The 71,723-nt window shown below is 44.6% G+C and overlaps 6 protein-coding genes and 1 pseudogene across 7 annotated transcripts in view; 2 read left to right on the top strand and 5 right to left on the bottom strand.

Moving 5' to 3' along the window:
• Positions 1-2,093, top strand: part of LOC117843988 (uncharacterized) — a 5,892-nt gene extending 3,799 nt beyond the window's left edge. Inside the window, exons 4-5 of the mRNA XM_034724778.2 lie at positions 856-955; positions 1,073-2,093. Of these exons, the coding sequence (XP_034580669.1) occupies positions 856-955; positions 1,073-1,763 (791 nt within the window). The 3' untranslated portion in view covers positions 1,764-2,093. The remainder of the gene's footprint in view (positions 1-855; positions 956-1,072) is intronic.
• A 23,072-nt stretch (positions 2,094-25,165) lies between these two features.
• On the bottom strand, positions 25,166-29,634 carry LOC117845049 (uncharacterized). Of its 2 annotated transcripts, XM_034725922.2 has the most exons (4): positions 29,517-29,634; positions 28,778-28,975; positions 25,618-28,670; positions 25,166-25,474 (listed from the first exon to the last, which is right to left on the bottom strand). In XM_034725922.2, the coding sequence occupies exons 2-4, from the start codon at positions 28,787-28,789 to the stop codon at positions 25,471-25,473; spliced, it is 3,069 nt and encodes a 1,022-aa protein (XP_034581813.1). In that variant the 5' UTR covers positions 28,790-28,975; positions 29,517-29,634; the 3' UTR covers positions 25,166-25,470. The 2 variants fall into 2 exon arrangements, with proteins under 2 accessions (XP_034581813.1, XP_034581815.1); XM_034725924.2 differs by lacking the exon at positions 25,166-25,474 and having other exon boundaries at positions 25,614-28,670.
• Positions 29,635-45,896: 16,262 nt separating this feature from the next.
• LOC117845052 (xylanase inhibitor protein 1) lies at positions 45,897-47,049 on the bottom strand. The gene has a single exon (XM_034725928.2). It carries the CDS (start codon positions 46,897-46,899, stop codon positions 46,012-46,014), a length of 888 nt encoding a protein of 295 aa, XP_034581819.1. The 5' UTR covers positions 46,900-47,049; the 3' UTR covers positions 45,897-46,011.
• Positions 47,050-48,154: 1,105 nt separating this feature from the next.
• Positions 48,155-49,306, bottom strand: LOC117845051 (xylanase inhibitor protein 1). Its single transcript, XM_034725927.2, has one exon. It carries the CDS (start codon positions 49,183-49,185, stop codon positions 48,295-48,297), a length of 891 nt encoding a protein of 296 aa, XP_034581818.1. The 5' UTR covers positions 49,186-49,306; the 3' UTR covers positions 48,155-48,294.
• Positions 49,307-52,550: 3,244 nt separating this feature from the next.
• Positions 52,551-53,761, bottom strand: LOC117843986 (disease resistance protein At4g27190-like). The gene has a single exon (XM_034724776.2). It carries the CDS (start codon positions 53,690-53,692, stop codon positions 53,111-53,113), a length of 582 nt encoding a protein of 193 aa, XP_034580667.1. The 5' UTR covers positions 53,693-53,761; the 3' UTR covers positions 52,551-53,110.
• A 2,798-nt stretch (positions 53,762-56,559) lies between these two features.
• On the top strand, positions 56,560-60,721 carry LOC140221793 (uncharacterized; annotated as a pseudogene).
• Positions 60,722-65,722: 5,001 nt separating this feature from the next.
• On the bottom strand, positions 65,723-70,037 carry LOC117845050 (uncharacterized). The gene is made up of 4 exons (XM_034725926.2): positions 69,814-70,037; positions 69,482-69,666; positions 66,353-69,369; positions 65,723-66,205 (listed from the first exon to the last, which is right to left on the bottom strand). The coding sequence occupies exons 2-4, from the start codon at positions 69,491-69,493 to the stop codon at positions 66,202-66,204; spliced, it is 3,033 nt and encodes a 1,010-aa protein (XP_034581817.1). The 5' UTR covers positions 69,494-69,666; positions 69,814-70,037; the 3' UTR covers positions 65,723-66,201.
• Positions 70,038-71,723: the final 1,686 nt, after the last annotated feature.

The following is a 71,723-nucleotide window of genomic DNA, read 5'->3' as shown; positions in this document are numbered from 1 at the left end:
AGAAATCATTTCTTGAAATAATTCAATAGAAATTTTACTGCTTAGCAAAAGGTATGGCAGAGAACTAAATATGTGTGCCGGATTTATAGAAATAGGACACTTTCCACTAAGAGACATTAGTAATGGTGCTGAAGAGATCCTCCTAAACCAAGATTCTATTGTCCAGACTATCAGTAGTCTAACAAAGGTTTCAAGGTTCGAGCAGACTAACAAAGATTATCCTTTGACTGTAGGATAAATAGCTTGTTATTTCTGATGGTCACAATAGCAGATCAAACTGATGGCCGTCTGCAGTCCCAGCTTCTCCTGTGTATTAATTTGCAGATTGCCCCAATCGTGTTGGTACGTTCTCTCAGCAGGCACAAAATGAACAGCCATTCAGTCTGTAAAATTCCTCTTTCAGTTAGCAATGCAGGCCATCAGCCAATCAATAATCCAGGCCATCGGGGCCTGAAACTCTGAACACAACTAGTAATTCAACTCCATTCAGGCATCAAGAACTCAGAAAGATACCCGATGGATGGATACTATACTGGTATGTAGCCTGATGAAACAGTACATAGAACAGCAGCGGCGCCCGCTGAAGGAAGATGCCAAGAATGTCGGAATGATTTCATATGCTACTATACTTTCTTGACATTTAAGTGTGTGCTTCCTCTTGAGCTCGCTCTTGTATATACTCCCTCTGTTGTTGTTGTTTTTTTCTTTTCACATCCTAGAATCCGTGCTGAAGTTTGACCACCAACATGTTTAAACTATCAAATTTCACTATATGAAAAGTTATATTGTTAGGCTTGTCTCCAGAAATGCTTTCAGAAAAGTATAATTTTTACTATCACTATGTGTTTGGATCAGTTTGCAGGGAATGCATAGTTGAGAAATTCACAGATAAGAATATCAACCGGTGTCCTAAGTGCGACACTGATTTGGGCTGTAATCCACTGGAGAAACTCAGGTCTTGTATGTTTCCCTGCACTATTTTCTGTCAGTTTGCACTTTGCAGTACCGCTTACTAGTATATAAGCATGCTGGAGTGATAAGCTGTCTGCCCTTTCATGTTTGTCCTGTGCAGAAATGAACTCACTGACGAGGTGGACCCATGGATAGTAGCCGTTGAGAGGAGCAAGACAAGGATGGCCACTGATGAGGAATGGAGCACCGAAGGATGGACGGCCGCAATGACAAGGGAGGAGGTGGGCCGAGAGGAGGTGGCCGAGCGGGCCAATGCCGCCACCGCGGCGAGGGAGGAGGCGGACGAGGCGCGGGCGCTGGAAGTGGTCTCGGCGCGGGCGCTGGAAGGGGTCTCGGCGCTGACGGCCCAGGTCGAGGCCGAGCGCGCCCGTGCGCAGAGCCTGGAGGACCAGGTTGTCCGCCTGCGCCGTGAGCTGGAGGCCGCGCGTGCCTCCGAGGCCGACGCTAGGCGGCAGGTCGCGGACCAGAAGCGGGAGGCGGAGACGACGGCCGAGATGACGCGCAGTGCCGTCGACAGCGCGGGCCATCAGCTGGAGGAGTACGGACTGCGGCCCACGGAGGAGCAGCGCACTGTCGCCGCGGAGACCGCCGAGTACGTGCTGGCCTGCTGCCTGAGCCGCGACCCCTCCTTCCGCCTGGAGATAGTGCTGGAGGGTGTGGCGGCCGACGAGGTGGACAAGCTGCGGGGTCGCGCGCGGGAGACGGCGTTGAGGCTGGCCCAGATTATGGTCCGAAACGACTCTCCACCACAAGCTGGCGACGACTCGGACGGCGACGGCGTGGATGCCTGATGGTGATGGACGACGACGGGCAGCCATGTTTTTCCACACGAAGCTGCTGTAATTTGGATGCTGTAAATGTAATTAAGCTGACTTTGCATTATACTCCCCATCAGCCGTCCACCGCCAAGCAATGTGGTCAGGTTCATGTTCATCTGTGAGATTTATTTTGCTGACCCAAGAACCCAAAGCTGAACAAACCATGAGTCCCAACTCCGATTTTCTAGTTCCTTACTAAAACTCTCCTTTTCGTCCATGCAAGCTTGAACAAATCAGGGGAACATCCATGTCCATTGGAGCTTGCCGATGAAGCTATGAGGATTGCCAAAATGTTTGTCGTTCTCCCGTTACCAACTGTGACCATAGTGTTTGCCCTGAACAGCTAGCTGCTCGTCAGTTGACATTGCCGACAAATCCGTTCCAACCCAAGGTCGGTCTGGCTCGGTCCACTCGAATAAACCACATCCACGATAGTCGCAACGCCCTACCGAAGAGATCGAGGTCTAAATCCCAAATCCACAAACTTCTTTGGCATCAAATAATATGTCGGTTTAATTTCATCCTAAATCATACTTATCTATTTTTCACCAAACTTATAGAAAAAATATATTAACATATACCATATCAAAATTTTAAAAAAAGATGGATTAGAAAAAAGTCCGAGAAAAAACTAAAACGACTTTGAATCGGAGTAAGTAGTCTTCTTTCATCTATTAACAGAGGGTAAAGGGTGAATTTCACCATATAGAGAACGCAACAGAAGATGGATTAGAAAAGATTATCCGGTTCCAGGAAAAAAAGCAAGCAAATTTTACACCTGTCCGTGACAACCTCAGGCATGGAGGCATGCCGCACGTGGCGGTTCTCTACAGCGACTGACGCACGCCCCGGGATGCAAGTTATAAATATTTTGGGTCATTAAGTCAACCAAAAAATTGATAAAGCAAACTAGAATGACATTCTGCATAAATAATTTAGAAGTAGAAATAAACTAAAGTGGCATATCATCGTAATTAATGAAGTGGTAACTCTGCCTTGGCCCATGTGGAGGATATCCACACCAATTCATTCACAAGTACAGGCTAATAAACACTGTCTCAGCCCAAGCTAACAAATACCATCTCAGTCCAGCCAGTTTTATCGAGCTGCAGTTTCTCCGATCAACATCTGTACATCCGTGACACTGGCTGGGCTGCTGGCTCGACCAGGCTGAGGGACAACGGGCTGCCAAACGCACCCAACGGCGATTAGCTCCATCCGGCCGCCACTGCACCCCAGCTCCATTGTGGTCCGCCGCCGCCGCCCTTTGCCGAAACCCTAGCGCGCCGCACCCGGCTGCGGCTTCCTGGGCGGGTAATGGTCGCTCCCTCTTCCCTAATCTCACCTCACTGGTCACTGTCGATGCCGATTGCCGAGGCGCCGACCCTCCTCCAGCGCGCGTCACCGCCTCATCGGGTTTTATTTTTCTATTCATCGGGGTTTCGAGAGGCACTGTGCTGATATAAACTGGTTATCATCTGATTTATAATGCAGAAATCATCATGAAGGTGAGAGGCCGGCAAGCTTCGCCTGCAGCCGGCCCGTGCTCCGACGGCGCCGCCGTCCTGCAGGGCGCGGATGAAGAGGCGATGGCGTCGTGCGTCACCTGCGGGCTCTGCGGTGATTTCCTCCGCGACGCAGCCGTCATCACCGAGTGCCTTCATTGCTGTAAGCTACTATACCCTTCTACTTCTTCTATCCATACACAACTGATTGTTGAGGGGCATCGTGTAGGTCTCGTACGTATTTGTTTGTGCCTGAAGTGATCTCGTTTGCTTTTATCTGTGTGTGATTCCGTTTACTTTTATCTGTGTGCTACAGATATGAATCTGAGGTGAAGTATCAATTTTACTGGTTGTTTTGTTTTACTTATTGTGCATTTGATTTGCTGGCGAGTTTCATTCCTAACCTTTGAGTTTCATGGCGCAGATTTATTGGTTCAGAACCTCAGAATGATTTCATATACTACTATACTTTTATGACATTTGGCACTTCCTCCTGAGCTCACGCTTGTAAATACTCCCTCCATTGTTTTTTATTTGATGTCCTAGAATCTGTGCCAAAGTTTGACCATCAACATGTTTAAACTATCAAAATTCACTATTGAAAACAGGTCATTTACCTGGACTGAAACCCAACCTAAGTATTCAGGTTCCAGAAGGCACGCCTAGGTTTCAGCAATGTCACCACAGCTCATCTCAGGATGCTGGAGGCTGAGATGCAAAGCTTTTGAGGAGCTGCAAAAAAGAAGACTGAAAGCTCCCACTACTAAAGTGAGTTCCAAACATCATTCTGATATGCGAGTCTACCATGCATCTCTCTTAAAGACTTAAACTATCATGAATCATAGTAATACCAGCCTGCATTGTGGAAACTCATGAATCCCAGTGAAATCTTTCAGACACTATATATACTGAGTCATCTGTGTAATTGTAACATGCACAATTTTGCTGATCAGCAAAGCACTTTTTCTGATAAAATGTCATTTCTGATCAGGATGAAGCTGCTCAGGTAGTTGAGAAGCATCATATGGAGAAAATTGAGTTGGTAAAGCAGATGATGCTAAAGATGCATGCTATACTAGGAACAAAAAGATTTTGAACCAGCATGTTGTTTGGATTAAAAATTTTGTTCCAACATTAGTCAGTGCCATCAATGATCAAGATTTGTTTGAATCGTCAGGACAACGAAAGAATGCTGCAGAACCCATGCCTAATACTGGGACAGGACAAGATACAAATGCAGAATCTTACTAGTTCACAGTGTTGTGGACACTTTCTTGGGCACAACAAAAAAACGCAGGAATTAAGGAGAAGGCGGCGTCCACCAGTCGTGCCTTTTGCCTATCTTTTGGTTTATATCGATTTGTAAGGTATCGATCAGTATTAGGATTGTTAGTAGTAAGAGAATTGCAGATTGTCAGGAGATTTATATTAGTGCCCATGTGTGCTGCTTTGAACTTTATCTTCGTTATTTTGTCCATGATTTGCTAGTTTCATAAATTAATCCAACAATCTACAAATCCTAATGAAACATTTTGAAATATTCACCACTGTTTTCGGTTTGTCAAAACACGTTGAATTGCAGTCGATTGGTAGATATGCATATACCATGATTTTAATTTTTTTTATAAACTCATTCAGTTTTTATATTTGATCACCAAAAGATATTTCAATTATATAATTTGTGTATTTAAATTTGTTGAATACTGTGAAAGATAAATAAAAATAAATCTATCTCACCTATGTACCCACCATTACCTTCATACAATGATACTATTTCGAGTTGCTCTTGATTTTGGGAAAATGCAAAATCGCATGTACATATGACTACATGATTTATCTCAACCGTTGTCTTTTCATACAACCGTTGATCCACTACCTACCCCATGTACTTCTCATCTATCAATGATCCATCTCAAACCCTCATCACTGATTTAAAAATGAATAGCTTGATCTTGCCTGGACCCTTCCACTTGGTCGTGCCTGGTGGAGTCTGCCACCCCCGCCACGTGTTGTTGCTCCACTCGTCAACTAGCTCTAAAGCTAACTTTTCTCTCGCGGTCTCTTCTCAAGCTCCATCTACTCTCCCAGCCCCCAATCATCGTCCATCCCTCCATCTCTCCTGCCGCTGTGGTCCGCCGCCGTCCTTTGCTGAAACCCTAGCGCCTCCCCCGCTGCGTGTCTCCTGGCCGGGTGACGCTTCCTCTTCCCCGACCGCACCTCACTGCCGAGGCACCGATGGCGACCCCTCTCTTACCGCACCGCTGAATGTTCTCTTACCCGCAGGCCGAAGCAGGCTCTGATTTGCCACGGTTGGGAAATTGAAATTCTGTGCTGCTGGATCTTTGATTTTGGAGCAATGCACCTCATCGCGGTTCTTGATTGAGTGGCACCGTGCTGACATGAGCTGGTTATCTGGTTTGCGATGCAGAAATCATCAAAAGGGGCCGGCAAGCTTCGCCTGTGGCCGGGCCGTGCTCCCACGGCTCCGCCGTCGCGCAGGGCGCGGCGGATGCGGAGGTGATGGTGCGCCGCTCGAGGATCGCGCCGTGCGTCACCTGCGGGCTCTGCGGCGGCTTCCTCCGCGACGCGGCCGTCATCCCCGAGTGCCTCCATTCCTGTGAGCTCCGCATCCACCCTCTTCCTCCTCTTCCTACCCCAAATTAATTCTCTGTCTTTAGGGTCTGCCTGATTTTGCCCGGAGTATGTGCCGGTGAAGGCACATCCTTTGGGTACACGAGGGAGCGCGTCGCTTGTGTTATGGGATCTGTGTGCGGCATGCACACTTAGCCAAACCAATTGAGCAAAAGGGGGGATTTTGCCTGGAGTAATAACTCTGTCAAGACACTGCTAGCCTCGGTTCTTTTATATATTTCGGCTGCCTAAATTAATGTTGAGGTCTTGAGGAGGTGAACCAAGGTTCATGGGCATGTGCTAAGATTTCTCAACCATCCAAAACTAAACAAGGGTCCAATTCTTAAGAAATCGCCAAAAATTGGAAGGTTTGTCAGGACAGAGAGCAAAGAAAAAGAAAAATCTGGAAATTCACCGCCACAATATCCAAAAGGAAACTTTGTGTCGTGAAATAGTTGTCTTCTTATCTGATGTGTTGGCTTGATTGTCAAGAGTTACCAATGGTGTTTATTTGTGTAGATTGTACATATTTATTGGTACCTGAAGTTATTTCGTTTGCTTTTATCTGTGTGCCACAGCCCACAGATATGAATCTGAAGTGAAGTATCAATTATACTGGTTGTTTCTTTCACTTAATTGTCGCAATTTGATTTTGCTGGTGAGCTACTGAGTTTTATTTCTAACCTTTGAGCTTCATGGCACAGACTTGTTGGTTTAGAACCTCAGAATGACTTCACATGCTACTGTACTTTCTTGACATTTAAGTGTGCTTCCTCTTGAGCTCGCTCCTGTATATACTCCCTTTGTTGTTGGTTTAGACTTGATGGAAGGTTTGGCCACCAACATGTTTAAACTATCAAATTTCACTATGTGAAAAGTTATACCTATATTGTTAGGCTTGTCTCCAGAAATGCTTTCAGAAAAGTACAATTTTTACTATCGTTATGTGTTTGGATCAGTTTATTTGCAGGGAATGCATAGTTGAGGAGTTCACGGATAAGAATATCAACCGCTATCCTAAGTGCGACATTGATTTGGGCTGCAATCCACTGAAAAAACTCAGGTCTTGTATGTTCCCCTAACTATTTTCTGTCAGTTTGCACTTTGCAGTACCGCTTAGGCGCTTACTAGTATATAAGCATGCTGAAGTGATAAAGCGTCTGCCATTTCATCTTTTCTTGTTGAAGTTCATTGTATAAGTGCCATCTAAAAAATATTTGGAAAGCAGTAGAACGCGGCTCATGTCAACTAGTTGATTAAGAGACAGTACTTATATTGGAATTTCTTATAGTACTTTTTTTTGTTGAAACACAATTTTACGTGTAGCTTTAAATAATTTACAGAGCTGATCATAGTCTTCAACACGTAAGATTGTTGATATTTCCTGCTAAGAGGCGCAAAATGGAGGAAATCTCATCCCTGCAACGACCATTTGTTTCGCTGCCATCACCTTCAAACCAAGCTCATGAAGTTGATAATTCAGCAAAGAAAGCAGATGCACATTTAATGGTTGAACCAATATTGAATGGCGAAACTGAAACTGAAACAGGCAGACGAGAGGCTTGGGACGGAACCCTCTTCATCTCTGGAAAAATTCATTGCCTCAAGCCCACATACTGCAGCGGTACCTGGAGCTGAACCTACATGGCCGGACGACTGTAGAAACCGACAGAGGGATGAACAAAGGGAGGAAGCATCATCAGCCTTGACTATAGTAGAGCCCCAAGGTGCAATTGAAGGCTCCAGGATTGAGGCAAGTGAACGAGAATAATTTCCTCAGTCTTGGATCATGCATTCATGCTACTGCATTTCTCTCTCACCTTTCTGTACTCTTTCTTAAATGGCTTTGTGCTCACATTCCCAAGCATGCTGTTCACTTTCAGGAATTTGAAAGCGAGCACCATGGCATGCTTGACAAACAAGCTGCAACACAAGAAAGGTGCGCAAGAAAAAAAGCATTCTTCTCCACGTACCTGTAAACTTTGTCGCGTGTTGACATACTTGTCCTATGCAGGAATGAACTCACCGAGGTGGATCCATGGATATAGTTGCCGTTGAGAGGAGCAAGACAAGGATGACCACTGAGGAATGGAGCAAAGAAGGATGGACGACCGCAATGACAGCCAGTGCTCGCCGCAAGACCAAGCTGCAGGAAGCCATGGAGATCTTCCGCGCAATGAACGCAAGCATCGATATTATGTCTGACCAACATGGGAGGCGCTGGGCCGACAGGTGGCGGCCGAGCGGGCCAATGCCACCGCCGCAGTGTAGGAGGAGGACCAGGTCGGACGCTTGCACCGTGAGCTGGAGGCCGCGAGCGCCGGCGCCTCCGAGGCCGACGCCAGGCGGCATGTCGCAGACCAGAAGATGGAGGCGGAGCGGGCAGCTGAGATGATGTGCCCCGCTTTCAACCGCGCGCGCGACAGCCTGGAGGAGTACGGCCTGCGCCCCATGGACCCGCCGGACCGGAGCGTCGCCGGGTACGCCGTCGGCTTCGGCCGCGTGGCGGACTGCCTTGACCGCCTCCGCGACGCCATCGACGACCGGTACGCGGAGGACGCGCGATTTCGTGCTGGCCTGCTGCCTGAGCCGCGACCCTTCCCTCCGCATGGAGATGGTGCTGGAGGGCGTCGTGGCGGCCGACGAGGTGGAGGGACACGCGCTGCGGGGTCGCGCGCGGGAGACGGCGTTGAGGTTTGCCCAGGAGATGGTCCAAGTCGACGCTCCGCCACGAGCTGGCGACGACGGCGCGGACGGCAACGGCGGGAGTGCATGATGGACGACGGGCAGGCTGTCGGCTGGCCTCGTGACGCGTATGTAGCGTAGCAATCTGGTCAGGTTCATCTGTGAGATTTATTTGCTGAACCCAGATCAGCCCAAAGCTGTACGAAATAGCCATTTTGGCTACCGTCGTCACTCCACGAACCACGAGTCCAACTCTTGAGTCTCTGATTTTCTAGTTCTTCACTAACTGCCCTGCTCTTCCTCCATGCAAGCTTCAAAGAATCAGGGAGCATGTCCATTGGAGATTGCCAATGAAGCTATGAGGATTGCCAAAATGTTGTCGTTCTGCTTCCATCACCAATTGTGATCACAGTGCTTGCCCTGAACAGCTGCTTGTCAGTTGACACTCAAACCACATCCACCGTAGTACGCATAGATTAAGGTCTAAATCCCAAATCCACCAAACTTCTTTGGCATCATGGCTTCGCCCATTTGACAAGACAATACCATCATTAGCCTCTGCTGCTCCTGTCCGTGGAAAGAGGCGTCCAAGAGCAATTCTAGCAAGACCCTGAGAGCAAAATATTCACTCCAACAGGACCACTACTCTAGGAGGCACCTATTTTTCCTATGCAAACCCCTTCCCCCTAGGTGTGTAGGGAGGCCCTTACTCGATAGTTGTGGCTATTTCTTTCAACCCCCTCACCCCCCAACCTCGCTGCTAGCATTGTGCACGGCCCGTCTTGGATGTCGTCCCTGCCACACCACGCACGCGGGAAGCTTGTCATCCCCACACGGAGGAGGATGACGATACATTAGGGAAGGAGGAGCACGTGCTGCCGCCTGCCGGTGCTCCTACCACCCACGGACACTGCCCATTTAATGCCGTGACCAACGGATCCGTCCAGGTCGAGGTAATTTGACATGAGCGATAGCTAGACTTTGCTATGTGCACGGCACAGACCACACGATGCAGGATTCAGAACTGGGGCAAATCCATCGCCAATCCCCGGCCACCGCCCCACCCACAGGGAAAAGGATTTCTTAAAAACTATTTCTAATATTTCCAACAAATTTTTAAAAAGGTGTTCCAAAAATGATAGAATTGTTTCTAAAAACTTTTTCTAAAGACTTTTCCGGTAAGGTTCAAATATTTATTGAAAAACATTGCGACAAGGTTTTACTGAGAAAATATTTTATAAATAATTGGAGGAAAGTAGTTCACAGGGAAAAAAAACCCAACCCACCTTAATATTAGTTGCTCGCTCACCTTCTAGGGGCGGAGCTGAGCCAGCTAGCACCTAGAGCTACTCCATGGGTCAGATAGACTAACTTATATTGTGTCTTTTTACTACGGTATTCTACATGTGGAGAAATTCAACCCACGACTAGGGCAATGGCCATAGTGGCCCTAGACCTTCTCCTTCCGCCAATGACTTCTATCATGGTACTAATGATGCTTTTCTTTATTTTCTATACATTGATATAAGTGGGATTATCTTAATGACCAGAGGGCAAAAATAGAAGAAGAGGATAGGAAGAGCCGCATCTAAATTTGTAGGGAAGATTTGTCTTGTATAATAATAAATAAAAAATAAAGTCAAGACCTGTGGGCGACCCCTGAGTCCTCACTGTTCACTCCAGCTTGCCCTCCGCTGAAACCCTAGCTCCGTCGTCCGCCGCCGTCCTGGCCGGCCCGGTGACGAACCCCTTTCCCTGACGGCACCCCGGCGCTGACCTCACCCCCTTGTCCCCTTCGCTGGCTGTGCCGACCATTTCCGTACTCCGCTACTCGCGCGGCTCCGCTCCAGCTAGCCGTGACGCCTGCTCGATCTGGGCGCGACGGCCTGCTGCAGGACTCTGATTTGTGAACAGGCAAGCTGTCCCGGTAGGCGAATAAACTCTGCTTGTGCGAACTGTTGGCTGTTAATTTGGGCGAGTCGCATCCCATTGCTGTGTTGAGAGGCATATGCTGCTTGCGAGAAGTTTATGAGCTGCCGCCCAGCCTATGAGCCTATGGTCGTGAGCTGATATGAATCGTGTTACGTGTATCTGATTTGCAATGCAGAGATTAAACATCATGAGGAAAAGAGCCAGGCAAGCAGGTGGTGGCTCCCGCCGTGACATCGCAGATGCGGAGGTGATGGTGCATGTCATCTCTGAGTGCCTCCACGCCTGTAATATGCTCTTTTCTTGCTAGTGTCGGTTTTGTATTCTGGCTGTTGGCACCCTATGATTTGGCCATCCTTATCCACGTCTCTTCAGTCATTTGTATTATGATGTGCTTGGGTCAGTTTGCAGGGATCGAATGCATAGTTGATGAGTTGAGTCATAGGAATACCAGCAACTGCCCTAAGTGTGGCACTGATTTGGGCTGTAATCCACTGGAAAGGCTCAGGTCTTGCCCTAAGTTGATGACTTCTGTTTGTTTGCACTTTTCAGCACTCCATAGCCAGGTAGTTGGGGCGAGTTATGACACACATAATCAGGAATCATGATACGAGAACGTGCTTGGATCGCAGCGGTAAGTCACCCTATATAATTGTTGATGCTACCAACTCTTGTCTCGCTGTGTATCTTCTTCGGTGCGGTCCTGGGTGGTCGACTGGTTGTGAAGTTGCTTTCAGTGAAGCCCCCCTGGGTGGCTCGCCATCGGTGCCTTGTCTTGACCTTATTAGATACAAATGTACAATGCCTCGGTGCATGGGCTGTCTTCCGCCATGGGCGAGTTTATATAATCAGTTTTGGCAATGCCCATTTCTCCAGTGGCCCTATCAATTAGATTTCTGACAAACTTTTTCTGTGTGTTGTGTGTACATACTAAGTTTCGAATTTCCTTTATTTGTGGCTATAACAGTTTTCTATGGGTTTCCATAGATGCAACCTTTTGTTTTATTTAAATCATAATCTTACGTTTGCTTTTAATAACTTACAGACCTGATCATAACCTAGAATGCATTGGTTTGGTGATATTTCCTTCAAAGAGGTGCAAATTTGAGGAAATCGCCACCTTGCAGACAGCACTGGGAGATCATTCATAGGCATCTTATACTAAGAGGGTGAGTTTACTAAAATATCTAACCAAATTTTCTCTAAGAACAAGAAGTAACTTGTTACTTGATCCCAACTTCAGGGAATTGGGAAATGAAAGAGCAGGAAAGACTGCCGCTGTTGAGAAAACAACAATTCTCGAAGGAAACATTTTTGGCTCCTGTTCCTTCAGATGAGACACACGACACAGAAGTCGAGATGGAGGTGGTTGGTGAAACTTTAACTTCTCATGGGTTGAACCACGAGTTCTATGTACTTGTGAGTTCCTTTCTATGAACAGAATTTTCCTTATGATTGGCATGGATAGATTGAATGTATTTTTGCACATTTGCTTTTCAGGAACTTGCTCCTGTTGGGAGAGATGCCTTGGCGCAAATAAGATGCCGAGACTTGCACAGCATCCAGTTTGAGTGCTGAGGCTGGAGCTTTGATCGTATGGCAGCCGCCTTCTATCAGAGGGGTATTTCATATGATCAGACAGCATCCAGGCAAAACCAATTGACCACTGCGGCCCCAGTTCATAACCAGATCATGGTGGCTGCAGATCAGGCAGAGAGATGGGTCTCAATCTTCAGTCGCTTCTGCAACCTCTGTGTTAGCCACAAGTGGCCCTTCCCATGTTCGATCTTCATTCCAGTATGATGAAAACTTGAGAAGTGAACTCCTAAGCATTTACAATAATGTGAGAAGTATAACTCATAAATTTAAGTATGAGATTATAGTTTCTGTTTTCTAACCATTTGCACACTTTTATGTCTACTAGAATTCAGAAGGAATACTACAGCGCATTAAGGCTCACATAAGGCAAAGTCAGGTTTATAAAGTTGCCAGATTAGAGGAGTAAGCATTACATATTGTACCTCACCCACAAAAAAAAAAGACTTGTACCTTGCCTATTATTTTCTTGAAGCTGTTAATCTTGCTTTAATATAATCTAAACTGCAGAGAGCTAGAAAATACAAGATTAGAGAAAGTGCAGCTTCTGAGAGAGCTAGAGTTCTGGAAGAGAAACTCCAAGATCAGTTTGAGCGGTCTCAAGAACTACTACAAGAAAATAGAGCCCTGAAATCTGATATATTCAAGAAGAATGAGGAGCTGACCAATTTGAAGCATAACAATGATATGATTCAGAACAGGATCGTAGAGGTTGAACAGAGAAATACAGTTATAAATTAAAGTTTAAAACTTACTACGTTACCATATATCAATAATTCAACATAAATGGATGTTTTCTTATAATACATTTTTCATTCCTGTAGTTCTAGAGAACCGGATGAACCATGTCAACAAGTTATTGGAAGCAGTAAAATTGAATTCCAGAAAATTAAATGAGCAGCTAAGAAAAGCCATGAATGAGTGTGAATCTCAGCGGTCTGAAAAGAATGAAGCTGCTTGGAGAGAACTGCTCAGAGAATATAGAGCCCTGAAATCTGAGATAGCCAAGAAGGGTGAGGAGCTAACGCGAATTTGAAGCATGATAGTATTATTATTGATAAAAGGAACATAGAGGTTGAAAAGATAAATGCAGGTATATAGTTTAATACTTTATCATGTGTTTCGACATGTAGCATAAATGAATGTTCTCTTACAACACGTTTTTTTATTTGTCTAGTGTTCAAGAGGAACAGATTGACCACGTTAACAGGTTATTAGGAGAAGAAAAAATGAATTCTAGAAAATTAAATGAACAACTAAGGAAAGCTATCGATGAAAAGAACAAGCTAATGGCAGAGTTGGAGATCAGCAATGATGCTCCTGGCAGGATCCATGGAGCCATCCGTGGGACACTAAGTGCAACAATATCTTGAATGAAAAACACTAAGACCATCACAAAGGCTGTCCATTATGAAGATTTGTTATCTCGTATGGATGATTTGGAACTGGTACAAGGACATTTACCTAAGATTTGGGAAACTATTAAAATAGCCACAAACTTGTCTGCCTATGGCGCAGTCTCTGTTGTGTTTGCAAGGCTTCTCTCCCATCATGGAGACGACTTTGATATCCAAAGGCTTCTTCTGCCAGTGCATTTAAGTGATCAACATTTTGCAAGGATCCGAAGCGCAGTGGAACCCCTGGCTGTAGAAGTTGCAGAAAAATATGGACTGAAGTATGCAGACTGATGAACACTTGTAACTATGATAAAAACGTCTTCTGCAAACATTGATGCTTATCCTTCCGTGAGCGCATTGACCTTCACATGACCTGTGGGCCTGTTTGGCTGGAAACTAAGATTCAGTCACAAGTCTGTCAGGCAACCCTTTGGTCCTTTTTGAGGTAGCATTTCTGCTCCACTGCCCTTTTGAGTTTCAGATGTGTGCTGTCACATGTATGTAAGGCTCCCTTTCCTGTGTCTGACAAAGATAGCTCTCGATGATCACGCTGTGATGTTCTGGTGTCAATGTTTTTCACTTCATGTTATCAGTTTCTGTCCTTCAGATAGCCAATTGTCCAATAGTCCCTTTTGTACTGCAATGTTGACGAGATAATGATTAATGAACATGTACCACTAAGCTTTGAGTTCCTCTATGCTGTTACAGATATTAGGGTTCCCCATATGTATTTTGTATCCTTCCAGTAAACCACTATGTGCCTGCGTTGCTTTGAGTAAGTTACAGAGTTGATCATGGTCTGCATTGCACAAGTTCCTGATAATGCGCAAGTCGCACATCATTGGTTGATTTTTTGTCTCACCTTTACCCCAAGGCCGGTGCTCATGGTGGCGATGGAGATCATTCAGCTAAGAAAAAAGAAGTACAATATTTGAAGGGCGATGCGTTTTGAACATCTCTGAAACTGAGATTGGGAAAAGGCTTGAGATGGAGAAGCATTTCCTGTAAATACTGTTGCAGCTGCCAATCTTGTCAATCTCCACGGGTTGCTTTGATTGAATTCGGCTCATATTGCAAGAATTTAATCCGTAGACGAATAGCCAAGAACATTGGTTGCAGTAGCCTGCTATTTCATTGGATTACAAATGCAGCTTGTTTTAATATGACCAGCTCTTCTCTGCCGCCCAGCTTGGACCCCATGTGTGTCAGCACTAAACACAAGCGTCTCTTTCCGGCTTGCCCCTGTTTTTTTTTTTTTCAACGGAGGCGAGTAGGAAGGTGACTATTTGTAACAAAATGCCCTGGGCCTGGGTTGGTATATCAAATCAAAGATACATATGTTATAATTTTTGCAATTGTTCAGCGAAATGCGCTCTGTTCTCCGTGCGCCTCTAGTTTGAACTGGCTGAGGCAAAAACGATATCATTTTTCCTCCCCTTTAACAAAAAGTCAAAAAATTTGAGTCAAAACTGGAAGTGTATGCTTAATTTGAAGGAAAATGGTTAATAAACGAACCTTTTGGATTTAGTTTTAAGTTTGTACCAAGTTTTAGGGATTTGGATCCGGAATCACCTTTGCCAAGTCACACGATGAACTTCTTGTCCTTCACTGAACTGTGGAAGGTTTTGCGCTACTAGCTACTGCTCATTGCTCAACAAAGCAATTTGACAATAGGTAACTAGCAGGGATGGTAATTTTATTTCACGGAGTCATTGAGACCAAAACTTATTGAAATGAATTGATTCAGATTTTTAAGGCAGGAAAAGTGGAACGAAAATTATTGAAAGAGTGGTCTAAAACTATCTATTAGATACCCATTAGCACCTCTAGCAACTATAGCTACGGCCCAGCTGTATCTAATACTTCGAGTCTTCTTCTTTTTCCTAGCCTAGCACAGCACCATAGTGATAAGTAAAGAGTACGGAGTAGGGAAAATCTTTTAGTCAATTCCCTCATTGTCACAGAAATTCTTACCTTTTTCTTCAGTATCATGAAAATTTTGAAAGTTCTTGCCTAGAAAATTTATTCCATCCCTTCAATGCCATTTCCGTCAATGCGCTGTTAACTGAGGTAGGAAAAGATGATTTTGCCCCTAGCCCCACTTGTCAGCACCCAGCAGCTCCTCAATTCCTCTCACACCCCTCGTGGACGAGCTCATCGGCTGGTGCCACGGCGGAGGCGAACTCATCTCGTGTACGTGTCTCAGTCCAGCACGACAGAGACATCTACACTGCTGAAATGATCACAGACCAACTGAATGAAGCATCAATTTTGTTTGACGATATTTTTACTGCCTGCTATGTATGTGTTCCATGTTCATAATGGAAAGATTTACTGAACTAGTGTAGAATTCAGAAACCAAATAGGGGTGCGATCACTGATAGAGGCTTTTCTTGACATCTCATTTACTGAACATGTTGGCAGCCTGGCTCCGCGTCCTCGTCTCTGGCAGGGATGAGGAACGGTTCCAGACGCCCGCGGCGCTGCGCGGCTGGGCGCCCGGCGATCTGTGGGAGAAAAAGGTACCGCAAGGGATCATGGCACTCAAGGAATTCGCCGCTCATGGCCTCGCGCTCGAGGAGGACACGACCGTCGCGGGCGTCGACCAAGATCCAGCGGCCGGCGGAGGGGACGAAGGAGAAGGAGGGGACCGAGATCTAGCGGCTGGCGAAGGGGTCGGCGTCCCGCTGCAGCGCTCGCGCGAAGGGCGCGTTGGAGCCAGGGCCGGCTCTAGGCTCTTGGGGCAAGGAACGAGATAAGTGCTTCAGAGGTCTAAAATCAAACCTAAAACTAAATTTTAGGAATAAACAAGACAAAACACCCTCCAACAAAGATCCAAAGAGATTTCCAATTATTCGCGCTTTCCCAAATCTGCCGTAAATCGAGGTAGAAAAAAGGCGCTTCTCCGCACTCCTAATCCGGCGTTCCCGCGCACTACCCCGCGATGCAGCCGGCCCTTCTCTTTGGACGTGAAGATGCCATGAAAATAGGATCGGCCTAACCAAGCAATGAGCAACTCGTGAAAAGGGCATGCACAAAAACCAGGTAGAAATCCAACGGGCCCATCTAAATGACGTGGCCCAATTTGAATATTTTGGGATCCAACTTTTAGGCAAACTCTTGGAGAACATAGTTAAATTTGGGTTCAACAGATTTGTAATGGCTCCCAATACATGTATTTTGGGACTTGTTTTGTGGACCTCTCTCGGAGATGCTCTAAGGGTCCGTCAAACTAATTTTTAATATCAAAACTAAAGTATATACGAGATAAGATCCGTTGGACTAATTTTTAATATCAAAACTGAAGTTATTAAAAAAACTAAAGTATATAGTACGAATAATAAAAATTACTTTGCACTATATGTATATATAGCTCATAAAATATAACAATATTGTAAAAAAACTAAAAACAATAACCATTATGATTACCTCAAATAAAAATATAATGCTTTAGTAGTTTGTAAAAGATCATCTTTAGGCATTTTTTGATGCAAAATCTTCAAGCACAATATCAAGATTAATGTTGTCCGAAGCATCATTCTCAATGCTACACATAGTCAAACCATTCAACTTTGATCTTAAACAATTTTTCAATAGTTTCAATTTGGAGAAACTTCTTTTTAGCTGATGCTACTGTCGCTGGAATAGTTAAGAGAATCCGATATGCAATGGAGACATTCGGGTAGCAATCTGCAGCTTTAACAAACTGAAGAATCTCAGGTGCTAACATCAATTCTTCTGGCAAAGATACTTGCAACATTTTTAATTTAGAGAAAAAATCATCCAACTCAACATCAAACTTGTTGTCATGAGAAAAAGATTTTGCAAAGTAGTGTAGCACTTTCGTAGATCATTATCATCCAAGGACTTCAGACTCACTTCAGCATTATTTGAAACTGGAAAAAACTTATGTAGAGCACCTCTCTGCGATTCTACGAACTGATCTTCTTGTTTTGTTTTTTTCTTTTCTGAGCACCCGACAATTGCTTCTTAGGCAACATCTATCATATTCAAATAAATACATTGAATTAGAAATTTTAACCCTAACACAATCAGCATAAGCATAGCGCATAAAAAATAAATAAGAAAAAAAATTGGAAATACTAATCAATCGGTGTGTTGCTTACTGTGACGAGCGAATCGGATCGGTGTCCTTGCCGTTGCTGGTCGCTGCCTCGCTGGGTGAGGAGCCAATCGGATCGGCGCAGGCGTCTCCTCTCCTCAGCTAGAGCGCGTTGATGGGTAGGTAGGGTCGCGGCGACAGGAAACGATCAAACGAAACGTCGCGTGCGACCTACCCTCCGCTCGATGGATCAAGTTACGTAGAATAGGACTAGAAGGGAGAGTTACCTACGGCATGGGCTGTTTTGTGATGGGTCTTCAAATGCTTACTATAACAAATAGAAAATTATATGTACTAATTACCTATATGATCTTGAGCCCCCCCATTTCCATGGACCCCCGTTGCCCCCTAAGAGCGGGGCCTAGTTGGAGTGGGGTGGCTCCATGGGCGGCAGGGCGGCGGTGCGCCGCGGAGATGATGGAGCTCGGCTGCCGTTATAGAAAATTATATGTACTAATTACCTATATGATCTTGAGCCCCCCAGCTCCATGGACCCCGTTGCCCCCTAAGAGCGGGGCCTAGTTGGAGTGGGGTGGCTCCATGGGCGGCAGGGCGGCGGTGCGCGCGGAGATGATGGAGCTTGGCTGCCGAGGCATGGCACAAGCGGCGGATGGCGGGGCTTGGCTGCCAGCACGCGGTACGGGTGGCGGAGCATCGTGGGGCTGGCGACGTGAGGACGGCGGGGCGCAGCTGCCAATGCACGGCATGGGGACGGCAGAGCTCGGCTGCCATCGACGCACAGAGGAGAAAAAAAGGGAGCGAGAGGAAGAGGAGCTGTACACTGACAGGTGGGGTTAGGGGCAATTATTGTCTTTTCCCACCTCAGTTAACAGCACATTTAACGGAAATGGCAACGAAATGATCGAAGGGATGGAACAAAAATTTTATTGCACTGAAGGAACTTCCAAAATTTTCGTGGCACTAAAGAATTTCTGTGACACTAAAGGAATTGACTCAAAATCTTTTAAGGGAAGTAAGCAAATGCTATATTTTGGTATGGTCATTCGCAACAACCGGGTTTTTGAGTTTATCCCCCTGTTCATACATGACATTGCTTTAAGTCATTTATAGGAAAGCATATATGCCAAACCATTCCAAATTAGATACATAAGCTTTACCAAAAATATCACATCACCTATCGCTGTATATTAGTTGAAGGAATTTGCACGGGAGCATAATTTTTAGTCCCAACTTTTGTTGCAGAAACTTGTAAAATTAAGTCACATTATTGTGAAGATATAATCATCTATAATATAAAAATCAGTTTATATCCATATGCAATTCCAAATTTCCAGTGTCTACTGCTTTAAAAAAGAGATTTTAAGACCCTCCTCTCTAAACTCTCATTCCTATTTACTAATTTCTTGTTAGAATACTTAAATCCATGATAAAAAAACATACTATAAAGTCAATGAAAGATGAACCTCACCAAAATCTTTTGGTACCAATCTAATTGAAACAAAATAAAAAATTTAAGTAAATTATCTAATTTTTATTATAAAAAATATATCCGTTCAGTGTTATATTCTTATTGTTTTCTTAAAGATGGCAAATAATTAATTATACTGATAGAAGTGAAAGGTTAGTGAAGTGGCTTCACCACCGTGGCACGGTCGGACCAGAGGAAAACAAAACCCCCGCAAACCTCGCCGCCGCCGGCGGTGACGGCAGGCCAGCGCTCTCGCTCCGCCGGGGTGCATCCCGAGCGGTTCCCGGTGCGCGGCGGCGAGAGCATGGCCTACGACGAGGCGGCGGTGGTGCGCCGCTCGACCATCGCGCCGTGCGTCACTTGCGGCCTCTGCGGCAGCATCCTCCGCGACGCTACCACCGTCTCCGAGTGCCTCCACTCCTGTAAGCTCCCCCCGCAGCTCCTGCCACCATTCTCACTATTCCTTCGTGGAGTGCCGTGCGCTAGCGTTTCTTGATGCGCGAAATGGGGACGCCCCTTCCAGTCCGCCCCCCTCCACTTAAAATTGATCTTTTTTCTATCCAAACAAAATTGTTCCTGATTAGCTTACAATTTGTTCTCCATGTGACCCATTGTTGTTGGAGAAGAGTCCAAGTGATCTCCATATGTGGCTCTTAGAACTGTCAGTTCGAGGCTGCTTAGCTACATCATGTAATCCAGTTAGTTTTGAGGACGAATTGAATCCAAGTAAAATCTTCAGTTATGACCTCCAGAGAAGATTCCTTGAAGTAATAGTTGTATCCGAAAATAGAAAAATTACCACGATGTGAAGTGCAACCTTGAGCATGTGGAATCGATATTATGGTGTGTTTTGACTAGTTTGCAGGAAATGCATATCTGAGAAGTTCGAGGATGAGGATAACAAACATTGCCCTACGTGCAATGCTGATTTGGGCTGGGATCCAAAGCTCAGGTCTTGTAGGTCTCCCTCACTATTTGTTTTTTTTTTGTAACGCATAGCCAGATGGATTGGGCAACAATGTTGCTATATATGCTTTCTCTCCCTCTCTTTTCATGTTTGTTGAAATTTTAGTATACAAGCAGTGCCGATTAACAATATATTGGAAAATAGCGGAGCATGATTCAATACCTGAAAAACATGATTCATAATGCTGTTTGCATAGAAAAGGGCCCATTCTTTCTTCACTCAAGTGTGTTAGCATTTTTGCAGGTTGCAGCAGTACCTAAAATTAATTTGGCTTAGCCACTTTTTGTACCAGTATTGACTTTGTGTTATACTTGCACTTCTCTTGAATGAATGCATTGTATCACCTTTGTTATTTCCCCAAGGGAAAGTTACAACTTACAATTACCCTTCCCCCTTATATAACATGCCGGCTGCACTGTCCTTTTGACATCATGGCTCTTGTCTGTGACATGCATCATCATGAATCATGATATAGCGGTGTCAATAGTTTCAGTTTGTATCATCACTTCATCAGTTTGTGGCAATAGCCAATGCTTTACTAGCAGCTTCTTACTACTATGTCAACTAGTTGAATAACATATACTACTCAGCTTTGTTTTCAATTCTATGTAAACTAGCCTGTTTCTTCTTTGTAAAGGTTTTTCTTTGTTCGTCTTTTCATGCATACTTCGTTTGTTTCTTTTAATTTAATAGTAGGGGTGAACCCCTCCTGTTCTCTCTACCTCAACAGGAGAGAGAGATTAGGCTTGAATTCCTTTTATGGCCATTAACATTTTCCTAATAGGCTTCCCTATGTGGTACTTCTTTTGTGAAAGCACAATCATATGTGTTGCTTTGAACAATTTGCAGAGCGGATCATAGCCTGCAATTCATAACCTCAGTGAAATTTCATCCCTGCATCCAGAATTGGTTTCGCTGCCAGCACTTTCATCTCGAGCTAATAGGGCTTGTCATTCAGTCCAGAAAGTGGATGCATGTTTAGTGAGCGTGTCCATGGATGCTGACACCCTTTCTTCAGAAGTGGAAATCGCTGCAGAAGGAAGGACTGCACTGCCTCATGTTGCTTCCCGACGTGAGGCACAAAAGGTAGGGAATGAGGTGATGCTGAAGGCAATGAGGGTTTGCTAACTTAAGAATTTATGATTGAAAGATTGACTGTTAATTTCTATTATCTAACATGTGCATCAGAATACTGCAAGAATGTTGGACAAGGTTGAGGTCTACATTGGCCGAAGCCAAGCCTTAGCTTACAGGCGGATAGTGCCAGATTAAGAGAGTGAGTTCCCTCGAAGTTCTTCAAATATTTTTCTCTCAAGAACAACATTTTACTTGTTGCTCGATCTCAACTTCAGAGAATTTGAAAATGTAAGAGCACAAATGGCTGATGCTTGTGAGAGAACAAGGATCCTTGAAGAGAGACATCAAAGAGAGTTTGAGATGTCCCAGAGTACTGCAAGAATATTGGAGAGGATTGATGCCTTCATAGGTCGTGGCCAAGATTTAGAGGCAGAGAATGCAAGACTAAGAGAGTGAGTTCTCCCAAAGGTTCTGTACTGAAGTTTCTTCTAAGAACAACATTACATCAATTTACTTTTGTACTTGACCTGAATTTCAGAGAATTGGGAAATGAAAGAGCAGATAAAGCTGCTGCTTTTCAGAGAATAAGAGTTCTTGAAGGGAGGCTCCAGATAGAGTCTGAGACAGGCCAGAAGGTTGAAGATGCTATGAGTAAACTACTCCGGGACTACCAGGATTTGGAGTTACAGATTTCTGTGAGCAGTAAAGAGCTTGCTATGCTCATAATTTTGACATGCTTTAGAAAGAGAATATAGGTAGAATATCTTATTTATCATTACATCCTTCAAATATTTTGGCATGAATTAAACCATACATCACGATTCAATGTTCTCTACAAAATCAAGTTGATCATCTGAACAAATCCTTGGCTCGAAAAAATCATAATGCAAGAGTCATCGATGAACTGAGCAATACATCCAGATTTATTGATATCATGGTATGCTCCAACCAGTTTACAGGAAATGTAGAAAGAATTTCATGGGTGATGACATAAACTTCTACTGCCTTGTGTGCTCTGGTCCAGACCAGAATCTCAGGTCTTGTTTGTTTCCCTCATTATTTTTCTGTGTTGCTGAATTATATTATTTTGTGGTGCCTCTACCCTTCTCTCTTCATCTATAAGGTGGTTACAACTTTTTAGTATATACAAGCAGTGCCATGCAACTATTTACTGAGCTTTATTATTCCGGCACTTCTTCAAGAACGTGTTTTACCTGCTATGCCTACTCTTCTTACATGTTTCTTTGAATGATTTGCAAAGGTGATCATAGCCTACCACATGTAAGGTCAACTACATTTCCTGATGTATGTTTGGTGGGCAAACCAATGGATAGTGAAACTGAAAGCGAGGCAGATGAGAGGCTTGGGATGGAACCCTCTGCATCTCTAGCAGCCCCCAGGCAGAGCCAGTTGACCACTACTGCCCCAATACTAGATCAGATTAGCATGGATATACAGACAAACCCTCTATCTTCAGTGCCTTCTTCCACCACTGTGGTGACCACAAATGGCCCTTCTGATATTCTTACTTCAGTCCAGTATGATGAAACCTTGAGGAGTCAAGTTCTCCGCATTTGCAATGAAGTAAGAAATGTACTCATTATTTTGTATTTTTTTTTTGTTTTTTTAAAGATTATAGCTGCTGTTTTCTAACCCCTTGCATATTTTTGTCCTCTAGAATTCAGAAAGAATCATGCAGTGGTTTGATGCTTACATAAACCAAAATCAGGTTTATAAAGAAGTTGCCAGATTAAAGGAGTAAGCATTCCTTTACCCTTACAATTATTTGCTTAATATTATTAACCTTGCTTTAATATACTAGTCTAAATCACAGAGAGTTGGAAAATGCAAGATCAGAGAAAACTGTAGCTTTTGAGAGGGCCAAGATTCTCGAAGAGAGACTTGAAGAGCAGACTGAGCAACTTCAAACTGAGTCCAAGAAGTCACAAGAATCTGAGGCTGCTCGGAGAGAAGTGCTCCGAGAATATAGAGCCCTGAAATATGAGATGACCGAGAAGAATGAGGAGCTGAGCAATTTGAAGCATAATATCAAAAGGAGCATAGAGGTTGAACAGAGAAATGCAGGTATAAAGTTAGAGCCGTTATCCTAAGTTTCCATATTTCAGCTTAATTGAATGTTTCCTTACTGTACACATTTTTTGTTTCTCTAGTTCTAGAGGACCAGATTGACCATGCCAACAGTTTATTCGAAGCAGAAAAGTTGAATACGAGAAAATTAGATGAACAGCTAGGGGAAGTCATCAATGAGAAAAACAAGCTAATGACAGAGTTGGAGACTTATAATGATGGTCTAGCCAGGATCCAAGAATGCATCTGAAGATCATTAACATCACGAATATCTCGACTAAAAGGTATTTCGACCACGATAAAGCTTGGTCATTTTCAACATTTGTTGGATCGTATTGATGCTCTGGGACAGGTGCAAGAGCATCTGCCTAAGATGTTGGAAACCATTGAAATAGCCACAAGCCTTTCTGCATACAGCCCAGCTGCTGCCATGCTCATAAGGCTTCGTGCCTGTCATAGAGACGACTTTGATCTTCAAAGGCTTATTCTGCCTCTGCATCTCAATGCGCAAGATTATGCTAGGATTCGAAATGCAATTGATCCCCTGGCAGCAAACGTTGCACAAAAATATAGAGTTTGTAAGCATTGACTGCACAAGAAGATTTCCTGTTTGTCCCCCGTTCGACAAAAGAAAGAAGAAGAATTCGTATGCCCTTCAGGCCTGTTTGGTTGGAACCTACCCCAGAAAATTTGTCACAACTCACAATTCTCTTAAGCATTTCCTTCTTAAATAATCCCGAGCAATAGTTCTTCTACCACTCCATTATGGTAGAAAGAAAGTTCTGTACAGTGAGCGCCCGTGGCTTTACTTCCAGGCCTAAAGAATATTCAGTTTACGGGTTCTAAAATTGTAACATATCCTGGTAAAACTGAAGGAAAACTAAGGCTATTCCTCCCAGCCTGAACGCACCAGATGTAGTGCGTTGACATTATGCTGTATGAGAACTGAAAACTGCTGCAATGTGAGAGCTTTGCTGTCGAAAATACTGACTTGAAATTCCTTCCGCTGGAAGTTTACTGCTTTCAATCTTGGAGTTGGAGAACAGTATTAGAGTTTATGCACTGGTTTCATTTGTAAGGACCGTCTAGATCTCTCTTTTTATTTTTGACATGACTGATTCTGTTATCCATTGAGTTCATCTTTTTCATATCTGATGTTGGTACATAATATAGCATTCAGTTCATATTCGTCATCTCCCCACATTTGTTCGTATCTTCAGAGTTCATTTTTACCATTCAGCCACCATTTAGCTTCTTTAAACAAAAACACACAGGACACGACCATTTAGGTTCACTAGTTCATTAACCCGTGCTCCCGCATGGCCTATTAATTTTAAAAGTTATTCAATTGTACCCCCAAGATAATAATCAATTTTTTTGACCTATGACTCTAATTTATTAAATATTCTAGCACAATATTCATATGTGTCTACTTATTTTTTTCCTAGTTTTGATTGACTTTTGATGAATAATTACTTTATACATTTTTTCTTTGTTCGTATTCATACTTTTTTCATTTTGCATCGCACATCTGTGCATTGTGTTTAACATGAAAATAATTATTTTTCATCACTTATTTCCATACATGTACAAATGGTCTACATGGTAACACCATCATGTATATATACCTTTTTTTTGAAAAAGGATGTATATATATCTTAACTTAGTATTTTTATATTAACAATGAAAAAAATAGGTAATTTAGAATCATATATTTATTTTTTTTTCGAATATTTTTTATAATGAAAATGAGGATAATTAGATTAAGACTCAGATGCTTACATTAGATTATTTTTAATAACAACACATGTGGGTAATTTTAATACAAATTTTGAAGGGTATTTAATTTATTTTTCACAATTGGATTACAGTACCAATACATGCCCAGAAAAATTGTATGAACATATTCTCAATTAACGCAGAACAGAGCACATATGAGGTAGCAAATGTCTCCAAGTAAGAAATTTTGGTACTGGATCCATATACATATTGCCATGTACTCCCTTCGTTCTATATTACTATTCATTATGTTTTTCTAAATTCATAGCTTTTTCAATCCGTGTTATAGTGGTTGGGTTGGATCCGCTGAGGAAGAACGACCAACAACCAAACCAAAACAAAGTAAATCGAAGCAGAAGCAAACAACCTGGACGCAAGCGAAGCATGCATCCGTGTCGTCATTCTCACACACAAATCAATCGAACTGCCGCTGAAGCAGAATCAGCAGGAGATCCAGCAGTGAAGGGCCTCACCTCACCTGCAGGAGGTGAGCAAATCAACAACGCACATTAGAGTAGCGACGCATAACAATTTATCATCTACTTACTAGTAGCATACCATGATGGGCATTTTGTAAAATCTGTACACTTTGTAAATAGCGTGGTGGGCAAGAGGGATCACCTGAGCACAGAGCTCCTGAGCAGGGTCTTCTTGTAGTACCGCGAGTGGATCGGCTTGTAGCGGGTCACCTGCGAGCCATCATCCCACTCGAGCCTGTCCCACCATTCCTTCTCGCAGTCGCACTCCACCGCCTTGTCGCCGTCGCCGACGTCCGGGAGGCGCCTGAGGCTCCAGCAACCCCTGATCTTGACGGTCTCGAGATTGGGCGCGGACATCCTGACCCCACAGATGCTATGTAGTCTAGGGAGCTCATGCAGGTGGATACGCTTGAGACCGGGGAAGTCTACGGTAAATGGCTGAGGCAGCAGCTTCACGTAGCGCTTGGCGATGGTGTCCACAGGAAATACCTCCCGGAGATCCCCGCACCACGTGATCTCGAGGGTTTCTAGCTGACCAGCCTGGGCGATCGTGTGTATTGACAAAGGGAGTACATGCACCAGCCTGGGGCAGCAATCCAGGTGCAAAAATACCAGGTATGGGAATTTACTGGCTCCATAGGGTTCACTCCACTTCCAGATACAGCTTGCCTTCCGGAGCTGTGAGGCCCAGAATGTCTTCATGCTGTGGGACGTCCTCCACTCTGAGGGGCCTCTGGGAGTGAACACATCCTCCAATCTGGGGCACCTCTCGATTCTGCACCACTCCAGTTGGTGCCATTCTGAACCCTGGTACTTGCTGGTGCCCGAAGGAAAAACAGTGATGGACATGCTATCCCGCACATGCAGGATTTTAGCACAATCAATTACAAACCTTGGCACAGTAATGGTATTGGTTTCTTGTATGTGGATGTAGCTGCTCCGTAGGCGAAGATCAGGAACATCCGGGCAAGACCACAGCCACATGATCCCCGGAGCATCACCATCACATTTAGCGGTGGTACCTGTTGCTGCGTATATTGCAGGTGCAGGCTGTCGCTGTAGCTCACTGCTGCTGCCGCTCTTGATTCCTTCATCATCTCTGCAAACAGCAGCAAAAACAGTAGGACTTGGTGTAGGGGAAACCTCCAAATATAGCTCGCGGGAATCGGAATACACTGCCTCAAGGGACATGAGGAGCCTTGCATCCCTTACAGAAATGTACCAAGGAAATTCATTGGTCGGTCGACTGCGATGCAGTACTGTTGTTGCTGCCGATGTTCCTATAGTAGCAGCAGTAGTAGTACCCCTCTTGGCTATTTCTTCCCTAGATTGGGCAGTGGGTGCTGACCGCGTGGTGTCAATGCAGAGCATATCTATGTCTTGCTTCATGTTGCGTTTTGGTGGCCACAGTATTGCACAAAGCTTCTTGCAGTCAAGTAGATAGAGCTCATTGAGATTATTGATTGTTGTTGCCGCAGTGAGATCCAGTGTTTTCACTGCTGTGCCTGAGATGTCTATGGCACGGACATCATACAGCCACCCACTAAAGATTAGATTCTTCAGTTTAGTACATCCCTTGAAGGAGATTCCCTCTAATGCCCTATTCTCGCCAATATTGACGGTCTCAAGGCAGCTACTATTGTTGATTGTGATGGCCGCTGGTAACCTCGGACTGCGAGCACTGTAAATGTTGTTTCCTGAAAAGTCAAGAAGTTCCAGGTTGTTCATCTTTGAGAACAGGTCCTCTTCTGAGCACCTAAAGGTGACTTTAGACTTTGTTACTCGGAGCTTGCGGATGTTAGGCAATCGTCCCTGGAGCTGTCCCATGTCCCATTCCCAGGCTCCCATCACATTTAGCTCCCTGAGTTGAGTCATGTAATCCATCATCTGTCCAGACAAGATATGAACACGGTGCATATAGCGCACGTCGAGCACCCACAACCTCTGGAAGCACCGACGGACGTCCTCTTCCTTCCCTTCTCCGTCTGTGTTGATCCCAGTGTCTTGGCAATGGTCAAGCCATAGAAACCTGAGGCCCTGGCAGTAGAGGAATGGAGGTGATTGGAAGTTGAAGGTGCAGCGTGAGAGCTTGAGAACACGAAGCTTGTCGAGATAGTGTTGGAAAATGCCCCCATTAAGGATAGCTCTGCCCGGGACCCGATTAAACCCATAATTTGGTGAAATCCAATATGGCTTGCGCTCGACACATATTGACAAGTGAGAAGAGGGCAAATGTTGATGGTAGTCTACATCCAATGCTATCTCACGCTGCAGCGCATCGGCAGCTCTCCAAAGCCAATCACTATCATCATTAGCGCTGAGGACTCTTCCTTCCAGTTTTAGCTGTTGTATGATGCCATCACATACCCAGTAGTTGGTGCCATGGGTGGCCAAATCAAAGTCAATCGAGTGGCAACACTGCTCCAACATGTATATGAAGCACTCGGCCACTTGTGCTGGCTGATCGATAATGTCGCGAGACCCAGCAGTGACCTTGCATGCTTCAGCTACTTCCGCAGCCTCTTGGAGTACAAGGTAGGACCATACCTCCTCTTGACTCTCATTGCGTGGGACCACTGAGACAAAAGCATCAGTTTTTCCTGCGCTCTTCATGGCCTTGTCAACTTTGGTCCGAGGTTTGATCCGGTACCTCCCTTGGAATGTCCAGAGCACCTTGCTGGTTGAGTACCCGGACAAAAGGAAGCCACAAAAACTGGCCAGATCGATCTCCTCTCCGCTCCCATTGTGGAAGATGACCAAGAATCTACGGTTCAGCTTCTGTATGCACTCATGCATCTCTCTGACGACTTGTTCTACCTCAAGGCGAGAGCCCTGGGCCACCCCAAGGAAATCGTCCTCCTCGTCTTGCCTGTCAAACAGCTTCATCACTTCATCGGGGAGCTTCAGCTGCTCCGCGACCGCCCTCTGAAATGCTCTCCTGCTCTCCCACATTGAGCAGTCGATGTGGATGACCTGATCAAACTCCAGGTCGGCCAGCGCTCTCTTCCCAGCTGGTGTAGTAGCAGTGAGGCGTTGGGCGATGTTTCGGAGGACGGCGGATGCCCTAAGCCCGTCCCAGCCATCGAAGTAGAAGACATTGTCTCTGCTGCTTACACTTCTAGCAGTATTAGCCTTTTCCTTGAGCACTTGGAGAACTTCCGTAGCAGCCTCGTCTATCGTGTCAGCCCCAATAACCTGCATACATGCACATATGCATCGGGGATTTACCTATTCAATAACTTGAGAATTGAGATCAAGTGGAAACAAGAAAAGAGAGCATGTATACTAATTAGCCGATTTACCTCTGCACGCATGATGTGGATCTATGGTGGACACAGTATGGTGGATCTATGCATGCAGTAAAGCTACCAGATCATCAGCAATAGTACCGCAACCTCCATTTCATTTTGGAAGACCATCATTCAGCTACCAGTAGTCTCCCACAGATCGACTCCATTTCGGATATGGAATCTAACCCATCGCTTAGTCTCTCTTCTACTCTGGTCAACACACAACCATGAAACTAGCTAAGAACAATTACACATTATCGTCGTATGTACGACCTCATGGATTGCAGTTTGTGAGCCATATATGACATATCCAGTTTGCAAATTAATTGATTTCCATAATAAGCATCCTACTTGCATTACAAATGAACTTGTATTTGCATTGGAAAGAATCGAGATGCAGCTGCCAAGCTCCCACAGATAAGAGCAGGATTTCTTCAGCCAATAATACTGCAACCTCCACTTTCCTTTTGGAGGGAGAGATGCAGCTGCCAAGCTCCCACAGATCGACTCCTTTTTGATTATGGGATCTAACCCATCACTTAATTAGTTTCTCAGATGATCTGGTCACACAAGCATGAAACTAACTAATAAGAGCAGGTATGTAGTACGCTCATGCATTCTAATTTTTGTGCCATATATAGCCACTTTCCAAGCTAGTTTATTTGCATGATGAGCATTCTATGTATATAAGTTACAAATAAACATGTGTTTGCAATGGAGGAAGGGATCGATGAGTAGTTAAGTTACATACCTCAGTTAAGTAGAATTGGCGTGTAGTAGGAGAGATAGACACAGAAGCCGAACAGATAGAACCAACGGTTGTGTATTTTCGTGTGTCTCGGAGACGCTGAGTGAGTGAGGTAGAGTATAGCTAGGTCGATGCAAATTGCCTGGTGGCAGTCCACATAAACTTTGCTTTTAGGCAAATCCGATGATTCTTTGCTTACTCCCAGGAAAAAGAAGAAAGTTGGTTCTTTGCTTTGTAGCCAGCTACTGCTGCAGGATTTTTTAAAGGTAAAGGGATTAAAGATTGAAAGGTATATATGCTAGTACTGTTAGAAGTAGTGAAACACAACGATAACTGTTCTTTGTTATCTGCCTGACGCACTCTCCATGCGAGCGACTGTAGCGCTAACTGAGTATCAACCTTTCCTTTTTTTTTCTTTGTTTTTTCCTCGTGGGCGACTCAAAGTGATCAAAGATAGAGAACCCAATGTAGATATAGGATCTGAGCTTTCGGCAGTAGCTTGCATTCAAAGTTTCAAACACGGCGTGGTTTCTTAAATAGCATAGTTGGTAAACTTTTCACGTACTCCCTCAATACCAAAAAAAAGTCATTCAAGAATTTTAAAACAGATTAACAAGGAACTAGAATGACCTTGCTTGCCCCTATTTATTAGTTATTTTTATCGCTAATTGACTGCAATATATACACATGCACATGCTAAATAAGGTAAAGTGACTTGTTTTTTAGATAAATTTTGAATTCTAAAAATAGCTTGTTTTTTGGGACAGAGGGAGTAAAACAGGTGGAGACAAAACCTGATTACATGACAACTGAGAATGGCCAATAATAATACTCATGTTATGGTAGTGGGACCGACTCTAGGCTTGGGCCCACTGTACTGTAGCGTGTGAACAGTACCACGGGATAGATATTAATTTGTTAGGATATGATTTGGTTAGCTATTTGGATAAGATTTGTTAGTTGCTTTGTTAGTAGGCGCCTGGTCTATAAAGGCAGCCAAGGAGTTCTAGTTTAGGCAAGTAAGAAGTAAGAAGAACCCTAAAAGTAGTCAGAGCCTCCTGAGGGAGGGCGACGAATAGGTTCTTCGTGCTATCTCTAGTTATTCCATATCACCTTCCTGTTACAAATTGTAAAAAGTTTTTGTTCTATCATAAAAAACTTCTCTAAGTTTGACTGCACCTGCAGGAACAATTTAAACTATGCCACCTAACATTTTGTATATTGTAAAAGAACCATAGAACTGTATCATAAGACAAGTTAAAAAAAATATGCCATGGAATATTTCAAATACTCTAATAGGACAACAAGAATGTAGCATAGGAATAATTGAAAATACACCATGAACATTTCAAATATTCTACACGAAAAAATCATCATAGGAACAATTTAAATGTGCCACAGAACAATTGATGAATGCCATGAAAACAACCAAATTACATTATATGATTAGTGAATATAATTTATGAACATGTTCCTCCTTATAGAAGATCAAATAGTTATAAAGTGAACTAAAGTGTCATAAATTCGACAATTAGGAAAAATAAGAAGGAAAAATGGAATAAGAAAAAAAGGAAGGAAGAGATCAAAACACTTTAAAAGGAAATAAACACCACTATGAAAAACAAATAAAAACTAGGCCATTAAAAAACAAAAGGCATGTATACGACAATCAGGCCCATGAAACATTACCTAGTGGTGCAGCACTACGGCAGAGTAAGGAAATCTCAGCCATCCTTTCTGCAGGCTGCACGGGTTGGGAGCGATGGATAGTCCGCCTAGTCCACATGGATAGTAGCTTATTGAGTTGTGACCTTTTCATGGGGTGCTAACTCATGAGATTTTTCTCTAGTAGAAATTATTAACTCAATCCTTAAATATAGGACATTTATGATAAATTAATTAGTCTATTTTTAAACTAGTTGTAGCTTATCGTGAAAGTTATATACCGAGGATATATAGTATATCGATAGGCTATAGCTGATAGTAGGACTATAGCTGATAGTAGGATGCAATATCCGGGTGTGCATTAAGGCTCTAGGTATTATAGTTGGTATTGGTTGCCAATCCGTGTGAGGCTAAGTTTAAATTTTGGCTTATTCAAAAAATGGAGCATGGTAAAATGATAGTGTCGTGGCGGAGTCGCTAGCATAATAAGATGGATTAAAAAATAAGAAACATTATTAGGCATTGATGAAGGTATATGTTATAATGTTGTTAGAGGAATTTACATATTTTAAACATAATGAAGGTATATGATAAGGATGTATAAAATGAATTATAACTATCCAAATTAGCAATAAACAGAAATTGATCGGTGGTCATCCTTTGCAATTGGATACTTCTGATCCACAATACATGTTGAAGATCAATGTGGATGAACATTAGATAATCTCTTCAATAAGCTATCAATATGGGATACTCACTAGCAGAAAACTGGAAATTCTTGTTGGTTTGAACCTTTCCTGTCGGATGGGGAAAACCAACAGGAAACATCCTAGGAAATCCTAACGGCTTAGTAGAACCATCAGGATTGCGAAAAACCGATAGGAATGGTCTACCGGTTCCTGACGATGCGCATACAACCGATAGGAAAAGGGTTCCTGTCGGTGAAAAAACCAATGAGAAATCTTTCGCCACGGGGCGCATGCAAAAATCCATGCCAAAAAAATTCACATGCGCACGAAAACTTAACCGGTGCACTCTATCCCGTGCTACTTTACACTCGGGCCCACATATTGATGACCCAGCCAACAAATATCCACCCTTCCCTCCCTCCGAATCCTATCCCATTCGCTGCTGCCACCTCATGCCTTGGCCACTCGGCCAATGCGCACACCCCACTAACGTTGTCCCTCCCCTCCACGCCCGCCACTCCCCCGACGTTGTCCCTCCCCCAATTAACGCTGCTCCCCTAATGCCGACCCTCCCTCAACGACTGCCACTCCCCCCCCCACCATCATCCCCACAACCAATGCTCCGATGCCCTCCGCCGCCGTCACCCTCCCCCCAAGCACCGTCGCCCCCGCCTCCCCGACACACTCCTCTTTGCTCGTGGAATCCACAAGAGGCACAGGCCACACAAGAGGCACGAGAGATACAGAAGAGGCGAAGGAAGGGAGTCAGTGTCGACCACAAGATCCAATAGCGAAGCCTGCCGCCACCTCCTGCATCTCATGTGATTAATTTGTCCTCTTTCATCTGTTACTTTCAGATATAGAAGTTAATGCATTAACAATATCATGTGCCATTTTACTTGTTCATGTGTGCTTTATGGATGCCTTGATTAAGTTTTTTTTTATTTTGCTCATGTTGTGATAACCAATATGAAACATTGGATGATAACCTTTATTTTCAAATAAACACTGTGATTCCTCAATTTTAGAGAATAGATGTAGTCATAGTAGTATTGAATCACTACTGTAACAATTTGTGAATGGTAACAGTTAAAGTAAATTGGCTGAGCGTGATTGGATGTATAGAGGATGGAACCGTGGTAGGCCAACATCTGATTGGATTGACCATACAAAGAAATTCTTGGATTTTCCCTTTGCTGATCATAGTGTAGTACAATATGGTACCATTAAATGTCCTTGCTCTGTGTGTTGAAATTATTTTCAGCATGAAAAGGGTAAGGTAGAGCTACACCTATGTCAAAATGGGTTTAAAGAAAACTACAGAATTTGGACCGCACACGGTGAGAGGCGTGGCCAGCAGCAGCATGAATTTGAGGGTTTTGGTGAAATAGATGACATGGATGCTATGTTGGCTGACTTAGTTGCAGCTGCTCCATCAATAGTGGATGAGGAGCCAACAGCTGCTGCTAAGGCATTTTATAGGATGATTGCTAGTGCGGAAGAGTTAGTTCACGACCAAACAACACATTCAACTTTGTCAGCCACAGCTCGGTTGATATCTATAAAGTCACAGTGCAAACTCTACAATGCGTGTTATGATGATGTCGTGGCACTCATCCAAGAACTCTTACCTGCTGATAGTAAATTGCCAAAGGACTTCTATCGTTCAAAAAAATTGTTAGAGGATCTCGGCTTGCCTTATCAAAAGATTCATGTTTGCTACAACAATTGCATGCTTTATTATAAAGATAATAAGGATAAATAGAAATGTGACTTTTGTGATACCCCTCGCTATGTGGATGACTCAAACAAGATCCCGCGTAAAGTCTTGCACTACTTGCCCATAACAGATAGGCTACAAAGATTGTATGCACATAAGAAAACAGCAAAAATAATGCGATGGCACAAAGAAGCCCCCGTTCTATGTCTGGTAGAATGGATCACCCACGTGATGCTGAAGCTTGGCAACAGAGACAAGCCGCCGCAACAAGTGGCCTGGTCGAGCTCCTCACTGCTCCCATTGTGGAAAATCACCAATATATAATCTGTGGTTTGCCTTCAGCGCGGGATCCCTTGGCCACGCCTCGGAAATCATCCTCCTCATCTTGCTGGTCAAACATCTTCATCACTTCATCGGGGAGCTGCAGCTGCTCCGCGACTGCCTTCTGAAGGGCTCTCCTGCTCTCCCAGATTGAATAGTCGATGTGGATGACCTGCTCAAACTCTAATTCGGCCAGGGCTCTCTTCACATCTGGTGAAGTTGGGGTGGCGAAGGCTCGGAGGACAGCGGACGCCCCCCAACCCATCCCAGCCATCGAAGTTGAAGACGTTCTCTACTATACCGATGCTTCTAGTAGTATTAGCCTTTTCCTTCAGCACATCAACAATTTGTTCAGCAGCCCAGTTTATCGTGCTAGCCTCAATAACCTGCGCACATTCGCATATGCATTAGTGTTCATCGAGCATTCGGGTGATCGGTGATCACTTTTCACTTGAGATTATGGCACCCTTCCAAGCATATACTCCCTCCGTCCTCAAATATACGACATTTAGGATAAGTAAATTAGTTCATTTTTGAACTAAATAGTATTGTGTCCTAAACATTATATATTTATGAACGGATGGAGTATATATATATAGCAGTACTAACTAATAAGCACTAGTCCATCAACCCGTGCTCCCACACGGGCTAATATTTTTAAAAGCTATTATATTTAAAAATTAGTTAGAAATTAGACTTATAACTAATAATCAAAATAGTTTACCTACTACTCTCTCATTTTTTAAATACTTCAACATAATACTCATAGATGTGTACTTATCTTTATCCAATTGTGATTATTTTTTAATTAATAAATAACTCTATACACTTTTTCATCCACATTCACAGTTCCCTCCATATATTGTGTTTAGCATAAAAATCAATATTTTTTCATCACTTCCTCACATACATGTATAAATAGTCTACATGGTGACACCCCACACGTATATACCTTAACTTAGTATTTATATATTAACAATTACATAAATAGGTAATTTAGAATTATATATTAGTTTACTTTTGGACATTTTTATCTGGTGAACATGAAGATAGTTAGACTAAGATATAGGTGTTTACTTTAGGTCATTTTTAATAAAGACACACATAGGTAACTTAGATACAAATTTAGAATAGAATTTTAAGCTATGATTTATAATGATATGCATGGGTAAATTGGATAAGATTATTTTTTTTATAATGGCAGAACTTGGTAATATAAATATAGGTTTAGGGGTTTACTTTAGAATGTTTTTATAACAATAGTGGTGGGTAGCTTTTTAGAAAATAAAATAGACCAATGACTATGATTATTAGCATTTAGATGACTGATATTTGATGTTTATGATTTTTGCAAGATTTCTAGGATTGTTTTAGCGTGTCTCGTGAGAACAAATGCGGAATATCCAATAGGAAAAAAGGACACATTGCTAAAAATAACTATTATAGAATATTTTCATGATGTTTCTGATTTTTTTCTAATTTCTAGATTTTTTTTCTAACGTGTCTTGTGAGAACTAACGCGGAGTCTCCAATGGAAAAAAACGAGACCACATTGCTAAAAAAACTATTACTTGAGCTACCTCTCATTTGTTAAACGTTCAAACACAATACTTATATAGATATAATTTGTGATAGGTTTTAGTTATTAATTACTCTATAACGTTTTCATCCACATTTAAAATCCTTAACTTTTTATTTTGCATCACATGTATGCGCTTGAATTTGTTTAATGGACCCTAAGTTTATTAATCATGTGAGTCCAGGCCGCTCTTGACCGTGAGCACAACTGGTATATCAGTTTTACACTTTGCAAAGGTTGTACACTTTCACCGCAAGTCGCGTAAATGTTCAGATGAACTTTAGACCCAAACATGCTATGCAAAAGTAGGCACTTGTCACACTACCGAGGTGTGATTGCATAGGGACGCTACGAGACCTTTACAAGATTCCCTAGTAAGTAGTAACCCGCTAAGATTTCAGGTCGAAGCAGAGCATAAACCTCTCTCAAGACTACAAAGCTACCATAGCGCAGATCAGCCTGAGGGCTGAGCTATACCCCATCAATGCCTCCCTTCTTGACCTTTCATTAAGATTACCCCAAACTAGAGTCTCTAATTAATTAGCCAAGATTAGAGCATGTAGCTCTTGTGGTTGCACTATTTTCTTAGATGGTTGCTCCATGTTCCAATTAATACATGGTATTCTTGTAAATAAGCATAGATAGAAAGATGGTTAGGGACACTTGCCTTTCTCCAAAGAAAAATTGCTCTTACTACTCCTCAGCTCTTGCTCTCTTAAAACTCTTAATCTTCAAAGCTTTCAAACAACAATCCTTCTACTCAAAGCAAACATCAGCAAAAGCATACAAAACAAACAAACATAAAAACAATACACCAATCAAAGAAAATATTTAAAAGGGCGTATTAAAGGATAGGGCTCGATTCTAGTACCACGAAGGCGCATGAAACACAAGAACGATGCTATCGTTGTAAACAAACATCTATTAGGGAATCTTTGATTGCAAATGAAAAGACAGGAGCTATACGCTGCATTTATTTTTATTTAGAAAACACATGTAAAGGATACTTCTAGAAAATACCCTAAATTAGATTTAATTCAAATAATATTTGTATCTGAAAATACGATGTAAAACCGAATCAACTTTCATTTATAAATATTGATGTATAAATTATGCAATTTAAACTTTTAACTTTGAAAAATAAACTATATGTAATAACATCTAATTGCTATCTTTATATGTCGTGTTGAACTAGACAAGTTATAATTAGAAACTCATTCATGTTGATATCAATCATATTAACACTTGCTTAAAGAAAACCAATGTATAAACCTAATTAGTTTTTAATTAGAAAAACATAAGTAAATAAGTATTAATCAACATTAATATCATATTTATTATGAAAACACGAAACATGGCAAAACAACGTTGGTAAACTATAGCTGACGATTAAAAGATTAACACAGCAAGAACCGACTAGAGCGAAACTTTGGTTGAGAAGATACACTATCAAAAGATTTAGGTTCATAAAAGAAAATAAACTATGTGCTTCATACATTTTAAATGTAGAAATCAATGTCCTATGTTAGAATTAACTCATATTCTATTTATATTTTGAAAATATGAAGTAAAGCTTAGTCAAATTTTAGTTACATATGTTCATGTATAGTTTATACCACTTTGAATCATTTAATTTGGAAAAGGATGACCTTTGTGGGACCATCTAAGTGCATAACTTTATGATTTGTGTTGAACTAACCAATTTACAATTCGAAAACATATTTATATGTATATATAGTCAAATTAACATTTAATTAAGAAAACTCGAGATATAACCTATGTAACTTTTATTTAGAAAGCAAATTGAATTAACATTAATCAATTGAACATTATCATGAAAAACTGAAGTGTATCCCTAATTAGATTTTATTAGAAAATAAGCTTAATAGGTATTAATTAAATTAACATTTAATTATGAAAGCGAGGTATAACTATAATTAAATTTTATTTAGAAAACTTAGTTAAATAGCATTAGTCTAACTAATATTAACTATGAAAAACCGATATGTAAACCCTAATAAAATGTCATTAAGAAAAGGTATTCAAATAGACATTAATAAAAAAAATTTAGAATAAATTTTTAAAACACACATTATGGTAAACATCATGACTAGCGTGTAATTTATATTGAGATGAAACTATCGCAGCAAGAATGAGCTTAAATGGATATGAAACACGAGAGGTATGGTAATCTAAAGATTTAAGGGATCTATTTGTGATTTTAGGCACAGTGTGAGAAGTTTCAACCCATTTAACGCTGCTGCGAAGAATTTTCAAGTTTTTGACGGGCACGGCGAATCGAGCGAGCCAGCGGCGGTGCGCTGCTTCGACGGGTGCTTGCAGGTGGCGGCGCAGCGCGGCAAGGCGAGGACGGCGGGACGAGACGGCTGCAGCAGGGGGTCGTAAGCGTACAGGGTGGCCCTCTTTATAGGGCGTGGGCGGCCGCACGTGGCACGCATGCCAAGAAGGTGTGGCGGCAGCGCTGCCTGCCTGTGCAACTCAGGAGAGAGCTGCAGGGCAGATGGGCTTGGTTGGGCCCGAACAAGGAATCGCAGGCTCGGCCCCAAGGAGAGGTGGGGTCCACCTGCAGCAAAGGAAAAGAGGGAGAGCCGGGTAGGGTTAGGGTCTAATGGGTTGGGTCGTGTTTGCCTGGATCCGGCATGATAAGGATTTAGGGTTTTATCATTTTTCTGGAATATAATTTCCAGTGCAAAACAAACCTATGATAATTCTAGATATTATTTTTAAAGCATGAAAAATATCCAGAAAATCCTAAAAATTCCAGAAAAAATCCTAGAGATAGTTTGGGACACTAGGAGTACAGATAAAACACTTGGAGCTTGTGAAAAGGGTTCTAGAGTCTTCTAATAAATAGATTTAGCTCTAAAAAATTGAGAACAAATCCTAGAAAAAGCTGGAAAATTCTTAGAAGAACCTAGTCTTCGTCTAAACGCATTTTAACATGTTTGCACTCAATAAACACCAAGATGCATCAACATGAATGCAACATGCACATAACAACACTATTTAATTTAGAAAAACAACCACTTGTTTTTGCTATACTACTTTTCCTGTAAAAAAAAATAAATGTTGGAAAAATTTTAAAATTATGAGCAAATCATTGTTTGATTATTCTTTTTAATCACATCTTGAAATCCAAAAATTTCAGGATGTGACAATAACAAAAAAAATCCTATGCATGTTCATCAATTTAATGAGGAGCTTATAGGGAAATTCTCAAATAAAAGTATCAGAGTTTTTAATAATGTAACTGTGATATGAATTCAATGTGCTTGAGTACACATGCCACAATCCTAGATTTCATGTTGCCAACTAAAATATTAGAAAAAAAACACAAATAAGAAAAATCTGCACATGTTAAGGAAAGAGAGACAGGATGCGAGAGTCTCTTTACCTGGAGTGTGGAAGCTCAAATAGGGGAAATTGCCAGAGCATGAACCGTCTTTGCACACCTTTGTGATCCGGTAGGACTCAAGATCAATAGTGAAAAGCCCCTCATCTGTCAGCACAAAGGTGACAGTAACGCCATCCGCAAAGCCAGCTACATCAAGTGAGGCTGAGAAAACATCATGAGGAAGCAATGTCTCAATGTCAATGACTCTGCTTTGTGCCCATCCTGCATCAGTGCATCCTCATTCCCCAACAGGACGATCCTCCCTCGACCACAGGTACAGTCTGTAGTTCACCATGTTGGCGAATTCCAGTCTACCGTCCTCTGTAGCCATGAGCACAAAGAAGCATTCGGGTGGCAGGGGAATCACAGATAGCTCCCCTGTGTGCCCGAATCATACTTGAGGATACTTTTGCCATACCAAATCGATATGGTGAGCAGGGAGCTTGCGCAGAGGCCTGCTGGCTGCACGCAGCGGCCTCCGATGAGTAGACATAGACAAACGTCCTCCATCTACCAGTGGCCACCACAATGACAACTAGGAATGGTCCGCGGTGGCCGTCGAGGTGGTCACAGGCGCCAGTGAGAACGCAGAGCACAGCCGCGTTAAAGTTTTAAGGGTAGATGGACTATGGCAGCAAGGGTCGAGGGACGCGGACGAGGATATCCTATTCTCCTCCATCAGCACTGGCGGTGGGTGTGGCGGCGCCGCTATGGTGCGAGGGTTTGGTGAGCGCACTAGGGGACTGCTGACTGCAAGAGGGAGAGGAGGAATGGAATGGTCAACCAGGCTAAGGCCGTCCGCACCGATACCCGTTCCTGTAGTACAGATATAGCCTAAATTCACCTGCACCGCAGTACTGGGAGCGTCACGGTAAACAAACGGATCGGCCCCGTCCCTCTATGTCCAGTGGGTTCCTAGGGATACGCCATTGGCCTCCCGTCGCCGCCAGCCCCAACCATCCCACCCTCGCACCTGTGCTTGGAACCTAAGAGAGGTTGCGCCATCGCTTGCCGGAGGGTGCTGACGAGAGTGTGCCTCCGGCATCGCAGTGAAGAGGCCGAGTGCGGCGGCTCCGGCCGATCTGTTCAGCGCAAGAGAAGGATGCCATCCTAGAGAAGGCGGGTTCTCCGCTAGATCTGAGGGCCTCGGAGGTGGGGGAGCGAAGGAGGAGGGCCGATCCAGCGACCGGAGTAGCGTGGCTGGTGGAAACAGGCATGGAAAGATTCGACAAGAGGGCAGCCATCTGCACAAGCGGCGGCGGTGAGGTTCACCGGTTCAGGCGGGCACATTCAAGGAGTGCTCCACCGCGCGCTCCAGCCAGCGTCCTGCCCAACTCAGGTATGTCCACCCTTGCTACCCCTGCAGTTGTCCAAGATCTAGGTTGTTCATTGTCAAATCTTTTAGGGTTAGCTACATTGGATTTTGATGCTTGAGGATATTGCAGACTGCACGATCCCACTTGCTGTTTGTTGGCAATAGCTTGCTTCCATCAATACTGGCACAGGCAAATTAGCGTGCTGGCGAGCATAATTGGCACCCACCAGCATAAAGCTTTGTCGGGCTGGCGGGGGAGCGGCTGTGGCCACTGTGCTTAGCCCGCCAACGCAGTGCTCTCAAGAAAATTCAAAATTGTTTAAATACGTGGCAAATGATTTCAAAATTATTTCAAACTTTTACACATGCACATAAATATTATTTAGTGAATTTAAAAATTATTATTTCATAGATAACACAAATTATAATGAGTAGTTAGTTCACTTACACTATGGGTTGAAACACCCTATAACTCATGAGGTGTTTCAACCTATAGTGACAAGTGAACTAACTACTCATTCTCATGTGTGTTATCTATGAAATAATATTTTTTAAATTGAATAAATAACATTTATGTGCATCTGTAAAAGTTTGAAACAATTTGAAATCATTTAGTGAGTATTTAAATCCTTTTGAAATTTTTTGAAAGCATTGTGCTAGCCCGCCAGCACTGAGGCACTGTGCTAGCGGGCGGTGTTAGTGCCCACCAGCCTTGAGGCTCTCAGCTGTAAATGTGGCGCGGGAAATGAAAATTCACATCTGAGCGCGTCAGCAAAACGCACTGCCTTCTTTTTATCCGCTTGCTCTCCGTCTCTTTCTCCTCACATCCCTTTCTCCTCTCTCTCTCTCCCCCTTATCCCTTTCCTTCCTCCCGTCAGGCGACGGGCGAGTGCGTGGGCGTGCGTGGGAGCCAGTGCGGGAGCGGCGGACGGCCAGTGGACGCGCGGGCGGTGGGTGGGCGCGGGAGCCGGCGCGGGAGCGGCGTGAGGCTGGTGGGCGCTACGTGGCAGGTGGCCAGCGAGCGGCGGGCGGGCGCGGGAGCCGGCACGGGAGCGGCAGGCGCGATGGATGAGTAGCGGGCGATGAGTGGCGCAGCGGACGAGGGGCGGGCGGCGGGCGGCGGACGAGCGGTGGGCAACGAGCGGCATGGCAGACGAGCGGCGGGTGACGAGTGGCGCGGCGGGCGGCGCGCAGCGAACGATGACAGACGAGTGGTGGGGACGGGAGCAGCGATCGGTTTTATTTTCGCAAAAATATCTTGGCGGGTGGTTATGCCATCCGCCAGCACAGATCGCCATTTGTGCTGGCTCAAAGTTGCTGGCGGGTGCTAGGCCCGCCAACACAGAGCCCTTTTACCCGCCAGGAAAAATCCATTCTAGAATGGTGCATGTTGCATCTCGAAGAAAAGAACATGCTAAGGTAATTTACAGAGGCACATGGGTATTTGCAAATAAAGATCTAAATATTGTGCCTTCATCTAATAGGTACTGAACCTCAACATTCAGCCTGAACACCAGACATGCCATTCTAATGTTGGCCTTCTGCTTCATTACTAGTGCCTTCTCTGAAATGGCTTTTTTTCTGCTTCATTATGCAGCATAAGTGGCATAGGGGCATAGGGATAATGGAATTACTAGTGCCTTCTTTGAGAGTTTTTTTTGTCTTGTGTTCCTGACAAGATAATTGCAAGATCAGATAGTGGAAATGAAAATATATATATATAGATTTAGATTTAATAAAGTTAAAACTATTTGTCCGAATGTTTCTGCTTATTAGGTCATTTCTTATGCTAAATAATTTTGTATTCGGACTCTGTTTTCCATGAACAAACTTGGTGGGTTTGACCAGTTACTTGGCAAAAGTAAATTGTGCCCTACATTTAATCTAAACTTGGTGGCTCATGAGAACTTTGCATACTCACATATCATGCTTAAATCATGTCATGTGCTACCATTGATATCTTTTTCTCTAGTGATTTCAGGATGGACTGTAACTAGTCCAATGTTCCTCATGGATCACAAGGAGCTTTTCCTGATGGCAACAGTTCTCCCTACCAGGCTGCCTGGAACCTATACATATGTATGGCTACCATCTCCATCCTGGTTCCCCCAAGGATTCCAGCAGCTTCCACCCAATGTCCCAGTGATGCATCCAAGTACCAATGCTCCACAAGTGTTTCATCCGGCTGAAATGGCAGATGCATCTGTGCAAAACGATGAGATAGATGTGGAGGAAGTGCCCGTCCCTCCAGCGCTAGCTCCTACAGGAAAAGGAAGGAGGAAAAAAGTGGTCAATAGGACCAAGTTAGGCAACTTCAACCCAGACAAAGTTGTAGCCAGCAAGGGCACCGGTTCATATACTTGGCATTGTCGTGCAACCATGCGCTTCGCGGGTGCAACAATCCACATCGCAAGAAACATTTGCATGTGACCATACGGACTAGTTTTGCAAAGCTACACAGGTTGGCCATGCTACTTTGTCCATGCGTGAAGTACAGCTCTTGGTAGTACACAGGGCAGGTGAGCATTTTTTTAATTATATTTAATTAATTAAATAGTACTACTAACAATTATTACTTAATTAAAAAGTTGTATTACTAATTAGTTCACATCCCATGATTTAGAATAACCACTCTAAATGATTGTGTTATGAAGAAATGTGTTTGTTAAAATAAGATGGTAGTTAGAGATAGTTGAATAAAATATATGATAGTTGGTATAGAGTATGAGATATAGAGTAACATGGGTGCGGGAGAAATTGGTATATAGGAGAGAATCTTGATGACTAAGATAAAATATTCCTTTTAGAGTATAAAATAGAGGATGATGAGTGCGGACAGCATAAGGACCAGACTGTGCCAGGTGGGCCCAGGGAAGCAACCTGTTGGAAATATGTGCCTAGAAAGCATTCCAGATTTTATTTAGGGGAAAAACACATTGCTAAAAAACGATGCAAGCAAATAATACAAGTAAGCAGGCAACATACTATCTAGAACAAGATTGCGCAAGGAAATTACTCAATGATCCCTCGCAGAACGTGTTGAAGCAGATGTTGCAGAATCACCAAGCTCGCATGAAGACGCTGCCCAAAAACCTGATTGCCGCCCCGTGCAGGAGTCTCACGACAGTGGTTTCGGAGATCCCGCTTTCTTTCAATTTCCTTCAAGCCTGATGCATGCCGAATTCGAAGGTCAACAAGACGCAGCAAGCAGCAAGAGATTCAATACAGCGAGTGGGAAGGCGAGCGTGTCACCGCGTCCATTCAACCAGGACGTCTCCTAGTATTATAGACCTTCGTAGTGCGCGCCAGCTGCGCGTATGTGTAGCAATAGTCTCCTTCTCTCTCATTTGCACCTATTTTGCATGGAGAAGAGACTCTCATATTTAAGCAAGGCAACCTCTCTTTGAATTAGCAATATAGGACTAAAGGTTGTGCATGCTTTGGAATTTTCAGATTGGGCCACGTATGGGCCTAAATCCAACACAACCTTCTTTTAGAGCTGATCATGGCTTGCAACACACAGATACATCTTCCTCTCCCCATTATGACAGTTGATGGAAGAGCCGAAGAAGTTGGAGCTTACTCCTGATCTTCTTATAAAACAAACCTTGAATGAGAGCACCAGTACTCGCAACTTCTGAGGAGAGAGACACAGCACACAGGCGAACCAATCCTAATATCTCAAAACGTCTTTGGGGGTGCATACCTCATCCGAATGACCCCAGACAGAGCCAGGTGACTATTGCGGCCCGACTGCCCGATCAGATTAGCATAAAGATCAAACTAACCCTGCATCTTCGGTGCCTCTTGCAACCACTGCGGTAGCCACAACTGACCTTTCCCATATTAAGCCTCAGTTTCAGAATTTCAGTAAGAAAAAAAACTTGAGGAGTGAACTCTCAAGCATCTGCAATCAAGCAAGAAAATAACTCATAAGTCAATTTTGATAGTATATCTGTTTTTTCTAATCATTTACACAACTTTCATGTCTACCAGAATTCACAAAAGTCTATTGCAGAGTATTGAGGCTTAATAAGCCAAAGTCAGGTTTATAAAAATGTTTCCAGAATAAAAGAGTAAGCATTCTTGTTCCCTTACTGATTATTTGCTTAATGTTGTTAACCTTGCTTTAATATTAATCTAAACCACAGAGAGTTGGAGAACGCGACATCAGAGAAAACTGCAGCTTGCGAAAGGGTCAGAATTCTTGAAGAGAGGCTCAAAAGAGCAGACTGGGAGACTGCAGAGTGAACACCACCTTTCATGTTTCAACTACTTGCTGTCAACTGCACGTCAATAACAGGTAAACTTCATGCAAGTGTCAAACATCCAGGACTACTTTGGATTATTTTTTATAATGGTAGAGATGGATAATTTAGATATAGATTTAGGTTTTTACTTTAGAATATTTTCATAATAGGTTGGATATTTTTTTAGAAAACATAATAGATCAATGGCTATGATTACATGATTGATTCCGAATGTTTCTTAATTTATTGAGAGTTTCTAGGATATATCTTTTTGGCTGGCATGTGTCATGAGAATTGATATGGAGTCTCAAGTTCAAAAAAAAAAGGGAACACAGCTAACTGTAAAAATTTGTTACCTTAAGCTCTCTCTAGTTTATTAAATATTCTAAAACAATACTTATATAGGAATATACTTATTATCTTCATCTGATTGTGGTAGACTTTAGTTAGTAATTACTCTATAAAGTTTTCATTCAAATTTATAATCTTTCTTTTTTCACTTTGTATCGCAAGTACGTGCTTGAATTTGTTTAATGAACCTTAAGTTTGATCTATATTTTTAACATGAAAATTATCATCACTTCCTCTATATATTTATAAATGGTGACACACATCATGTATATATAACTTAATTATTATTTTCCATATAAATGGTGGAAGAAATAGATAATTTATAATCATATATTGGTATACCTTGGGGATATATTTTAATGAATATTATTTGAATTCAAATTTAGGTTACCCTATGTTATTTTTAATAACAGGGTATGTGGGTAATTTAGATGCAAATTTAAGGGGTTACTTTAAGTTGTTCTTAGTAATGTTAGCGGTGGGCAATTTAGATGCAAATTTAGAGGCTTATTTTAAATTATTTGTTGTAACGACATAAGTGGGTAATTTAGATAAAGATTAGGGGTTACTTTAGTTTAATTTATATAATGGTAGTGGTGGATAATTTAGATATAAATTTAGAGGTTACTTTAGAATATTTTCATAATGGCAAGGTGGGTAATTTTGAATAAAATATAATAGATCCAATGTCTATGATGATTTGAGTCTATGAATAGATGGCCGGATGTTTTTCTTTTTGTTGAGAATTTCTAGAATTTTTCTTTTTTCTAAAGTGTCCACCTAAGATCCTAGGTGGCTTTACATGGAGATCTCAAAAGGAGCCTCCAATTAGTAATAATAAGATAACCATTACAAATAGAGCAAATAAATAAGATTAATTAGAACAATCTAGAATGCAAAATTTCTACATTTCTAGATATTCACTCGGGCCAGAACTTCTCCATTGGGCCACTCTTCTAGTTGTTTTATGCATGGGTGGATCGGAAACTGGGCCAGAAAGGCACTGGAAAGTGGATGGGCTTTACTTTCGGCCCACGGACATCAAGCACACTGCACGCATACACACAAACACTTCATGGATATACAATCAGCTGTTTATTCTTCCCTTTATTCTTTCTGGCAAGCGCACACATACACACAAACACTTCATGGATGGATGCTGGATGGACAGATCATACTGCAGGACAAGCTCGTCAAGCGTAGTACTTGACGATGCTGGTGTAGTTGGTGAGCTTGTCGTAGTATCGGTCCCAGATCATGAACCCGCCGTAGTTGTCGGCCTTCTGCACCGACGGCGCGACGTCGTAGTAGACGTTCTTGGGGTGGACCCACCCGTGCGTCATCTCCGACGCCGTCATCCCGACGTAGAACCTCGTCGCCGGGTACGCCGCGACCCACTCGTCCCACTCCCGGTGCCAGTACGCCTCGCAGTCGGGGTCGTCGTAGATCCTGACGTGGACCCTCTCGAAGATCCCCGTGTCCACCGCCCGCTTCAGGTACCCCGCAGGCGGGAACCCGCACCGCGGCGTCGCCGTCAGGTGCAGCGGCTTCCCGGGCCCGCCGCGGATGTTGTGCTTGGCCAGCTCCAGCGCCAGCACGTCGTACCGGTCCGCCGCCGTGCCGCGCTCCAGGAACAGGTCCACGCCGTCGAGCCACGCGTCGCCGAAGGGGCGGCTGACGCCGGGCTTGTTCCCGCCGAAGTAGGCGTTCCAGAGGTGGTCGAAGAGGTCCAGCGCCGCCTTCTTGGACGGGAGCGAGTAGCCGGAGCCGAAGCCGCCGACGGAGAGCGACACCGGGATGCCCTTGTACTGGCAGTGCTTGATGTCGTCGCCGATGCCGGCGAGCGGGTGGCCGGAGAGATCCAGGTGGTACCGGCCGTGGCCGTACACGTCGAGGAAGGAGATGATGACCATGGTGTAGAGGTCGGAGTCGCAGGCCTCGCGGAGCGTGCCCTCGTCCTTGTTCCGGCCCCAGAACACGGTCACCTGGCCGGTCTTGTTCCCCGCCGCCGCCGCCTGCCCGATCACGATGGCCGCCAGGGCCATGACGGAGGCTGCTGCCCTCCACCTCGCGAGCGCCATCGTTGCTGGCTACCCTTGCTGATCACTAGCTTGATGGATCGATGGTGTGAACTGTGACGAAGTAGGTGGAATAATCGACTCCGCTTTATATAGATTATTCGAGAGGGAGACGGGAATGTGGAATTCATGGCAGCTACGGATTGATTGATTGTTGACCGGCCGGGGCAGGAAGTTTTCAGCAGCCAGCTAGCTTCTGATTATTCCCTTCTCCATCCGTGCGGAAGACTCGGAGCTTTAGCTTGGAGAACATGGAGGACAGCTCACCAGACAGGCTGATTCGCCGATCGAACCGACAACGACGCGCATCAACGACGACGGAGGAGAAGCAGCCATCGATCGTTGACGCACATGGTTTATTATCTTATCCACGGGTTGACGCGCGTGGTTTTTATGTATAGTTTTGTCGTCTGGTCCACGGGTTGACCAGGAGTACTTGCAGCAGCCAGGCTGCTTCCTTTGTGTAATTGGTGCGTTAACTTTAGTGTGTCGTCCAAGTTAACAGATACTGATGCTGATCATGTTTGTTGTTTCAACCTTCCGCCAGTCAAGAGAGTTATATGACCTTAATTACCTCTCTAATTCTTGTGCTAATCTTAAAGTTACAATCTTTTTAACTTCATTTTTTTTATATATAATGGTGTGACAAAAATCAGGGTGATTGAGCTTATAATAGCATTTTGATTTGCTGGTGCATATTGCTTACAATGAATCATATTGATACTAAAAAAAATAAAAAAAATAATTGTAATTGTTGCACGTCCATAGGCGGAACTATGTTTGTGCATTGTCCACTTGTCGGTCGTACCAACGGTCTTGTAGCAAATCAAATTTCCTATCAAAAAAACATTTTTCCTTGAAAAGAGCATGCCAATTGGGTGTACTACATTGATATTATGTCTCGTATCATCATTGCCTTCGCAATACCTATCGACTACCGTCGTCCTACTAGTGTTTTGGTTTCAGCCTTTAATGATGTTATATGGTTTCAGCCTTTCTTTTGTAAGGGAGGTAAAAAAAATCGCAAGAGATGTATAGCGTCTCCCCACATGGATCCCAGGCAGTAAGCATCCATTTTAGACGTGGCCGGGGTGTCACATCGATCCTTATTGGACACCAACACGTCGGAGACCGTATTGATCGAGTCTAATACGTCAGTATACTTGTTGAATGGCCATTAAAAGTACGATCCCAGGACGGATGATGAGTGCTGAATTGCTGATGCCAGAGACGAGTGAAAAGAAAGTGACAGAACAGATGATGATAATAATAATAATGATTAACCGTTTATTCTTGCACGTACAGGCCTCACTTTATTTTTGCAAGCACACGCTAGTGAGGAGATACACACAGCAGAGTAAGGCATGGAACATGGATGGATGGAGCTCGATCAACTGCTCAAGCCCATTGGATGGCGTAGCTGCTGTAGTTGCTCTGCTTGTCGGCGTATCGCTCCCAGATCATGATGCCGCCGTAGTTGGCCGCCTTCTGCACCACCGGGACGACGCCGTAGTAGAGGTTCTTGGGGTGCACGTAGCCCACCGTCTGCTCCGACGCCGGCAGCCCCACGTAGATCATGGAGTTGGGGTACGCCGCCGTCCACTTGTCCCACTCCAGCTGCCAGTAGGCGGCGCAGTACCCGTCGGCGCCGTAGAACCTGACGTTGATGCGTGTGACGACCCCCGTGGCGAGCGCCCGCTCCAGCCGCGGGTCCGGGTACCGGCACCGCGGCGTCGCCGACAGCTGCGCCGGCGTGCGGCCGCGGAAGTCCTTGTTGTAGCTCCACAGCCGGCGCGCCAGCACGTCGTAGTAGTCCGGCGGGCCCTGGTCGATGAACAGGTCGATGCCGTCGAGCTCCGCGGCGTCGCCGAACGGGCGGTGGACGCCCTTGCGGTGGCCGGCTAGGAAGGCGAACCAGAGGTAGTCGGCGAGGTCGGTGGCGGCCTGCACGCTGGGCAGGGAATACTGGGTGCCGAGCCCGCCGATGGAGAGGAAGACGAGGATGCTCTTGGACTGGCAGTACTTGACGTCGGCGCCGATGGGGCCGATCGGGTGGCCGGACAGGTCCAGGCTCGCCTTGCCGTGCCCGAAGACGTTGAGGAAGGAGATGATGACGAAGGTGTAGGTACCGGTGTCGCAGGCCTCACGGAGGGAGCCCTCGGCTTTGTTCTGGCCCCAGAACACCGTCACCTGCCCGGTCTTCCCCGTCGCCGCCGCCGGGCCGGCGAGGAGGACCGCCGCGAGGGCCAGGAGGGAGGCTGCTAGCCTCCGGCGGCTTGCGAGCGCCATTGCTGATGGGTGATTGCTTCTTCTTCTTCTTCTTGCTTGTTTAGCTTCTTATATAGTGTTGGATTGGGATTGGAAACTTGGAATATTGATTAGTGTGCTCATCTTGGTAGCTTGGAATTTGGACAGCGTGGAGGACAGCTCACCAGCCTAATACACCGAACTGAAAATGACATGTTCATGAACCAACCCATTGGTTAGTAGGGCGCATGAATGAGAATGAATTCTGCTGCGCCATTTCTGGCGGCGACAAGCAACCGACGTGGTGTCGGCCATTACCATCTTATCCGCTGGTTGACTACGCGCTTCCCTTCTCCACTAACTTCAGTGACAAGAACTTCTCTCGTCCACAAAGTTTTACCAACGTAGAATAAGTTGACCGTTAAGGTTCGGTAACTTGTACGGTATGTTACGTCTCGTTGGTTACATACTATAGTACTTCATTTCCTTCTAAAATACATAAGGGGTTCTAATTTTGTTTCAATACACAAGGGATTCTAATTTTATTTTTGAGTTAAACTGCTTTAAGTTTGACAGGATTATATAAAGCAATAATAATACCTATGATGTCAAATCTTACTATTACTAATTGAAGACTTCTTTTGAAGCTTTCAGGTGAAGCTACCTAGGATCCTAAGTGGACGCTACCTAGGATCCTAAGTGGACGCTCTAGTAAAAGAGAGATTATTAGTATAATTACTAACTGGAGGCTCCTTTTGAAGCCTCCAGGCGACGCCACCTGGAATCCTAGGTTGACGCTCTAGAAAATGAGAGAAATCCTAGAAATTCAAAAAAAAACAAGACATCTAGCCAACAATCGGTAGCCTCAAATCATCGTAGCCATTGGATCTATTATGTTTTTAAAAAATTACTCACATATGCCATTATAAAAGTAGCATAAAGTAACTTCCTAAAACTATATCTAAATTACCCACCTCTGCCATTGTATAAAATAAACTAAAGTAACCCCTAATCTTCATCAAAATTACCCACTTATATCATTATAAACAATATTTCAAATAACCCCCTAAATTTGCAACTAAATTTCAAACCACTAATACTTAAAAATAAATTAAAGTTACCCTTAAATTTGCATCTATATTACCCACGTATGCTATTATTAAAAATAACACTAGGTAACTCTACATTTGAATCCAAATCGCCTTAATTAAAAATATACACCAATATATGATTCTAAATCATCTATTTTTACACTATTGGTATATGATAAATAATTAAGATATATATATATATATATGCATGATGTGTGTCATCATTTATAAAGATATAGAGAAAGTGATGAGAATATAGATTTCTATGTTAAAATTATACCCCAAATTCAGGGTGTATTAAACAAATTCAAGCGCATACCTGCAATGCAAAGAGAAAATTTAAAGATTATAAATATGGATGAAAAATCTATGGAGTAAATACTAACTAAAATCTATCACAATCGGATGAAAAGAATAAGTATATATCTATATAATTATTGTGTTTGAATATTTAACAAATGAGAGGTTGTTTAAGGTAATAGTTTTGTAGCAATGTGGTCTCATTTTTTTCATTGGAGACTTCGCATTAGTTCTCATGAGACACGCTAGAAAAAAGATAAATCCTAGAAAATTCTCACAAAAATCAAAATTATCAAACATCAATCCTGTAAAATCTAATAATCATTGTCATTGGTCTATTATATTTTCTAAAAAGTTACCTACCACTATCATTATGAAAATATTGTAAAATAAACTCTAAACCTATATCTAAATCACCGAGCTCTGCCATTATAAAAAAATAATCCAAAGTAACCCCCGTAATCTTCATCCAATTTACTCATGCATATCCTTATAAAGCATAACTTAAAATGCAATTCTAAATTTGTATCTAAGTTACTCACATATGTCGATATTAAAAATAAGCATCTAAATTCTAATCTAATTATCTTCATGTGCATCATACAGAAATGTCCAAGAGTAAACTAATATACGATTCTAAATTATCTATTTATGTAATTGTTAATATAGAAATACTAAGTTAAGGTATATACCCATGGTGAGGGTCACTGTGTAAACCATTTATACATGTATATGTGGAAGTGATGAAAAATATTAGTTTTTATGCTAAACAAAATGCATGGAGGTGTGATACAAAATGAAAAAAGTGTGAATATGGACGAAAAAGTGTATAGAGTAATTACTAATTAAACGTCAATTATAATTGGACAAAGATAAGTATACATCTATATGAGTATTATGTTGAAGTACCGACAAAATGAGAGAGTAGTAGGTAAAATAAATTTATTATTAGCAAGTAGTTTAATTTCTACATAATTTTTAAATTCAATAATTTTTAAAAATATTAGCCCGTGCGTGAATGAATTCTGCTGCTCCATTTCTGGCCGCCACAAGCAACCGACTGGTGTCGGCCCCATTATCATCTTATCCGCTGATTGACTACGTCTACGTGCCTTCTGATGTTCTGCATTTACTTGAGTGACATGAACTTTTCTCGTCTACGTGCTTCCCTTCTGCTGTTCTGCAGAATAAGTTGACCATTAAGGTTCGGTAACTTGTACGGTATAAGTACATCTTTGGTTAATTGAGTGCTCGATCGATATGTGATCCTCAGCTTAAAATTAGGCTCACTTCATTTCATTAGAACAAGTTTTCGACTAACAATTACATTTTCTTACGAGTATATAGGGACAGGGACGGAGTTAGGATTGAAAGATTAAGGGAGCAGCTAAGTTAATTCATGTACAACTAATTTTTTCTTAACCTGAAGGCCTAAAGTAAGAAGCAAGTCTCATCCGTATCAGTTTATCCGTCCTACTGAAGGGGCTCCAACCTAACTGTTAGAGCATCGGCCGATTCAACTACTTCTCAGAGCAAACTAAATGGAATTGGATTAGGAAAAAAGATCTCTCATTGGGTGTTTCGTGTTATGCTCACGACCTTTTCTAGACCAGGCCAAAAAGAGGGGGTTTTTTACATAGAGCATTGCCGGTGACAGCACAGCTTCTATATGAAGGGTCATTTTGTTGTGCTGTGTGCAGTTTGAAATTTGTTTCAGTCATAAGGAATTCCCTCCATTGATTATTTCTAGAAATTCCAATACTAAGTGATGAAATCTAAGAAACAAATGAATTTATATGCATTGGAGAAATATTGGATTATGGTGAGGCAAGCTCGAGTTATGTCTACCCATAGATGCCCAGAACATATTCTCTGTTACCGCAGAATAGAGCATATACGATGGTAGTATTATTGTACCTCAAGTAAGGAACTTGAATTTTGGTAGTGGACATTCAAATCACACACATGTACAACCACCGTCGGCATTTATTTACTTGTTCATATAAATAGAAGTGCAGCAACAAACAAACATTTGATCAATCAAGTCCACACATACACAGCTGAAAGGTCAAACGCCACAGAAATACATGCACACTCAACAAGCATACCAGGCACAAGAACGCAGCAACTGGCAGCAGCAAGCACGAAGGCATGTCTCATGCTGCTATCGCACAAGCTGAAGGGAATCCAGCTGCTGAACTGAACTGAACGATCGCTGGCACTCTTGTTTTTATTTCTTCACAGATCCAGACAGAGCACATATAGTTCTGTCTCCATCGCAACATCTTATCCAACAAGATGGCATGATAACGCACACTTCCAATCCGAGGTGTAGTGACGACGGAACGTTCTTCATCGAGGAACGCCGACCCAACAAACGAAGTAGAACAAACCTATGCAGAAGCAGACCACGCTATGGACGAATCAATCAAGCAGCCGCCGAAGCAGAATCAGCAGGAGATCCAGCAGCCTCACCTCACCTGCAGGAGGTTGGGGAGGAAAGCATTACAGGACGGAATGATTCACCAGGTGAGAAAATCTATATACTTTGTAAATAGCATGGTGGGCAAGAGGGATCACCTGAGCACAGAGCTCCTGAGCAGGGTCTTCTTGTAGTACCGCGAGTGGGTCGGCTTGTAGCGGGTCGCCTGCGAGCCATCATCCCACTCAAGCCTGTCCCACCATTCCTTCTCGCAGTCGCACTCCACTGCTTTGTCACCGCCGCCGACGTCCGGAAGGCGTTTGAGACTCCAGCAGCCCCTGATCTTGATGGTCTCCAGATTGGGCGCGGACATCCTGACCCCACAGATGCTATGTAGTCTAGGGAGCTCATGCAGGTGGATACGCTTGAGACCGGGGAAGTCTAGGGTAACTGGCTGAGGCTGCTGCTTCACGTAGCGCTTGGCGTTGGTCTCCAAAGGAAATACCTCCCGGAGATCCCCGCACCACGTGATCTCGAGGGTTTCTAGCTGACTCAAGCTGCCAGGTGTGAACTTACGGCCCCGCAGCATTGACAAAGGGAGTACATGCACCAGCCTGGGGCAGCAATCCAGGTGCAAAAATACCAGGTACTGGAATGCACGGCTGTATCCATACGGTTCACTCCACTGCCAGATACAGCTTGCCTTCCGGAGCTGTGAGGCCCAGAATGTCTTCATGCTGTATTGGAAGACGTCGTCTCCGTGACCGGGAGCGAACACATCCTCCAATCTGGGGCACCTCTCGATTCTGCACCACTCCAGTTCGTACCATTCTGAAGGAAAAATAGTTATTAACCTTGCTTTAATATACTAGTCTAAATCACAGAGAGTTGGAAAATGCAAGATCAGAGAAAACTGTAGCTTTTGAGAGGGCCAAGATTCTGGAAGAGAGACTTGAAGAGCAGACTGAGCAACTTCAAACTGAGTCCAAGAAGTCACAAGAATCTGAGGCTGCTCGGAGAGTAGTGCTCCGAGAATATAGAGCCCTGAAATATGAGATGACCGAGAAGAATGAGGAGCTGAGCAATTTGAAGCATAATATCAAAAGGAGCATAGAGGTTGAACAGAGAAATGCAGGTATAAAGCTAGAGCCGTTATCGTAAGTTTCCATATTTCAGCTTAATTGAATGTTTCCTTACTGTACACATTTTTTGTTTCCCTAGTTCTAGAGGACCAGATTGACCATGCCAACAGTTTATGTTGGGAACCGCCCCACAACGCACCCTGAACGAAGCTGGCAGGAACCCTTTTTCTTAATCGGCTCCAACCTCATCACTTTCCCCTTTTTACGAAGCCAGTAAATAACCGAAGTCAACTAGCGTGAAGGTGTCCACTCTGTTGTTTTGCAGGCAAGGACTCACGAAGTTGAATCCCCCACGGAGCTCCCGGCGGTTTGGCTTCGGGGAGATTCCGTGACCAGAAGCCGAAGTTAGCTGACTTCGGCTGAAGAAGGCGGAAAGTTTACAGAAGCTTGCTCAGCCCTGACGAAGCTTACGAGTGGGGAAGAGAGTAATCAAGACAGCCTTGAGACCACATTACAGTAGGACAGTCTTGTAATAAGAATCTTGGAGAGGGTTGGAAATGTAATCCCGCTTTGAAAGCGACATTTTAAGTAGGGACCAAGTTACTGTCCTATACGGAATATACCTATGATGTAGTAATTGAGTATGGGTATAACGGGAATGCAGAAATGTAATTTATGGCCCTATAAAGGGAGATGAACCATCCCCCCTGGGATGGTCATTACATATTCATAGGGTAGCTACTATAATACATGCTTGAGCAATTATTGTCTTCTTTTGTCGTAACGTCTTTACTGTTGCCTGGTACCGACCCAACATCTGGCGCCCACCGTGGTCTAACTCGTTAAACAGCCCACGATGCCACCACAACGGAAAAAGAGACCCGCAGCTCAGAGAGAAGACAACACGGTAGAGGCCGGTCAGCCTACGGCCCCCGAAGCCACAAATCAAGTCCTCCCCGACAAGGAGGAACGTCTTGCAAGAGTCGAGCAAGCCCTAAGGGCAAAAGCAATGAGCAAGCGGCCTGCAGCCGAAGTCAACCACCAAAGCCAACAACCCGCGACAAACAAAGCTGCCAACCGCACTGACGGCCACCAGCCCGCAACGCCCGAAGCTACTGGCCCCTCCAGCTTGGACAACGAGCTGGACTCAGTCCTTCGAGAGATAGAAGAAGTCAAAAGAAAAAAGGAGCAGTTGGCACGACAAGTGCAACAACAAAGGGAGGCTGCGTTCAGGCTATCAAAGCTGAACGAGGTCAGGCGGCAGCTAGAAGCACTACAGAAAGAAGTCGCGGAGCTTGAAATCCCACTCGAGAATGCAAACCAGGCCACAGCTTATTTTTATCAAAGTCCCACTGTCGATCAGGCACAGCTCCAGCCCTACCTCAACTTCGGCCAAGGCACCCAGCACCACTCGCCGGGGGTGTCCCTCGTGGTCGACGCCACATCACCGCTCTCAATAGGGCTACACACCGCACCATGGCCAACAACTTACAAGCCAACCACCCTGCCCAAATTCAACGGGCGCACAGACCCACAGCAATTCTTAATGAGTTACGAAGCCGCTGTAGCTTCGGCCAGGAGAGATGATGTCGTCCTCGCCAAGTCTTTCATAATTGCTTGTGAAGGCGCGGCGCTGAACTGGTATTCATTACTCCCTCCACACACGGTGATCAGCTGGCATGACCTCAAGACGAAGGTCACTCAAAACTTCCAGGGCTTCCATCACCCCCAAACGGCCTAGGCAGACCTCTTTCAGTACAAACAAAAAGACAAAGAGCCACTCGCAGAATACGTAAGAAGATATGTCCAGCTTCGTTCTCAAGCACCGAACATTGAGGAATCTGTAGCAATATCCGCTTGCATCGCGGGCCTTACCCCCGACCCAACAGCGTCAAAGCTATCAAGGAAAGAGCCCAAAACCATGATTGCCCTCTTCAGCAAGCTCGATGAAGACATCAGGTCCGACGAGGACCACCGAAGAAGAGTGGCCGAACGCAACAAAGAGAGGCAAACAAACCAAAGCCGAACCTGGCAACCTTCGCCTTACAATAAGCCTCAAAACCAAAACCAAAACCAAAACCAAAACCGTATCATGAACATTGAGGGAAACCAAAACCAAAGCCAGAGCTAAAACCATAATAACAATACCCAAAGAGGGGGCCACTCTGGTAGAGGACGAGGTCGAGGAAGACAACAAAAGTCATTCTACTATGTCAGCCACGGCCATCAGAATCATCACAATACAGAGTGGTGCCCCAAAAAGGAGGAAGAGAGAAAAGCTGCGGAAGAAGCCACGAAGGCAGCCGCACAAACACCCAAAACAATCCACCACATAGCCTTTTACCCACACCCAAGCTTCTACCACAACCAGCCCAACTTCGCCAACTTCCCGCAACCAATGACTTGGCCTCTTCCACCACATATACAGTCGTACCACCAAACAATTCCGCAGCACGCCAATTCGAACCCGCCTCAGAAACCCCAAGAAACATTACCTCCACCCCCAAGCATGCCAGACATAATGCCCAAGCCGGAGCCCAGCACACAAAACAACAACCAAAACTCCTTGCCTACCTTCGGAATGATAATGCCAATCACTGGAGGCTCCTCACTCGAGTTCGAAAACAAGAGGCAGAGGCGGAATTACTTCAGAGAGGTCAACGTGATCATTCCCGACGGACCTCCAACGAAGCCAGAATGGGCACACATGCCCATAACCTTTACCGGGGAAGATTTCAAGCTCAAGACAACCTCGCATAACGATGCGATGGTTATCAAAGTATTGATAGCAGGCTGGACAGTAGGAAAAGTCCTGGTAGACACGGGCGGCTCCGCAGACATTCTCTTCGCAAATGCATTCAGAGAAATGAACATTGACATGAACACGCTCGACCGAGCTGACGTCCCGCTCCTCGGCTTCGGTGGAAAGCCAGTGAAGGCCTTGGGAAAAATTGCTCTCCCAGTTTCGTTCGGGGACCGTGATAATGCGAGGACAGAGCACATCACCTTCGACGTGGTGGAGATGCATTACTCCTACAACGCAATACTCGGCCGTGGCTTCATCACCAAAATGGACGCAACAATTAGACAGCTGTACCTATGCATGAAAATACCCGCCCTCAAAGGGGTCATAACAGTGTACGGTGATCAGCAAATGGCAAGGAATATAGAAAAAGGGGTAGCTCTAGGCCAAAAGAATGTCCACCATCTAACCTCGACAAACGAAGCCGAAAGCCCAGCAAAGCAAAAGGCCCACGACGAGCCCAAGAGAGATAAAGAGAAGATAAAAATCAGTGCGGATGGCGAAACAAAGCGGGTACTCCTAGACGGGTACATCGCAGACAGATTCGTAACAATGGGGGCGAACCTCAACCCAGATGAAGCGCGTGACCTCGTCGAGTGCCTCAACAAGAACAAAGACATCTTTGCTTGGTCCGCAGGTGATCTAAAGGGGGTGGACAGGGAAATCATTGAGCACAGCCTCGACATTAGACAAGGAGCTCGGCCAAAGAAACAGAAGCTAAGAAAAATGTCCGACGAGAAAGTCCAAGCAGTAAAGACCGAGGTTGACAGGCTACTCGAAGCCAATGTAATCAGGCCAATCCAATACCCCGACTGGCTAGCCAACACAGTACCAGTTAAAAAGAAAAATGGCAAATGGAGAATGTGCATAGACTTCACAGACCTCAACATGGCCTGCCCGAAAGACGACTACCCTCTTGAAAGAATTGACAAGGTGGTAGATGACGCTGCAAACAGCGAAATGCTCTCGCTACTTGACCTCTTCTCAGGGTAACACCAGATCAGAATAAAAAAGGAGGACAAAGGCAAAACAAGCTTCGTGACACCCTTTGGAACATTCTGTTTCGTCTGTATGCCAAAGGGGCTAAAAAATGCAGGCCAAACATTCTCAAGAATGACGGCAACAGTCCTGGACAATCAGCTTCGGCGCAATATAGTGGCCTACGTAGACGATATCATTGTAAAGAGCGCCAAACGAAGCGACCACATCATGGACCTCACAGAAACATTCGCTAACCTGAGGTCAGCCAACCTAAAGCTAAACCCAGACAAATGTGTATTCGGAGTCCAAAGGGGAAAGATCTTAGGGTGCTTGGTAACGACGAAGGGCATTGAGGCCAACCCAGACAAAATTAGGGCGTTAGCCAACATGTTAGAGCCAACCTCACTCAAACAAGTCCAACGACTCATGGGCAGGTTCGCAGCGCTAAACCGTTTCATCCCGAGAGCAGCAGAGCGAAGCCTTCCTTTCTTCAAAGCACTCCGAAGCTCCAAAACATTTGAATGGGGACACGAGCAAAGCAAAGCATTCCAGGATCTCAAGGAGTACCTGCAATCTATGATGAAGCTATGCCCACCAGAACCCCAGTCACCACTGCTACTGTACGTCTCAGCCTCAGCAACAGTGTTGGGATACGAGGTAGGCTAAACTAGCGCAAATCAAAATTTTCTACCGCGTATAACCAGGAAGAACTGCCGTATAAGGATCACGGGATTACCACTCGACGCACTACTGGTGCGGAAGATGTAGATATGCGTCGGTGCAGTGAAGACGATCACGTAGTCGTACGTAGTCGATCACGTGCAGCAGCTCCTCAGCAGCTCGTCCACGTGCACAGCAAGATCGCCTCCGGTACCGCGGCTCGTCGTCGGCTCGTCGTGGCTCGTCGGCGGCTCGTCGGCGGCTCGTCCAAGTGCTGCAGGCGCAACACCTCCAAGGTATCCACACGTGCAGGGAGGAAGCGTCGCAAGCCGGATTGCTAGATCCGCGAGTTGCAACAGGCGAGGGCGTGGGAGGCGCGGCAAGTGTGTTCAGCCAAAAGGTGTAAACCCTAGGGCGCCCCCACCCCTCTATTTATAGAGGTTCCTGATGGGCCTCTGGATCCGAGGCCCATTAGTACTCCCAAACCTAATCCAACTCGGATCAGATCCGAATTTGGCTTCCAGCCCCTTAAGTGTGTGACCCTATGGGTTCGGATACGTATAGACATGGCCTGAGTACTCCTACTCGGCCCAATAGTCGGTAGCGGCCTCTAGCAAGACGTGCCAACTCCTATACGCATACGAAGATCATATCAGACGAACCATCACAACATAATATACATGCTATTCCCTTTGCCTCACGATATTTGGTCTAGCTTCAAGCCGACCGCTCTTTCTCGATCCTGTGATTTGGAATCCCTTTGTAGGTTAACTCTTAACCGTACGTAGCATGGCCATGCATTTTCGGATCCGATCACTCGAGGGGCCCAGAGATATCACTCTCAATCAGAGAGGGGCAAATCCCATCTTGATTGACCATGTCTCATAGCATGCTTCTTGACAAACCCGAAAGCTACCTTTATAACTACCCTGTTACGGCGTAGCGTTTGATAGCCCCTAAGTAGGTCGATCCACATCTAGAATACATGCGACAATCTCAGGTCTAAGGACAAAGCGTATATGTTGTTTAAAGAGAGAACTACTTCTCGTGTTGGGTCAGTCCTAACACATGTCTCCACATGTGTCCACATTATTAGTTCAACATCTCCATGTTCATGACTTGTGAAACATAGTCATCAACTAATACATGTGCTAGTCTAATATTCATGTGTGTCCTCACATGAACTCCGACTAGGGACAACTTTAGAATAACCATACAAGTAAAGAGTTTCACATACAATTCACATAATTGCAAATCAATTCAAGTAGCCTTTAATGGATATTCAATGAACACAATATACAAATCATGGATACAAATGGAATATCATCATCTCTATGATTGCCTCTAGGGCATACCTCCAACAAACAGCTGTCAGCGCTGCATTGATTCAAGAGAAAGAAGTCGAAGGCAAAATCAAGCAGATACCAGTTTACTTCCCATCCGAAGCACTGAGCGGCTCAACGATGCATTACTCTGAGCTAGAGAAAATCGCATATGCAGTCGTCATGGCAGCACAGAAACTACGACATTACTTTGAGGGGCATAAAATAGTCGTAGTAACCAGCCAACCTCTCCATGATCTCTTCTCAAACAGGGAAGCTTCCAGATGTATCGCCAAATGGGCATCTGAGCTCTCAGAATTCGTCATCGACTTCGAAAGGCGCACGGCTATAAAATCCCAAGTGCTGGCTGACTTCGTCGTCAATTGGACTCGCCTAAACAAGAGCCAAAGCAGCTAGAAACGCCATGGGTTGTCCACTGCGATGGAGCCTGGTGCCGCAGAGGAGCAGGCGTCGCAGCGGTGATCACCTCGCCAACAGGCGTCAGAATCAAGTATGTAGCGAGGCTAGATTTCCCACCAACTGCGAAGTCAACCAACAACACCACAGAGTACGAAGGGCTACTTCTGGCCTTAAGAAAAATGAAAGCCATAGGGCAACAAACATTCATCATCAGAACGGACTCGAAGGTAATCCGTGATCACATCGAGAAAGACAGTGAAGCCAAAGAACCAGAACTCATTAAGTACCTTCAGGTAGTCCGAGCCATGGAGAAACATTTCAGGGGATTTGATGTCAGAAACATACCGAGAGCACAAAATGACGACGCCGACAAGCTTGCAAAAGCAGCAGCGGAAGGCGAGCCAATTCCACCAGATACATTCTACGAAGTCATAACATCGCCTTCAATCAAAGAAGAAGACCCAGCCACCATCAACGCCATCCAGCGTTACGACTAGCGCGCAAGCATAATGGCTTTCCTCAGAGGTCACTTTGAACCTCAAAACGAGGCTGAATGCACACGCCTAAAGCAAAGAGCAAGGGGCTACGCAATCATCGAGGGGCAGCTATACAAAATAGGCATCTCAACACCATGGCTTCGGTGTGTCGACTGTGAAACAGGCAGCGAGCTGCTCAAAGAAATACACGGCGGTTTCTGTGGAACCCACATTGGCTCAAGAGCCCTAGCAGGAAAATCAATCCGACAAGGATTCTACTGGCCATCAGTCCACACGGACGCACATCTTCTTGTACGAAGCTGTGAGGCATGCCAAAAAACAGCAAGGCAAACACATGCACCCTTGCTTTCCATCCAGCTCATACCACCCTCGTGGCCTCTCCAGAGATGGGGGATGGACCTAGTTGGTCCACTGCCAGCAGCACAAGGAAATTGCAGATTCGCAGTGGTGGCAATAGACTACTTCACCAAGTGGGCCGAAGCCAAACCACTTGCCATCATCACATCAGCTTCGGTGCAAAAATTTTTCTGGCAAAACATTATCTGTCGATTCGGAGTCCCAAGGAAGCTAACCGGAGTCTACAAGAGTCCTCTCTCAACTCAGCATTCTCAACCTTGACCTTTTTCATTTCCAAGGACATAGCTGCAATGGTCGCTTCAAGTGAAGCCACCTTCTTCGCAAGTTCCGCAGCTGACTTCTTGCTCTTGGCAAGCCGATCCCTTGTAATCATAGATGAATAAGACATCTGCAAGTTTCAAACAAAGAACAATAGGCCAAGTCACAGCAGACGTAACAAAGATAGTGCACACCACACATATCATCAAGTCAGCCAGTAACCGTACCTTCTTCACGAGGCTGGCCTCTAAGTTCAAAAGCTCTTCCGAGCTCATCGACTTTACAGATTGCTGAAAATCTGTGAGTCAAAGATACAATTATAAGTATGCCACAACAGCAACAAAGTCCACAAACAGCAATGATCACCCACAAGCAGCCCTCACCTTCGTATCTCCGCACCTCGACAGCAACCGGAACAATTTCTTTAGCCCCACCCGAAGTAGCTGCGCCCACCTTCTTCGAACCACCAGCATTTGCACAGCGCTTGCAATCTTCACCCTCCTTCTACCAGTCCAAAATTAGGTTGTGTGGATTATAAACCCTACCTTCGGCGCATGTCACTAGAACCTCTGTGCGTCCGCTCAAGCCCAAACCTTCGTTAAGCCCCTGAAGACTAGCCGGCAAGTTCTCACCTACATCATAACATTTAACTTTCAGCCTCACATGATCATCGCAGCTAACCTCACCAACCTCCCCCATAGTTGCCTCCAAATCCCTCAAAAATGCCGCCGAAGCCCTCCCGCAATCAAAAAACCAAAGCTTCGGCAAAACCACCTCTACATGCTTACCAGATCTAACGGCCTCGGCACAAGCACCTTTAGGGTCAGACGAGAACGAATCCACAAGCTTCGCCTTTTCGGCAGCCACCCTCTTCTCATGCTTCTCAGCTTCAACCAAGAGAGGTTGCGCGCTCTTAACCTTTGAGCTTGTGGAAGAAGGTGCAGTCTTGCTGCTGGCCCCCGAAGGCACATCGACCTTAGCGCCCGGTACAGTAACACGCGCAAAACGAGGTTTATTAGCCCCTTTTTTGGTCCATGCAGCAGGCCCGACAGATGAAGGTGCAACAGTAGGAGGACGCACGGAGACAGGCACAATATATGCCAGTTTGCTCAAGTCAACAGATGAAGCTATCGACCCGGACGGCAACATGCTAGACAAAGCTCCCGCGGTAGCATCCTTCCTCTTTTGTGCTTCCAAGTTAAGGGTTTTTTGCTTCGCCTTAGCAGCCGCTTGTGACTCAACAGTAAGCTTTGTCGTGTCAGCAGAATCAAACTTCACCTTCTTCCTTTGCTCAGCACCAGCACCACGACGATGCCTCTTGCCCAATCCTTCGGGACGAGGCGGAACTGCGATGTCAAGCAAGTCAAAAATCCGATTGACACGACGCCCATGTCTCACAACAGACTCGAAAGAGCGCCTTTCGGGCTGGCTCACCGGACCCAAAATCTCGTAAGCCATGTCCTCTATTGACTGTACAAACGAGTCCAAGTCGGTGACCCCCTCCTTATTAAGCTCAAAGCAGGGGTATGGCACAGCCTTCTCGCTCCAAGATACCTTCTTCTCAACGAGCTTAAGTGGCTTCGCAAAATTAGCAGACAAAGGCCACGCTCGGGCAGCGACATACTCCTCCACAAGATCACGCCCAGATATCAAGGGCCCAACAGCCCTATAGGCAGCTTTGCACTTCGTCACAAATGCCGTATGAATAAATGAAGGAGTTGTGAGCACGTCCATCGGCCCAAACCAATGGGAATCTAGTGCCAAGCCCAGCCATTTCAACTTTAACATAAAATCAATGCGTCAGCCACGCATCATCCCACTTATTCCTCTGCGCGAAGGTAAGTTCTACCCTCGGCAGATTCCTCTTATCATTCTTCCGGCGCGGCACGAAGGTACAGCACCCGAAGTGATTCTCACAGACACCTTTACCATCATCAGAATAAGTTCTCTTCTTCTGGATATGAAGCTCATGCAACCTCGTGAAACCCTCCACATCAACGCTCCCACCAAATGTGCGCTGCACCCAATAAAACTTAGACAAGTTCACGATGGCGTTGGGGGTCAACTGATGCAGCCTAATGCGATAGCGATCCAATATAACCGGCAGCTGCCTATCACAGGGAAACCGAAGCCCCGCAGTGAACAGGTCCCTAAAAACAACAGCTTCACCAACCTTGGGCGCAGGAACCGCTTCGTTCCCAGGAGCTCTGCCCACCCCCTTAGGGAAGAAGTTGCTCTCCTCAAAAAATGTGATGTCTCGCGAAGTCACCTAGAAGCGCCCGAAGTAGAGAGTAGGAACACATGGAACCTTCCCCCCGGCAAATGTCTCCGATCTCATCCCAACCTCAGCATCATCCTCCTCCTCCCCCTCAACCTCGCCAGCCTCCCTACCTTCCCCCTCCTCCTCGTCCGAAGATACAGTATGAACCTCGTACCCTGCTATACTTTTCGAGGCTTGGCCATGCTCACCTTCGCCTTCGCCCCCGTCAGAGGACCAATCAGGCGAACTACTACCGGAAGATCCCTCCTCTGTAGAAACCAGCCCATCCTTCGTATAGATCCGCTTCTTGGACCTCTTCCCTTCAGACCCGCCACTGCTCACAGACACCGAAGCAAGACTACCTTCACCACCAGAAGACATTGTCCGCGCGCTCTACTTAATGCGGCCTGCCAACAAAACGAAGGTGCTGCCTCGCAAGGAAAACACGATGAAGGAACGCAACGAAGATGCATAGCGAAGGCAAAAGCAGCGAAAACCACAGCTTGAAAGCGACAGCGTAAAGTATGGCCTGCCCCCCTTGCACACCTTATATAGGCACGGTAAAAACCGCCTCGAATCACTAACCGCTACATGGAAAATGACCTTACTACCCCCATGTAACGGTAAAACGCCTCGGCCCGCGCCGCCGTTCAGGGTGACGTTTTGAGGGCGTTTTTGGACTTTTCGCGGGATCGGTCGGCGGCGCCTCTGACCTCGCCCACGAAGGGGCTATTGTTGGGGACCGCCTCACAACGCACCCTGAACGAAGCTGGCAGGAACCTTTTTTCTTAATCGGCTCCAACCTCGTCACTTCCCCCTTTTTACAAAGCCAGCAAATAACCGAAGTCAACTAGCGCGAAGGTGTCCACTCTGTTGTTTTGCAGGCGAGGACTCACGAAGTTGAATCCCCCACGAAGCTCCCGGTGGTTTGGCTTCGGGGAGATTCCATGACCGGAAGCCAAAGTTAGCTGACTTCGGCTGAAGAAGGCGGAAAGTTTACAGAAGCTTGCTCAGCCCCGACGAAGCTTACGAGTGGGGAAGAGAGTAATCAAGACAGCCTTGGACCACATTACAGTAGGACAGTCTTGTAATAAGAATCTTGAAGAGGGTTGAAAATGTAATCCTGCTTTGAAAGCGACATTTTAAGTATGGACCAAGTTACTGTCATGTACGGAATATACCTATGATGTAGTGGTTGAGTATGGGTATAACGGGAATGCGGAAATGTAACTTTATGGCCCTATAAAGGGAGATGAACCGTCCCCCTGGGATGGTCATTACACATTCATAGGGTAGCTACTGTAATACATGCTTGAGCAATTATTGTCTTCGTTTGTCGTAACGTCTTTACTGTTGCCTGGTACCGACCCAACAGTTTATTCGAAGCAGAAAAGTTGAATACGAGAAAATTAAATGAACAGCTAGGGGAAGTCATCAATGAGAAAAACAAGCTAATGACAGAGTTGGAGACTTATAATGATGGTCTAGCCAGGATCCAAGAATGCATCCGAAGATCATTAACATCACGAATATCTCGACTAAAAGGTATTTCGACCACGATAAAGCTTGGTCATTTTCAACATTTGTTGGATCGTATTGATGCTCTGGGACAGGTGCAAGAGCATCTGCCTAAGATGTTGGAAACCATTGAAATAGCCACAAGCCTTTCTGCATACAGCCCAGCTGCTGCCATGCTCATAAGGCTTCGTGCCTATCATGGAGACGACTTTGATCTTCAAAGGCTTATTCTGCCTCTGCATCTCAAATGCGCAAGATTATGCTATGATTCGAAATGCAATTGATCCCCTGGCAGCAAACGTTGCACAAAGATATAGAGTTTGTAAGCATTGACTGCACAAGAAGATTTCCTGTTTGTCCCCCGTTCGACAAAAGAAAGAAGAAGAATTCGTATGCCCTTCAGGCCTGTTTGGCTGGAACCTATCCCAGAAAATTTGTCACAACTCACAATCTCTTAAGCATTTCCTTCTTAAATAATCCCGAGCAATAGTTCTTCTACCACTCCATTATGGTAGAAAGAAAGTTCTGTACAGTGAGCGCCCGTGGCTTTACTTCCAGGCCTAAAGAATATTCAGTTTACGGAGGGAGTACAACAGTGAACATTCAAATTACACACAATCATCGGCATTTATTGATTTGTTTATAAATACAAGTGCCTCAACGACAAACAACATTGATCACTCCATTCTACGCAATACTGAAAGCCCACACGCCACAGAAATACAGCACACACCACAAGCACACTAGCCTAAGCGCAGCAACTGCAGAAGCAAACCGAAGGGAACTCAGCTGCTGAACTGAAACGATCGCTGGTTCTTGCTTTTATTTTCTCCACAGCTCCAGACAGGGCACATAGGGGTCTGTCGTCTGCATACATCGCGCCATCTTATCCCTCAAGATGTCATGATAACACGCTTTCAATCCGTGTTATAGTGGTTGGGTTGGATCCGCTGAGGAAGAACGACCAACAACCAAACCAACTGGACGCAAGCGAAGCATGCATCCGTGTCGTCATTCTCACACACAAATCAATCGAACTGCCGCTGAAGCAGAATCAGCAGGAGATCCAGCAGTGAAGGGCCTCACCTCACCTGCAGGAGGTGAGCAAATCAACAACGCACATTAGAGTAGCGACGCATAACAATTTATCATCTACTTACTAGTAGCATACCATGATGGGCATTTTGTAAAATCTGTACACTTTGTAAATAGCATGCTTGGTGGGCAAGAGGGATCACCTGAGAACAGAGCTCCTGAGCAGGGTCTTCTTGTAGTACCGCGAGTGGATCGGCTTGTAGCGGGTCACCTGCGAGCCATCATCCCACTCAAGCCTGTCCCACCATTCCTTCTCGCAGTCGCACTCCACCGCCTTGTTGCCGTCGCCGACGTCCGGGAGGCGCCTGAGGCTCCAGCAGCCCCTGATCTTGACAGTCTCGAGATTGGGCGCGGACATCCTCACACCACAGATGCTATGTAGTCTAGGGAGCTCATGCAGGTGGATACGCTTGAGACCGGGGAAGTCTAGGGTAACTGGCTGAGGCTGCTGCTTCACGTAGCGCTTGACGTAGGTCTCCAAAGGAAATACCTCCCGGAGATCCCCGCACCACGTGATCTCGAGGGTTTCTAGCCGACTCAAGCTGTTCCTCAAGTCACGGCCGAATGTGTATAGTGACAAAGGGAGTACATGCACCAGCCTGGGGCAGCAATCCAGGTGCAAAAATACCAGGTACTCGAATGTACGGTCGAATGTCTTCATGTGTTCACTCCACTTCCAGATACAGCTTGCCTTCCGGAGCTGTGAGGCCCAGAATGTCTTCATGCTGTATTGGAAGACGTCGTCTCCGTGACCGGGAGCGAACACATCCTCCAATCTGGGGCACCTCTCGATTCTGCACCACTCCAGTTCGTACCATTCTGAAGGAAAAACAGTGATGGACATGCTAGCGCTATCCCGCACATGCAGGATTTTAGCACGATCAACTACAAACCCTGGCACAGTAATGGTATTGGTTTCTTGTATCTGCATGTAGCAGCTCCTTTCTTGAAGATCAGGAACATCCGGGCAAGACCACATCCACATGATCCCCGGAGCATCACCATCACATTTAGCGGTGGTACCTGCTGCTGCGTATATTGCAGGTGCAGGCTGTCGCTGTAGCTCACTGCTGCTGCCGCTCTTGATTCCTTCATCTCTGCAACCAGCAGCAAAAACAGTAGGACTTGGTGTAGGGGAAACCTCCAAATATAGCTCGCGGGAATCGGAATACACTGCCTCAAGGGACATGAGGAGCCTTGCATCCCTTACAGAAATGTACCAAGGAAATTCATTGGTCGGTCGACTGCGATGCAGTACTGTTGTTGCTGCCGATGTTCCTATAGTAGCAGCAGCAGTAGTACCCCTCTTGGCTATTTCTTCCCTAGATTGGGCAGTGGGTGCTGACCGCGTGGTGTCAATGCAGAGCATATCTATGTCTTGCTTCATGTAGCGTTTTGGTGGCCACAGTATTGCACAAAGCTTCTTGCAGTCAAGTAGATAGAGCTCATGAAGAGCAAGAAGTTCTGTTATTGCAGTGAGATCCAGTGTTTTCACTGCTGTGCCTGAGATGTCTATGGCACGGACATTATGCAACCACCCACTAAAGATTAGATTCTTCAGTTTAGTACATCCCTTGAAGGAGATTCGTTCTAATCCCACACACTCGCCAATATTGACGGTCTCAAGGCAGCTACTATTGTTGATTGTGATGCCCATGTAAATGTCGTTTCCTGATGAAAAGTCAAGAAGTTCCAGGTTGTTCATCTTTGAGAACAAGTCCTCTTCTGAGCAACTACAGGTGACAGTAGACTTTGTTACTCGGAGCTTGCGGATGTTAGGCAATCGTCCCTGGAGCTGTCCCATGTCCCATCTCTTGGTTCCCATCACATTTAGCTCCCTGAGTTGAGTCATGAAATCCATTGTCTGTGCAGATAAGATCTGATGACAGTCTGTGTAGCGCACGTCAAGCACCCATAACCTCTGGAAGCACCGGCAGACGTCCTCCTTCCCTTCTCCGTCTGTGTTGATCCCAGTGTCTTGGCAATGGTCAAGCCATAGAAACCTGAGGCCCTGGCAGTAGAGGAATGGAGGTGATTGGAAGTTGAAGGTGCAGCGTGAGAGCTTGAGAACACGAAGCTTGTCGAGATAGTGTTGGAAAGTGCCCCCATTTAGGATAGCTCTGCCCGGGACCCGATTAAACCCATAATTTGGTGAAATCCAATATGGCTTGCTCTCGACACATAATGACAAGTGAGATGAGGGCAAATGTTGATGGTAGTCTACATCCAATGCTATCTCACGCTGCAGCGCATCGGCAGCTCTCCAAAGCCAATCACTATCATCATTAGCGCTGAGGTCTCTTCCTTCCTGTTTTAGCTGTTGTATGATGCCATCACATACCCAGTAGTTGGTGCCATGGGTGGCCAAATCAAAGTCAATCGAGTGGCTGCCTCTGCAACACAGCTCCAACATGTATATGAAGCACTCGGCCACTTGTGCAGGCTGATCGACGATGCGGCGAGACCCAGTATTATTATTGCACACCGCGGCAGCTACTTCTGAAGCTTCTTGGCTTACAAGGTAGGACCAGAGCTCCGGTTCTACGTATCCTCTCCACGGGACCGCCGAGAGAAAAGCATCAGTTGTTCCTGCTGCGCTCTTCATGGCCATGTCACCTTTCACCCGGGTTTTTAGCCGGAATCTCCCTTGGAATGTCCAGAGCACCTTGCTGGTTGAAAATCCGGACAAAAGGAAGCCACAACAACTGGCCAGATCGATCTCCTCTCCGCTCCCATTGTGGAAGATGACCAAGAATCTACGGTTCAGCTTCTGTATGTACTCCTGCATCTCTCTGACGAGTTGTTGTACCTCAAGGCGAGAGCCCTGGGCCACCCCAAGGAAATCGTCCTCCTCGTCTTGCCTGTCAAACAGCTTCATCACTTCATCGGGGAGCTGCAGCTGCTCCGCGACTGCCTTCTGAAGGGCTCTCCTGCTCTCCCATATTGAACAGTCGATGTGAATGGCCTGCTCAAACTCCAATTCGGCCAGGGCTCTCTTCACATCTGGTGAAGATGGGGTGGCGATGGCTCGGAGGACGGCGGATGCCCCAATCCCATCCCAGCCATCGAAGTAGAAGACATTGTCTCTGCTACTGATACTTGTCTTCAGCACTTTGAGAATTATTTCAGCAGCCTCGTCTATCGTGTCAGCCCGAAGGCCCTGCATGCAAATGTACATATGCATTAGGCCATCGGGGAACAAGGGTGGTCATCACTTGAGATTAAGATGGAACAAAAACAAAAAAAAAAATCGTTCTAACTCGGTGGTTTACCTCAGTACGCATAGTGGATTGGATTGGAGTAACCGGCCACGCCTGTCAGCACAGCTTGGTGGATTTCTGGGGTGTAGCTGCTAGATCTTCAGCCAATAATACTGCAACCTCCACTTTCCTCCCACAGATCGACTCCATTTTAATTATGGGATCTAACCCATCACTTAATTAGTTTCTCAGATGATCTGGTCACACAAGCATGAAACTAACTAATAAGAGCAGGTATTTGCAAGCTAGTATATTTGCATGATGAGCATTCTACATATATAAGTTACAAATAAACATGTGTTTGCAATGGAGGAAGGGATCGATGAGTAGTTTAAATTACATACCTCAGTTAAGTAGAATTGGCGTGTAGTAGGAGAGATAGACAGGAGCCGAACAGATAGAACCAACGGTTGTGTATTTTCGTGTGTCTCGGAGAGGCTGAGTGAGTGAGGTAGAGTATAGCTAGGTCGATGCAAATTGCCTGGTGGCAGTCCACATAAACTTTGCTTTTAGGTAAATCTCCGGGTAAACTTTTCTTTTCTGTCTGTAAATGGTCATCCGATGATTATTTGCTTGCTCCCAGGAAAAAGAAGAAAGTTGGTTCTTTGCTTTGTAGCCAGCTAGCTGCTGCAGGATTTTTTAAAGGTAAAGGGATTAAAGATTGAAAGGTATGTATGCTAGTACTGTTAGAAGTAGTGAAACACAAGGATAACTGTTCTTTGTTATCTGCCTGACGCACTCTCCATGCGAGCGACTGTAACGCTAACTGAGTATCAACCTTTCCTTTTCTTTTTCTTTGTTTTTGCCTTGTGGGCGACTCAAAGTGATCAAAGATAGAGAATCCAATGTAGACATAGGATCTGAGCTTTCGGCAGTAGCTTGCATTCAAAGTTTCAAACACAGCGTGGTTTCTTAAACAGCATAGTTGGTAAACTTTTCACGTACTCCCTCAATACCAAAAAAAGTCATTCAAGAATTTTAAAACAGATTAACAAGGAACTAGAATGACCTTGCTTGCCCCTATTTATTAGCTATTTTTGTCGCTAAACAACATACACATGCACATGCTAAATAGGGTAAAGTGATTTGTTTTTTAGACAAATTTTGAATTCTAAAAATGACTTGTTTTTTGGGAGAGAGAAGTAGTAAAACAAGTGGAGATAAAACCTGATTACATGACAACTAAGAATGGCTAATAATAATACTCCTTCTGTTATGGTAGTGGGACCGGCTCTAGGCTTGGGCCCACTGTACTGTAGCGTGTGAACAGTACCACGGGACAGATATTAGTTTGTTAGGATATGATTTGGTTAGCTATTTGGATAAGATTTGTTAGTTGGTTTGTTAGTAGGCGCATGATCTATAAAGGCAGCCAAGGAGTTCTAGTTTAGGCAAGCAAGAAGAATCCTAAAAGTAGTTAGAGCCTCCTAAGGATTAGGGCGACGAATAGGTTCTTCGTGCTATCCCTAGTTATTCCATATCACCTTCCTGTTACAAATTATAAAAAAAATTTGTTGTATCATAAAAAACTTCTCTAAGTTTGATTGCACCTGCATGAACAATTTAAACTATGCCACCTAACATTTTGTATATTGTAAAAGAACCATAGAACTGTATCATAAGCTAAGTTAAAAAAATATGCCATGGAATATTTCAAATACTCTAATAGGACAACAAGAATGTAGCATAGGAATAATTTAAAATACACCATGAACATTTCAAATATTCTACACGAAAAAATCATCATAGGAACAATTTAGATGTGCCACAGAACAACTCATGAATGCCATGAAAACAACCAAATTACATTATATGATTAGTGAATATAATTTATGAACATGTTCCTCCTTATAGAAGATAAAATAGTTATAAAGTGAACTAAAGGGTCATAAATTCGACAATTAGGAAAAATAAGAAGGAAAAATGGAATAAGAAAAAAAAGGAAGGAAGAGATCAAAACACTTTAAAAGGAAATAAACACCACTATGAAAAACAAATAAAAACTTGGCTATTAAAAAACAAAAGGCATGTATACAACAATCCGGCCCATGAAACATTACCTAGTGGCGCGGCATTCTGTGGCCGAGTAAGGAAATCTCAGCCATCCTCTCCGCAGGCTGCACAGGTTGGGAGCGATGGATAGTCCGCCTAGTCCATGGACAGTAGCTTATTGAGTTGTGACCTGTTCGTGGGGGTGCTAACTCATGAGATTTTTCTCTAGTAGAAATTACTAACTCAATCCTTAAATATAGGA

Source organism: Setaria viridis, chromosome 2, assembly GCF_005286985.2.
Source record: "Setaria viridis chromosome 2, Setaria_viridis_v4.0, whole genome shotgun sequence".
In the NCBI taxonomy this organism is placed as follows: Eukaryota; Viridiplantae; Streptophyta; class Magnoliopsida; order Poales; family Poaceae; genus Setaria; species Setaria viridis.
Note: the sequence above shows the minus strand (reverse complement) of the source record. Positions and strands in the feature narration are given on the sequence as shown.

Bases quoted from the DNA above. Each gene is read 5' to 3' on its own strand.
- LOC117845051 (XM_034725927.2), bottom strand. From the start codon at position 49,185: ATGGCGCTCGCAAGCCGCCGGAGGCTAGCAGCCTCCCTCCTGGCCCTC.
- LOC117843986 (XM_034724776.2), bottom strand. From the start codon at position 53,692: ATGAAGACATTCTGGGCCTCACAGCTCCGGAAGGCAAGCTGTATCTGG.
- LOC117845052 (XM_034725928.2), bottom strand. From the start codon at position 46,899: ATGGCGCTCGCGAGGTGGAGGGCAGCAGCCTCCGTCATGGCCCTGGCG.